The sequence below is a fragment of the Rhinolophus sinicus genome, linkage group LG04, assembly GCF_036562045.2.
Source record: "Rhinolophus sinicus isolate RSC01 linkage group LG04, ASM3656204v1, whole genome shotgun sequence".
NCBI classification, from domain to species: domain Eukaryota; kingdom Metazoa; phylum Chordata; class Mammalia; order Chiroptera; family Rhinolophidae; genus Rhinolophus; species Rhinolophus sinicus.
Window position 1 is genome coordinate 82,217,030 of NC_133754.1, and position 72,089 is coordinate 82,289,118.

At 37.0% G+C, this 72,089-nt stretch overlaps 1 protein-coding gene and 1 pseudogene across 1 annotated transcript; both read left to right on the forward strand.

The window, feature by feature from the left end:
• Nucleotides 1-7,022: 7,022 nt before the first annotated feature.
• Nucleotides 7,023-35,106, forward strand: LOC109456900 (BCL2/adenovirus E1B 19 kDa protein-interacting protein 2; annotated as a pseudogene).
• Nucleotides 35,107-52,377: 17,271 nt separating this feature from the next.
• AGA (aspartylglucosaminidase) lies at nt 52,378-62,322 on the forward strand. Its single transcript, XM_019749475.2, has 9 exons — nt 52,378-52,579; nt 54,498-54,651; nt 55,258-55,370; nt 56,205-56,317; nt 57,536-57,650; nt 58,243-58,318; nt 59,168-59,275; nt 59,975-60,108; nt 62,089-62,322. Exons 1-9 carry the CDS (start codon nt 52,456-52,458, stop codon nt 62,187-62,189), a joined length of 1,038 nt encoding a protein of 345 aa, XP_019605034.2. The 5' UTR covers nt 52,378-52,455; the 3' UTR covers nt 62,190-62,322.
• The last annotated feature ends 9,767 nt before the right edge of the window (nt 62,323-72,089 follow it).

Below are 72,089 nucleotides of genomic sequence, written 5' to 3' on the forward strand. Positions count from 1 at the left end.
ACAAATACTATGAAAGGGCAAGTAGGCTTTGGCATCAGAGAAATGTGGTTTGACTTATGGGTCCCTGCACAAGCCACTGGACTTCATATTTACAAGTAGGGGACACTGAGTATGTATCGCATGTGGAGAGTTGTATGAGAGCTGGGATCATCAGTCATCTTCGAATATTCTCTTTCCCTTTTCTTCATGCTTACCAGTTACAAATGTCTGAAAATGTGTCCTTTTTACTGTATCCTTAAGTGACTTTCTTTTCACATCTATATCATCCTTACCTTATCCTGTCTTAATTGCCTCAATAAATCCATTTTGGGGCTACCCTACTTGTCCTTATATTTAAGTCCTTACCAAGACTTTCCCATTGTGATATGGTACTCAATCACTTAATCTGGTACAACAGTGAACTGGGGAGAACAGGAGAGCCTGAAATGACCTCTATCAAAGTGAATGTCAGATGCTTACAGAGACCACCAAATCGAGTCAAATTTCTTTTTTTTTAGACAAATAAGTTTAACACAAGCTTCATCATTTTTCTAGAGGTTTGATCTCACAATGACAAGTGTTGGATGTTAAAGAAAAGATTCTTAAGAATCACTTTTTAAAATATACAGTAAGTGGTTACATTGCAGAGATAACAAAAATACAACCAAAAAACAAATTTAAAAAAATAAAAGTAAATGAATTACTTTGTACAGGGATATATTTTCCAGTGACACCATCATACATTTTAAAAAGTGCTTTGTCTCCAGTAACTTGGATGGAATTAAAGACTATCAGCTCTAAAACTTATGTGCCTGATAATGTATCTCAGATAATTTAGATGGAATTAAAGACAATCTGGTCTAAAAACTGTGTGGTTTTATGATAAAAACTGTGTGAGATACTTGTAGTGTAAAATACATGAGAAGAGTTTGAATAAATTGTTTCATTGAAATTGAGAAAATAAAAAATGTATTAATTTAATGAATTAAATTATCATTTTATATAATACATGTTTATAAAAACTTATCATATGACAAATGTCAATAAATTAAATATTTTAAGTGGCCTTTGACTATCTCTGCTACATCTCACAGAGAGGCAGTAGAAAAGAAGAGCAAGCATCAATTCTTAAGATCCTCCCTATGAGTCCACACTCTATCACTTACAACCTCTCTGACCCTGGTCATATTTCTTAACTTTTCTATGCCTTAATTTTCCCCTTGGTGAAACAGGGATATAGATCTTACCTTGTAAGTTTATTCTAAGAACTCAATGAACTAACTCCTCTATATGGCAGCTAGTATGACTCTATACAAACTTACAGAGCATTTCTTGTCTAGTCTACTCTTTTGGCACTTACATACCAACTTGATATTTAGTGGCATATTCATTTATTTTGTCATTGTCCTGGTGAACTAGAAGCAAAAGAGAACAGAACTCATGTCATACATTTTCAGATCACCATCACACTACAAAGTTTCCATGTACAATGAAGACACTCAACAATACAGTTAATTCATGAAATCTGACTCCTCACCAGGCACCGCAGCATTCTAGGAGTCATGTGTCCCACGGAGTTTATAAATGCATCAAATCAATTATTTTACTAAACATGTCAGACAGCGTGTTGCTACAAACTTGCAAATCACACAGAGAGACTCTCAGGCACTATAATTTTTCCTGCAGCTATCTTTATCTGACTTAAATAAAATTGCGCCTGTCCAGTTGAATCTAAGTGTTGATATTTGTAATGTGTGAATACTCCTAGTCTGTCTCTTTTAACAATATTTGCGTCTTCCCAGAAAGGCCACATAGGCTAAGGGTATGGAGTGGGTTTTTGTTCTTCACATGTATTACCTTTAATCGGAGACTCCATCATCTGATATCCAGCCAATAACCAGGTCAAAGGGCAGACAAACTCATGGGAATGCAAAGTATAAGCAATTCGCAATCTACATGCTGTGGTTTTCAGTCACTAAGAATTGTCCAATTCCCAAAAGCCTTCCCTATTCTCTCTGTCAATCTCCCCTTTGCTCAGTTCCATTGCCTGGAATACAGCAAATAGAAATTTATTTGTATTAACAATCACCTAGAAATATAAGTAGTCTGTTAAATTCAAATATCCTAGAGAGATATGCTGATGGGAGAAGAGAGGGAGGCAAGTAACAAATTACTTATAAGCAAGTAATTCTGATTGAAAAACTTTCTCCCCCCAGAGGAAGTAACTCCCCCAGGAATAAGAAAAAGGGGGATGTCCTGAGAGGAAGTGAACTAATGAGGATGTTTCAGGAACATCCATGAGAAGTGAGCAAGGCAAAATAATAGACTTCACCAGTCACTATTATGACACAAATATTATATAGCAAAAAAGACATTTGTAATTGCATTAGAGAGTTTTACTTGATTTTACAAGATTTTAGTTTTACTAGAGTTGCTAGATGCATAAATGATATTAAACACCTTTGAGTTTTCTCAATAGATGACAATCATAATTACAGTACAATGAGTTTACGGATATAGAATAATTACCTATCGGAAGAGGCTAGTATTGTGCCCAGAGAAGCTAAATAGAAGTTAATTAATTGGAGTAACAGAATTAAATGGAGTAACAGAATTTTTTTGCCACAGGGGTCACTGGGAGGACTGAATGAGCTAATATATACAACAAGAGCTTTAGAAAAGGTAAAGCACCAGAGTGATATTCATTATTATTGCTACTAGCAGGAGAACTATGTCTGGTCAGTTGACAAGTATCTGCGTCTCCAAACTGAGCTAGAAGGTGGCTGTAGTCGGTTGTCAGTGTCATAGAAAAGTTCCCTTCCTGGGAATCAAGAACCCTGAGTGTGATGTTAGCTCTGACACTTCCTACCTCTGTGACGAGGTCACAACATAACCAACCCTTGCTTTAAACTTTTATGAAACAGCAATAGTTATGATATTTAAGCAAACTTATGAAGATGAAAGTCCTTTTAAAATTGCAGGGTGGAAGCAGGTCAGAGATAAAGCTGTAGCTGAGTTGGATTCTCAGCTCTGAAGCCCAACAAATTGCTTCACTTGTGTTTTTCATCCCCGCAAGATCAATACCTCAGGTTCATTGTGAAGATGAAGTGAGGCCTTCCATCAGCACTTCTCAAAGGTTTCAGACAAGTCCCTCTCAGAGCAGAGGAAACTGACCTGTATGGCCACAGGAATCAACTGGGCATATGGAAAGGGTCACAAAAGCATGACATTTCTGAGGTTTTTAAATTAAATGTTACTATTTTATGTAAACATGCTTTCTCCTGCAGAATATGAGTGTTTATTTTAATTAAAAAAAATTTTTTCTCCCCAACCTGTCAATAATATAAATTTTCTAGGATGAAATACTGTATTTACCCACGGATTTAGGATAATCCAGTGAAGCCAGTTGGAGAAACAGAATATTGTAGAAAGACTTAATAGAGCATGGATTATGGTAGTTATGTCATCAGTTTGTTCCTTCTACATGGCAGCCACACTGTCCCTATCTGAGGTTTCCTGGCTCATCAACCAACTGTACCTCCTCCTTGTCTCCCCTCCCAGGGAGGAGGCAACCCCAGAGCTCTCTGCAACACACATAATCCACCCCTGACAGCAGGTTCTTTCCTAACCTAACCTCCTTCCAGAAAAGTGTGTTGTTTCCCTCTGAACATTTTATGGTTATATAGAATGCATCAGAATTGTTTGTTTGTTTGTTTGTTTCTTAAATTTATTGGGGTGACAATTGGTAGTGAAATTACATAGATTTCAGGTGTACAATTCTGTATTACATCATCCATAAATCCCATTGTGTGTTCACCACCCAGTCAGTTCTCCTTCCATCACCATATATTTGATCCCCCTTACCCTCATCTCCCAGCCCCCAACCCCCTTACCCTCTGGTAACCACTCAACTATTTTCTGTGTCTATGAGTTTTTGTTTCTCATTTGTTTTTCTTGTTCTTTTGTTGTTTTTGGTTTATATACCACATATCAGTGAAATCATATGGTTCTCTGCTTTTTCTGTTTGACTTATTTCACTTAGCACTGTACTCTCAAGATCCATCCATGTTGTCATAAATGGTCCTATATCATCTTTTCTTGCCACCGAATAGTATTCCATTGTGTCTATATACCACAACTTCTTTATCCATTCATCTATCAAAGGACATTTTGGTTGTTTCCATGTCTTGGCCACCATAAATAAAGCTTCAATGAACATTGGAGCACACGTGTCTTTATGTATAAACGTTTTCAGATTTTTTAGGTAGATACCCAGGAGAGGGATTGCTGGGTCATATGGTAATTCTATTTGTAATTTTTTGAGGAAACTCCACACTGCCATCCATAACGGGTGTACCAGTCTGCATTCCCACCAACAAAAAAGTGTATGAGGGTTCCTTTTTCTCCACATCCTCTCCAACAGTTGTTACTATTTGTCTTGTTGATGATAGCCATTCTGACTGGGGTGAGGTGATATCTAATTGTGGTTTTTATTTGCAATTCTCTGATGATTAGTGATGTTGAGCATTTTTTCATATGTCTATTGGCCATTTGTATGTCCTCTTTGGAGAAACGTCTCTTCAGGTCGCCTGCCCATTTTTCAATTGGGTTGTTTGTTTTTTTGTTGTTGAGTTTCATGAGTTCCTTGTATATTTTGGATATTAGCCCCTTATCAGAGGCACTGTTGGCAAAAATCTTCTCCCATTCAGTTTGTTGCCTCTTTCTTTTGTCGATGGTTTCTTTTGCTGTGCAGAAGCTTTTAAGTTTCGTATAGTCCCATTCGTTTATTTTAGCTTTTACTTCCAATGCCTTTGGAGTCAAATTCATCAAATGCTCTTTGAACCCAAGGTCCATAAGTTTAGTACCTATGTTTTCTTCTATGCAGTTTACAGAATTGTTTTAAACTCAAATTATGGGGTGGTTAACTCACAGATTATTTTGAATAGTAGCAGAGCATTCAATCTTGCATAGCTATATCCCAAATTATGTAATCTAAGAATGCAAAACTGATTGGTTGTCTTAAGTAATTGTACAAATTACTGTCATCCTGTGTGTTTATAGATGTTTCTGTCTGGATCTGGGCTCCAGTGTAGTATATACGTATAGGCTATTTTCAACTTGCAAATTAAATCTATAGAAACACTTAGTTAATGCTGTCATTCTGCATTTTAGTGACCCATTTTTTTATGTCTTAGCTGTAGCATTAAAACTGTATATTTCTTGAATGCAGCCTCCATGTCTTGTTCAACTTTGCATCCTGCCTATCACTTGGCAAGCAGCCTTGTCCATAACAGGAGCTTGAAAAAGCTTTGCTCAATGCATGAATTATGGATCTTTCCATAAATGCCCTTTGAGATTTAATGACTAACTTTCTCTCACACACCACTTTATGGACACTATAATTTAACCTGTGACTGTAGCCTTCCTTCATCACAAAAATTTTGGAATCAAACCAAATTTGTTTTTCTGAAGTATTGTGATTTATTGGGATTCTTTATGTCTGGGTCATTCAAGTTAAAAAGTCTATATATTACAATTGGTAGAATCTTCTCTAATGAAAAGAAGTTTTCACAGGCGCTCTAAGAATTTTCAGATTTTCTATTTAAAAATATCAGTAAATGGTTTCAACTAAACACATTTTAAAAATCAATTATCTTATGTAACTAAATCTAGCATGTTCCCACAGGATTCAAGTCAATTCATGTTCTGCTCTATGACTTTTCATTATTCCGATGTTTTGTGTGGTAACAGTGTGACTCCTTATTAGCAACCTACAGACAGTTCAGGATTTTTGTTCTTATTGGCCCTGACTGATGAAATTTGGCTTCATTATTTAAACATCAGGCATCTATGTTATTTTGTTCATGATACAATTTTTTATCTTCCTATTATTCTTTAAAACTCAAGTAATGTCTTCATCTTGGTTCCCTTCTTTGCTGACTGATCCTAATTTGTCAGTTATTTTTATGGAAATAAGTGTGATTTGTGTCTCTCTCTTGAATGTTATGCCTTGTAACCAGAAAATGTCTTTTATTTTTAAATATTCTATCAAAATATTTCATGCTATTTAATAACTCTATTTTAAACAAAAAAGATATTAATAAGTAGGTACTCTGTATTATATTATACCATATTTCAAGTAGATATTGTCCTCACCTTCCAAAGGCCAGGAGTCAATTTTTTGGATCTCCTAAAGGCAAAATGACTACATAATACTGCCATTTCTTTTTAGAGATACCCACCAAAAACAAAACAAACCAAAAAATTCTAAACAAGTATAAATCCCCAATTTGGACATAAAACTCCCATCCTTGCTGCTCTCTATATACTTCTTTGGCTATGTATTTGCCAGCTCTCCTTCCTAGTAATACTAAAATGCAATTATTACGTTATCAGTTTATAAAAGAGTGCTACCTTATTGCTTTAATCTACATGACCAGTAGGTTTACAAAGTATTACTATTATAGCTACTATGTCCAGAGTTACAAATATTTTCTGGTTATTATAAATAATCAGAGGCGTCTTTCTAAGTCTTGTTTAAAAGGAGATCATTCAACCATTGACCTCAGTGGAGGCCATTGATATTCACTTGATGAAATTGAGTCTGATTCTGTGCACAGTGATTCTATGAATGTGAGTTTGGATTCGAAATTTATTCAGAGTGCATATTATTGCAAACTGGAAAAGGTGCAAAGATCTGAGGAGAAAAAATAATGTGAGGGTAATTAAATTAGACAACAAAATGATTATGATGTAAGGTTGTGATGAAACCACACTCCCTCTATTTGCTTCACTTGTGCATTTTCTTATAGAATTAGTTATCTTACAAATTATGTAGTATGCATCGTGAGGATGTTTATTTTTATTTTGAATGAAAAAATATTAAGCAAATTTGGGACTATCGAGTATGAGTGACAATTTAGCTGATAGTAGATGACATGAATATACAGAAGGAAGAGACTTTCTGGGAGAGGAAGATTGGAAGTCCTGTTATGAGAAAGGACTCTGAGTGTCATGTGCCTGATTGAACAAGAATGAGCAACATGGATGATCTACACTTGCCTCCACCAAGTTTGAAATCCAGTCACAGGAATGTTTTAAGTAAGTAAAAGGGTGTATGGTAGGTGAGGGAGCGGTTGCACTGGGAGAGTACAGAAGGGTAGAGGAATCAGACACCTGGAAGGCAAAGCAAAATGTTTGAACACAGCCTAGGATAAAAAGGGGGCCCAGAAAAGCATGCGTAGACTGGCAGAGTAGAAAAGTTTTAGAACTTGAAGGTCCTGTCCAAAGGGAGTAGAAAGTTAGGAATTTAGGCAACATTGTGGAAGGTTTGGTAGATACTGAGCTGCAAGTCAGAAAGGACTAAGCTTACTTAGAGGCCACAGAGACTGAGCAATGCCTTAAAAGATTTGGGTCCAAAGAGTACCATGTTTCCCTGAAAATAAGACCTGGTCTTATATTAATTTTTGCTCCAAAAGACAAATTAGGGTTTATGTTCAGGAGATGTCACCCTGAAAAATCGTGCTAGGGCTTATTTACCAGTTAGGTCTTATTTTCGGGGAAACACGGTAGTCATTTTTGTCTAGCAATGTGAAATAAAAACAAAAGTCTACAGAGACTGGGAAACTGAACAACTAGGAGGACCCTGAAAAATCATTACAATTGATGTTGAAATAACTAAAGATACAGAAGAAATGTAGATTGTGATCCAAGTCCTGCAATGATGACATAAAGTGGAAATTGGTGAATTAATTCTACTAAATTTTCATTTTAGAGCTTATTGAAAACCAGATTTCGTATGTGAATCTTACATAAGTTGCATTTTAAAGAAATCAGCTCAAAGGATAGAGCTTTTTGAAAGACAACCAAACGACATCAAGCCAGTAAGCACATCACCTCTTTTCTGCTTGGGAGATACTCTCCGGTTATTGTGATGGTTTCCAGTTCACCCAGGAAGGAGACATGCTGGGACATGGAAAGCCATGAACAGAACTCTCTGAGCATCTTAGTCCCCAGTCAGGCTTGCCATACTCATATTCACCTATTATGGTTGCAAATTACTTCGATAAGCCAAATTACCCAAATCTAACTTCCAGGTTACAGGTACAATCTCGTATATACTCCCAGTGCCATATGGCTGTGTTAGACAGGATTATACAGTAATGAGCAGGCAACCTGCATGCACCATCACATTATAGTTACATTTTAATGGCTATGATATGGAAACAGACAATCATTTATCTTCTGCACCACATAGCCTGGGGAACTGAGTGCAGCAGGATGAGCTGAGATCTATCACCACAGGTTTAAACAAAACGGGAAGGCCTGGAGGGAGATACCGGGGTATATAGCTCTGATGGAATTTGATCCTAGCAATAAAGAATTCTTGATGAGCTTCTGGTAAGGGAATTTAAGAGAGACATTAAATCTTGAGCTCTTCAAGATTACAAATTTTTACTATAATACTGGAAGAAGACAGCCATCCTCAGGTAAAACAGACAAATTTTCTAAATGAGTCTTAAGTGTCCAATTATTTCTTTATTCAGAACTAATATTTGTAACACTGTGTCCTATCTCCAGTTCCATCCTGGTCATCATTTTATTCACTATCTTTAAATGGGGACAGAAGACAAGCAACAAATTCTAAGATCATATAAAATAGGACAAGTTTTTTAAATGTACTGAGCAAAAGTCAAAAAGCAAAAACCAAAACAAAACAAAAACCTAAAGGCTAAAATAATGAGCTTAATAACATAGAATATTTCATTTGGGGATAGAAATAACATATTAGTACCAGATGCATCATTTATGGTTTTTAACAGGCCACAGCTGCCTTTCTGAAGGGCGTCCCGCCTATTATCCAGCCTGCAGTTGTGTTTTGTACACAATAAAGCACCAATTGGACACAGAAGAATCAAAGGTGAGCACCTGATTCAAGGGCCCTCTCCACAGATTGTTCAATGAGTGATGGGGGGCGGGGAAGGAAATGACAGGATCAGATTGTAACGCTTTTCAGAATATCACACGATAATTTTCACATGACAATTTTCAAGAAAAGCGAAAACTGAAGCAAAGCTAGAGGAACCACACAAAAGAAGAAATTACATTCTTTAAAAAGAAGAAGCTGTAAAGTAGAAAATTATTAAGAATACGAAAGCGCTCTGCATCCAGGTCAGGTACACGGCTGCTGCTACCATTGTTGCAGCTGTGATGGGGACCCTGGGCCCTCGTCTCCCCTGCCACCTGAAGGGAGGGGGCTCGGCTAGGCGCTACCTTCTACCACCTCTCCATCAGCCCTGCATTGGCAGCCTCGAGGGGTGAAGAAGACAAAGGGGCCAAGGTTTGCTCCAGGAACATTTCCTCCCTGGATTCTGAGGAGTTTGTAGTTGACATTGCGTCCAAGCTGAGGGTGGCAAGTGTGGAATTTAAGGAAGGATGGTAAGATGAAGATTTTCCAATACCTTTACCAGAAGATGATAGTATTGAAACAAATATCTTGGCTGGATCTGGACCAGAGAGCCAGCCTGACTCACTAGAGATTAATGGAAATAAAGCAAGAAAGAAACTAATGGCTCCAGACGTGAGCCTGACCCTGGATCCTAGAGAAGGCTCTGTGTTGTCAGATGATTTAGATGAAAGTGGGGAGACTGACTTAAATGGCTTAGACACACCATCAGAGAACAGTGATGAACTGGGAAAATAATCTTCCAAAACCCCAAACTCCTGACGTTTTTAGGAGAGGTTCAATTACTGAATACACAGCTATAGAGGAAGAGAAACATGAATGACACTAGCATATTTTCAGAATTGGAGAACAGGACCACAGGGTTGACATGAAGGCAACTGAATCCTATGAAAAAGTTATCAGCCATGGAGGATGGATTAAATGCCATTGCTGTGTTTGCTGTCTGTTTTTTGCCTGAAAGTGGTCAACCTAACTATAGATGCCTGATGGACAATCTCTTTACGTGTGTTATTGGCACTTTGGAGTTGTTAGTAGCAGAAAACTACATGACAGTTTATTTAAATGGCAATGACTTGAAGAAATATGCCCAGTTTGGGATGGCTCAGGACATGCTACCAGCAAACTGATAGAAGGTTACAGAAAAACCTAAAATCTCAAATCATCGTACGTCCCTCTTGGTTTATCAGAACACATCCGGCTGTTACAAGACCTTTTTTAGCTCAAATTCAGTAAAAAAATTAGATACACCTTTAATTTAGCAGCAGTAGTGGAACTTTTCCCTATGGAATGTGTTGGCATACCAGAATGCAGAAAACAGCATGTTTTGTTTTATTTCTTTAATTGTATCGGATCTCTATATGTTGATGAACAAAAGGTAAATATTTTGCATTACTCATTTTTTCTCACTTCATATATATAAATATTTAGTAACTTCTCTTGTTTTTGTAACAAACAAAAGAGGAAGGAACAATTTTCCAACACCTTCCCCATAAGTCACTATTTTCTTCAGGATATCAGTTGAAGAACTAGGAAGATTTATTTCTGGCTGTGATTCATTTATATTTGTAAAGACTGGTTATAGTCTAAGAGATGATTTCCCAATTGGTTAGTACTAAAGAACACTCTCCAAATTTAAACCTGCTGCTCTCCTAATTTGAGTAAGCTCATCGTGACATTGAATAATTATATTACTAGAGAAATAAAATATTATTTATATCAGTATAACTTTAATGCTTTTCAGTGATTGGAATTTATTCTGTTTACCAAATTCTCTTGCTTCCATCTAATTTTAAAAGGACTTGGTAGAGGCTGTTAACGTAAATATCTGAGTATCACAGTGTTATAAAGTAGAAAAAAGTTATTTTGTTCTGTTTATCTGAGGTTTTAGTCTGTTTAACATGTCAAAGCCAGATTTCTCAAGTCAGTTTTGACTTTCTACAGTACTGTGTTAAATATTTTTTGGTTTTGCATGCAAACTTCGGTGATTTTATTTTTAGTGACTTTTTTGAGTTTTGTTCATCTTCATAACATATATATTTACAGAAATAACTCCCCTACCAAGGTATGAAGAAAAAAAGTTAAAAACGAAACAAAAAAGGTTTATGCACATCCTGACTGGGTTGCATCTATACTAGTTTATTTGCACAGACTAACTCTTCTTTACTGGTTGGTTAACTTGCAGACAAAGATAATCACATTTGTAAATATAAATATACCCCCAAATCCAAATACAGAGTGAATCCAAAGTTCCTAATGGTGAATATGGCTTGAATTCATTCTGTTTTAACACCATATATAATGCCAATTACACAGCCTGGCCTCCTCTTTTTTGGTATACCTACTGATAAAACTAGAGAAATTACTAAGAGTACTAGTTGAAAAACTAATTACTTTTAAGAGTTTATCAGTTTCACTACGTTTTTTAAATCTTTAACTTGTCCTTTTGAAATATTTGTGAGTTTTTTTTAAGAAATCAATTTATTTCCCTGGGGCTGATGATTATATTTGCAATACACGTATGCTTTGGCTAACTAACATTGATTTCCTTGTACGCTTAAATGGCCTGCTAACCACTCAAAGTCTACATGTGATAAAATAGCTAAAAGCTCAATGTACCATTTAACAGTAAAACACATTGCTTTCCATCTTAAATTTAATTTTGAATACTTCTGCTTTGCAAATAACAAACTATTATCTATTAATATTTTGGCATAGAAGATGAAAGGCAAGGGTACAAAACAGTTACAATTTTATACAGTAATTTTAAAACGCATAGGATTTGGATCTAACTTGTTAATATCCAATAATATTCAATAATATTTAAAAATATTGACAATTAGCAAATACAGTTTAATACAATCTTTCTTAAGAGTTAACGTGAGAAACCTACATGTAGTTATCATTTTGACCATTCAAAGGAACTAATTGTAAGTAACTGGAATGGAAACATTCTTAACCTTGGAGATATTTTGGTTCTGTTGATGAGCAAGAATTCAGTTGACCATGTGATAGTATCACAGCTTTAAATTTCTATGTGATACAGTTTAACAAACATTTTAACATAGAAATACAGACAGTGATTTTGGATCTTTCTATTTTCTCATTCCTTTCTAGGCCTTGATGTACATTTGCCAGACAAGTGGCTGTAATTAAAAATGTAATCTGGAATTGTAGAGTATTCTGAAGCCAACTTGTTCAGGGATTTCAAAATGAATTGCCTTTAATGATGAAATATGCTATATTGTGCCTTTTTTTTTAATGAAGTTCTTAGTATTTTACTACCTGTGAAGTAATTCAGTAATTAAGTAATAGAGTGGAATTTATTTAAATATATTGGTTGAAACCTACCACTATTAGTTTATCTTGGGTTTTTTTTGTTTGTTTGTTTTTTACTTTTGTTTAACTTTAAATGGAATTATTACGTGTATCTTTCAGGTACTTCTTAGTTTTTGTATAAAGTTTTTGTAACCTTAAAAAAAATAATAAATCCTTGTCAGCTTCAAAATGATAACACTCAAGTTTTAAAAATAGAGGGGCATGTTTGTAAAACCACAAGTTAACAGAGGCTATGTGTCAGGGAGCTTACTTAAGGTGAAATCTGGTTATAAGGAGGATACAAAACTGAGTGTTGAAGTACAGTCATGTGTCGCCTAATAATGGGGTGTGTGTTCTGAGAAATGTGTCGTTAGGCGATTTCATCATTGTGCAAACATCTTAGAGTGCACTTACATAAACCTGGATGGCACAGCCTACTACACACCTACGCTATACGGTAGAGCCTATTGCTCCTAGGCTACAAGCCTATACAGGATGTTACTGTGCTGAATACTGTAGGCAACTGTACCACAATGATAAATGTTTATCTAAATAATATCTAAATATAGAGAAGATACAGTAAAAATACCATATAGAAGATCAGAAAATGGTAGACCTGTAATAGGGCACATACCATAAATGGAGCTTGCAGGACTGGAAGTTGCTCTGAGTGAGTCAGTGAGTGAGTGGGGAGTGAATGTGAAAGCTTAGGGGACATCACTGTGCCATATTGTGTTGTGCTATGACATCACCACATCACTCCATTACGATCTTATGGGACCATTGCCATACATGTGGTCCGTCATTGATCGAAATGTCATTATGTGGCACATGACTACAGTGGCGTTTTAATAATTCACTTAAAATCATTTTCTAGAGAATTGTTTTTTCTGCCACTCTCTTATCACTACCCCAGCTGTTCTACAATTCAACATTTCAATACGTATTTTGTGTCAGGTTAGTGCGAAAGGAATTGTGGTTTTTGCAATTATTTTTAACTTTTTAAGCCGCAATTACTTTTGCACCAACCTAATAATTTGAACTTTTCATAAAGTTTATGTGCATTTGAACTTTTCATAAAGTTTATGTGCATTTGTAAATATATATATATATATATATATATATATATGTATATATGTATATATGTATATATGTATATATATATGAAAGAGAAGCAGAGAAAGAACTAAAATCAATTTTGTGCTGGTAACTGATTAATAATCGGTGGGATGGGGAAGAGATCTCTGATTTGCAGCATTTGACAATTTGCATGGTGTAAATATTCTCAGCCTGGCCAATTTAAGTCTCCCAATGTGAAGTCACCAAATGTGCAGTTAAGAAGAAACACTGCAGCTGCATTAGGAAGAAACACTGCAGCTGCATGCACCACACCTCTGAAAATGAAGGTCCACTCTTCCTGCTGCTAAGCTCCAGGGAGTTGCAGAAATCTGTTTCTAGTCTCCATGAGATTTGAGTTTTATATACTTGTTGTTTGGGAGCTGCCATTAAATTGAAATCTCCCTAATTAAAACCTAACCTAAGTGAATCGATAATCACTATAATTAAAAGAGCCCCTCAAAACAGTATTTTTTAATCCAATTAAAAAATGCAAGTACAGGGTGTGGAAGTTGCAGTTTTTCAGTAGCACAGGCTAAAAATATTTAGGTGCTTTAGATGGGAGGATGCTGTGGGGAATTCTCCATCTCTGTTTAACATAAGCTGTGAAAGCGGAATTTCCAGCTTCCTTTATTCTTTTACCTTTTCGGCATAAATGGAAATGACAATAGTAACATAAGTTGTCTTTAAAGGTACTGCAGTTGCTTGAAAAGAACTGCAGTAGCAAAACTCTCCCTGCTTATCCCCCTTCTAGGAAGAATTGGGACTGGGGTGGGCCGTTGAATCTATTCTGTGGCCTTTTAAGTGTTCTACTGTAGCTTCTTGTATGCATCTCTGCTGTAACACCGTGGTTTTCAGAATGTCACCCACAGACCAGCAACAGACGCCTCACCTGGGAACTTTTGCAAACACAAATTTCCTCTGGCAAACCTACTAAATCAGAAACTCTGGGGATGGGACCCAATAACTTTTGTCTTAACAAGCCCTCCAGTAGATTCTGATGCATGCCAAAGTATGACAGACTTTAACACCTTGTGCCTTAAATATGCAAATATGGTATTACTCTTCCTATGGGTGGTTCACGGGTTGAATGAAAGAAAGGCTTCTTCTCATTTCCTGTGCTTTCACAGTTAACTCAGAGTATGGATGGTGGGGACCACTTAAATTTTCCACGTAATGATTCCTGTTATTAACAGTAATAATTCAAATTTCACTGGCTTTTGCTCTGTTCACATCTGCCTAACACACAACCTTATATTCCCTCAACTGTTCCCACTTCTGCTAGTCTTAGAGGACATCTCCTGCTAGTTTCTGAGAAGCACACTAGTATTTTCTGGCTCTGACACCCCCTGGTTATGTCCACTGCCCCTGTAGCCACTTGGGAGCTGCACCAGAGCAATAGAACTTCCAGGCCACAGGGCCGGGGGCAGCAGGCTTGCTGGGAAAGGGGCTAGAGATGTGCCTTTAAGTTACATTTGAGAAACAGGTACACTGTTTTTACGTTATTCATGTTACAGAACAAAATAAATGGTGTCGTGTCCAAAGAAGTGTCCATGCACATTTTACGTTAGGTCCCCAAAATGTCATTTTCTCCATCATTTTGCAGGTGACTGGAGAACTGATGGACATATTGGGAAGGGGGAACTAGAGCTCCCTGCTCTATTGCCAGTCAACTCTTTAGTGGACAGGAAATCTAAGAGAGTTATTAGAACTCACAGGAGTTTCGGTGAACTAGTTAAAGGAGGGTTTATAAAACCTAATCAGTGAAGAAATGCCAAAAGCAATCATTGTGGACAAGTCCAGCGACACTGCTGATGGGGAAAAGTTTAGGGACGTGATAAACATCTATTAGGAAATAAAAAGTAGTTCAGAGTTAAGCTAATTTCCTTGGCCACCACAGTAACTATGAAAGTCCAAGCAATATTTTAATTTCCACAAAAGACGATAAAAATAATTTATGGGCCCATCCAGCTCCTTGTTGAATCTTTTGTCTTTGTTGTAGAGTAATTATGTCAACTTCCCCAAATGTGAACTCTCCTCAGGAGAGGCAGAGGCTGAGATATGGAGGTGAAAAACTGCATGTACTTTAATACCTCTGCCAAATGCATTTACTGTTCATTCTCTAGGAAATTTTTAAACTGCAGCTTCAGTATTAATTGAGTTATAGTAGAATATGGTTGCCTTGGGTGTATTGATCCATGTTATAGGGACTATAATAAAATAGCATAGTAATTTATTTTAAATTTAATTCTAATCAAAACCATTTACATTTAAACTGATGTGGTAACAATTCCTAACATTCAGAAACTTTAAAGAAATGAAATGTAACAGATATTATGTATCAGTCAGCAGACTATGGCATTTATATGAATAAAGAGGAAACTAAGAAAAATTTAAGTGGACAAAATATAATTAACCCAGTTGAAATTTAGCCAGATTATTATAGTTTGTCTCAGTGAACCTTATGGCAGTGTTGAACTTTTCAGTGCCAGTGCCAGGAATTTTTCTTTTAATTAAACCTCAAAAAGGTAATCCAACAGCAAAACTTCTACTCAGTGAATATCTAAGAGAACTAATTTCAACATTCATTAGTCTGCAATATAACATAAAGCAAGTCTTGTATAGCATTCTTTCTTTTTTTAGTGAAGCAGCTGCAATGTTGATTTTAAGAAAATTTCTCAACTGAAAACTGTACTTTACATTTTGAGGACCCTGTCATACTGTGCTCCCTTCATGCCTTTGCTGCCAAGAAGGAGCATATCATACACACATGGAAATGGACCGAAGCCTTCTTTTACATACTTTATAGTAGACTCCAAGCAAACAACAACATGAGGACATGAATTAATTAGCAACACCCCAAAAATAAGAAAATACAGACCCCTTAATTTTTGCAAGTGCTTACTTTTAAATATGTTATTGCCATTGCCATAATATATACAGATTTAAGAAATCAAATTCTAGGTATCTGATGAAAAGGTATTAGTAATGTTTTTCAACCACAAGTTAATATTTATTTTTTAAAATTGAAATGAACTTTTGTGTGTGTTTTGAAATATTTTGACCTTGAGTAAATACATAGCATATTCATACCAGAATCTGTAAAATATAAACACTCTTAGAATAGAATAGTATTTTTCTAGCTGATAACAAAAAGGAAGTATGTTTTGCTTAAATTGCGGCTGATGCCTTGTACCTCAGGGTAAGAGATTATTTTTCTAAGCACCAGAAGGGGAAGAAAGTAAGTTGATACACAGTTCAGTTGCTGTCTTTCCTGTCTGAAAGCTCAGAGAAACAAAGGTAACATTGTCATTGTTTTATGATTTTAACTCTGCTGGGAAGCTTCTCTAGTAAGTTTCAACTGCAGGAGATACATTTGATGAAAATCTTGAAAGCAATTGAGTGATATAAACTGTTGACTTTTATCCTTCCCTATCATGAGTTGCTTATTCTTTTGAAGGATCTTTACCTGGGAAGCTTTCAACTTCCATTGTCATGGGAAGCCTCCAGTATCCAGAGATAAAACAAAATTAACTTTTCAAGGACATGGTGGTCTGGAAAGAAGAAAGTTATTTAGGAACTAAACATAAATTCAAAAATTTAATCAGTTCCTCCACTGAATTTTAAGTTTTGTGAACAAAGCATTTCCTCTCACAGCTGTAGAGATTGCATGTGAAACTCTACCAAAAAAAATAAATAAATAAATAAATAAATAAAACAAACAAACAAACAAAACTGCAAAACAGATGATCTATACAATTTAATGAATTCTGGAAGCCAAGTATTGGCACTACAAATTTTCTAAAAATTTCTTAATTTTAAGTGTTTTATACTGTGCAAATTATAGCATAACTACTGTTTTCACCTCAATTATAATAAATATGCTCTAGAAGAAAGGATTTCCTCTTTTCAAAACTTTTATTTTAAGGCTAGCATTACTCCACATTCACATATAGTAAAGTCAACTGAAAACTAAACTCTTCAACCAACATTTTAAGTTGGTTAGTAACAGGCAGCCAAAACTGAAAAACACTGGCATCTTCATACACTTGTAATTACACATACATGTGTAATGATTCACGTTCATTACAGATGAGAGACTGAGGGAATGGGGATTGTTCTACTGATAAAGACATATACAACTATTAACCTCTGAAGAAGAACATTAATAATAATACTTTTTCCCTGAAAATAAGACCCAGCCGGACATCAGCTCTAATGCATCTTTTGGAGCAAAAATTAATATAAGACCTGGTTTTATTTTACTATAAGACCGGATCTTATATAATATAATATAGTATAGTATAATATAATATAATACAATACAATATCATATCATATCATATAATAAATACTGGGTCTTATATTAAGTTTTGCTCCAAAAGACATTAGAGCTGATTGTCCGGCTGGGTCTTATTTTCGGGGAAACACAGTTAACTAAAATTTTTCACGTAAATGTAGAGCAAAAATTAAGTCAAGACTGGGCTCTTTCACACATTTATTCAACCTGTATTTATTAAATGCCTACTCTGTAAAATGCTTTCTAACTATATTCTCCCAGTATCCCACTGCCATTTCATTTCAATCTGTCCCTTGAAGTTGACTAGTACATTATCTTTTATCACGTCTTAACACTTTAATCTGTTAATGAGATGGCTTTAACGTTGAGTTATAGATGTTATTTATCCCTCTAGTCCCTTCAATGTTAGCAAGGGTGGAAATTAAAAGTATACATTCCAGAACCTTAATTTATACCATTTTATCATTTTATATTAATGATTTTTTTGAGGACTTTGTGGGCAACCATGTCTGAGCCCAACTCCCTTGTGCCGCTCTGTTTTCACAAGCATTTTTGAACAAGAAGGCAAATATTTCTGAGCCACAGTAAATCAGATTATTAATGTCAAAAGATGTCAACAAGAGAATAACTGGAGAGAAAAAAAATGAAGAGTCTAGGCCTTGCTATAGAAAAGTGTTGAACAGATACAGAATTTAGAAGGCGTAAATAATACATTTACGCTTATGAAGAGACTAATTTAAAGAGTTCTAGTTACTTGTCTGGCCAAGTTTATGACAGGACAGAGCTAGAAACCAGGTTTTTGGGGGTTTTAGTCCAGTATGTCTCCCATTATTACTTCCCTCTAGCATTACGGTTTCCATAGAGAAAAATTATCTATAGTATTCAATAATTTACCTGAGTTATTTTTTTAAAAGAATGAGGGAGATATTATTGACCTTAAATCAAAAGTAATTTTTCATTATCTAATTAGGTATCTGCTCTTCGCATTACTGTATTTACCAACTCCACTTTTTTATCGAATTTTACATTTCAATAACACTCAACTTCACGTGAATGTTTTATTTTTCTTTGTCTTTCATTTCTACTTTCCCTCCTTTATTTTTCTCTCCCTTTATTTTTAAGATTATAGATGTTTTCTATCTGAGCAGTTTTGTCTACAGTAGCAAATAAAATGGTATGAACAACTGGTAAGTATATAGATACAGACTTTGTGGAACATGATTATATCAATATGTATTCTCCTTTTTGTTTTGCAGTCAAGTTGTCGCTTCAGGTAGTGATATCTCTTTGTGTAAGTGGAACTGAAAATGTCTGTGTGTGATCAGTGCAGTGCATGTTGTGAACATAATAAGCCTGCTGTTTGTCTTCCGCACAATGTTAATTTCAGATTGAGGTGATATTCTTCAGTATCACCAACTCCTGTTAAAACCTGAAAGCTATATTGGGGGTGCCAAAAAATGTCCACATTGTAAGAGATGTTATCTATGTATTACAGTACTTTTCGAAGTTGAATTGAATCACAGGAGAAATGTGTAGTATAATGTCTGCTCAAAAGATGGTGTTAATCGAAGGCTAGCATCATTCATTGCATTACAATTTCAATACAGTTTTTCCCTTTCTTAAAGTGTGTACACCTTTTTTTGGCACCCTCTGTATTTACCTCCTTCCTCTTCCTCATTTCCCAAAATTAATTGATCATAAAGTCTTTCTAATTTTTCTCATGAATAATTTCCAAATTTATTCCTTCTTTTCCATCAGTCCCTACACTCCCTACCCTTTCTATCTCTCACCTGGATGATGGCAATATATTTTTAATTGGTCTCTCTTGCTCCCAAAGCCCCAACTCCATATTGCTACATACTACTATCTAAATTAAAAATCTGCCGAAAAGCCATCAGTGGCACTTAAAAATACATCCAACCAAGCTTGTTACTCTCCCACACATAGTCCTCTAGGATCTACCTTTCCAGTGCTTTCTCACTGTCTTCGCCACCCCTGCCCCATGTGAACCGAGTTCACTTCAGAAATTGTGAACTGCACATCATTCACTAAGCATTGTTTATGTCATTCCCTCCTGCTAAACTTCACGGGTTAACTTCATAACATTTTTTTCAACTCTGTTTTGGCATCACTTCCTCCAGGAAGCCTTCACTGGCTTTCCAATTCAGAACTAAGTAACCTATCTTCTGAACTCGTAAGATAACTCCAGCCATTACTCTAGTAACATAAAAGCACTGTATTGGAACTATCTATCTATAGGTCTGTTTCTCTTATAAATTAACAAGCTCCTTTCACAGCATGAAACGATCCCCTGAAACATGGTAGGTGTTCATTTAAGATGTGTTGACTTCTCTAAGCAGTTAAAATTAATTAATAAGGTGTTCTGAAAAAAACAAAACAAACAAACAACAAACAAAAAAACATGATCTGTAATGAATATTTAGGGGAGGAAAGATCATATTCAGACAGGAAAATAGAAAGAAAGGTTTCACAATGGCTGTGGCAACTGATATGAACATAGTAAAATGCGAGAAATCCAATAAGCAATGTTCCATGAAAGGACATGTCAGAAAAAGTTGTCAAACACAGAAGTGAGAAAATTATCAGGCAACATGATGGAGTCCAGCTTAGCAAAAATGAAACAGAGGGTTGGTGTTAAAGAGCAGTGGAAGTTAAGTCTAGGACAAAAGGAGGGAGGGTATTTACTGGCAAACTAGAGATACTGACCTATAGTCAACAAAAATAATAGTTATCATTTATGTCATATGTATTTTGTGCTATACACTATTCTACCCAGTTTAAATGTGCTCACAATTAATCCATGAGTAGGTGCTATAATAAACCTATTTTATAAATACAGCAAGTAAGACATATAGGGGTTAAGCAACTAATACAAGATCACATAGCCAGTTAGGATAAGACCAGGATTCAAAAATTAGAAAATTTGGCTGCAAAACTCACACTCTTAAAAATTCAGAGGACTTTAATTCAGAGAAAGAGAAATAAAATCTTAGGATTGGTTTATTTTTAGCCAATGTGAGCTGTTGTTGCAAGTTCTGATTATCCACTTGACTGGTTGGTTGAAACCACGGCCCAGGATGATTAAAGTTGAGAGGACAGAATTTTTTTTTTTTTTTTTTTTTTTTGAGTAATGTGAAAGGAAAACAATGAATAGGGAGAATAAATCATTCTGCTAAAATTTTAATGAGTGACCCACAAACCCACCCCTTAACTCTATCTTCTAAGAGCTCTGATGTTAGTCCCTTTGTCAAGACGCTGAGAACTATACTGGTGAGGTAAAGTATCAGCATTCTTGAAAAGTACTATTATTATTTGTAGATAAAAGTAGGAGTAAGTTGCACGAGCAAACAACTCAAATTCTCACTATCTCTATTCTTGGCGTACTGCCTCCTCTCCCTTTTAGAGTCTTATGAGGACTACTCTTCCAGTTGATTGAGGAAAAAAACATGTGAGCTTGGTTTGCATATACATGCTACATTAGAACTGTGCAGACGTAGACTGATACGGCAGTTCAGGACCATCAGGGAGCCCTGGGTGGGCAATAGGGAAGATGTATCCTCCCAGTGGGTGCCAATTCCAGCGTGGTTGGGGAACTGTCCTTCAGGTTTTGATATATGCTTCAAACCATCATTTAGTATGTGATGCTATGTCTCCCAAAGCCAAAATGCACAGACCTGGGAACCAAGGAGTGACACAGACAATAGTTTAGTGGTTACCAGAGGGTAAGGGGGGTGGGGGGTGGGAGATGAGGGTAAGGGGGATCAAATATATGGTGATGGAAGGAGAACTGACTCTGGGTGGTGAACATACAATGGGATTTATAGATGATGTAATACAGAATTGTACACCTGAAATCTATGTGATTTTACTAACAATTGTCACCCCAATAAATTTAATTAAAAAAAAAAAAAAAAGTGGCATCTCTCACTCCTATCTATACCTACTGTCCGTCTCATAATATTTTTGCTCCCCGTCCCTGGAACTGTGGTATCTTGATTGTTTAGAGGTTTTAGTACTGTAGCATAGACTGATCATTTCCCCAAGACCAAGGGATCCCTTTCTGCATAAGAATGGAACACCTTCTGAGTATTTGTTTAGCACATGGTTGCCCAGTTAGACTACCAGTTCCAGTTTTCCAGTGCATCTATGCAGTCATGTGATTAAGTTCTAGCTAATGAGGTGTGAGCAGAATGATGCATGCCGCTTCCAGACCAACTCCTTTACAAAAGAAAGTGATTGAACTTGACTTCCTTTCTTTCCACATTCATGTGCGCTAGAATTCATAGGTATAATGCAAGTGAGCCACTTCTGACCAAGCAGACAAGACCCCAAGGCATTACAGAGCAACCAGATAGAACAAGATTGATGGAACTCTTGAAAAATCTCATTAAGCAGAGACTGTTTTATGCCCTGAACCACCTGCCAACTCTGAACTTATGTGAGAAGGAAATAACTATCTTGTTTGAGCCACTCTATTTTCAGATTTCTTCATTATAGCAGGTTAGTCTGTATTGTGACTAAAACAGTACCCAACGGGGAGGAATATTCTCAGCTGAGAAAATAAAAATGGTCACATTGCACTAGCATATGAGATCTGGTCATTTGGGGGTCCACATGGCATTGGACCAACACAGGGAAATGGGGGTTACCGTGTTTACTGGGGTGATCGATACAGTTTAAGGGAAATAGAGTAACTGCTATCTTGTGAAGATAGGAAAGAATATGTCTGGAAAACTGGGGATCCTCTGGGTACCTCCCAATTCTGCTATGACTGGGAAGATTTGAGTCACCCACAGAGAATAAATGCTATTTGCTTATTGTCATCTGAGGGAAAAGGCAGTTTAGAATGGATGGTGTGATGGTTAATTTTGTCAACCTGACTGGGCCACAGATAGTAGGGCAAACATTACTCTGGGCATGCCTGTGAGGGTGTTTTTGGATGAGATTAACATTTGAATTAGTAGGTTGAGTAAAGCAAACTGCACTCCTTAATTTGGGAGGCTCTCACCCAGTCAGTCTGAATGGAACAAATAAGCTGACTCTTTTTTGTTTTATGTAAGGGAACTCCTCCTGCCTGACTGTTGAGCCGGTGGGACATTGGCCTTTTCCAGTCTTCAGACTCAGACTGAAACATCAACCCGTCTTGGGCCTGGAGCCTGTAGGGTCTCGGACTGGAACTTACATCTGCTCTCCTGGTTCTCAGGCCCTCAGGCTCAGCCTGGAACTCACACCATCGGCTCTCCTGGGTCTCCAGCTGACTGCCTGCAGATCTTGGAACTTGTCAACCTCCATAATCATATGAGTCAATTTCTTATAACAGATAGATAGATGATAGATGATAGCTAGATAGCTAGATAGCTAGATAGCTAGATAGATAGATAGATAGATAGATAGATAGAACCAGATCCTACTGGTTCTGTTTCACTGGAGAACCCTGGCTAATACAGGTAGTAAAGGAAATAAGTTATGAATGCCCCCTATGTCCTCATATAAGCTGTAGAAAAATAGGGCTGTAGCAACTGCAAACATTTTGTTAATTGCTCTTAAGTATGTGATATTCCTTCTTTATCCTTCCTCCTTTTTTTTTGCTGCTTTATAAAAGATCAATTTTCCAAGTAGCAGTTAACTTTACAATGTAGTCCACAGCTTACAGGATGAAGGGAGGAAGGGCTATCACCCAGAAATGGATGTAGGGATGGATAAGACTTTGGATAGCCCTCTGGATAGAGGCTATTTTGTTGTTTGTACGAGCAAGAGTTGCATTTGGGTAGGTAAGAGCATTTTTTTCTTGTGTGTCTATTATTGTTTTATGGAAGATCAAGAATGGGAAGCAGGGAGTGTATAGTTACTGACAGAATCAAGAGCATGACCAATATATGAACTGGCTCCATCAACACCAATCCCAGCGCCCAGCTAGTGTTCCTTTCTGCACTGCCAGAGCTGAAAATCTACAAGACAGCTGGAAAATGACCATCCATCTACAACTCTCCATGCCCTTTTAGAGTATGCCAAACAAGTAAGTCATTCCAGATTTAGACTAGAAGTTGATTAACATTGGGAGATGCAGATCACCCACTTAGCTGATGCTAGAAACAAGAGTTTCTTGAGCCGGGATCTGTAATGGTATATTCTGGGTTCAACAGATGGATGTCCTATTGGGAAGCTTCCTGATTTCCACAGATGTGGCTTGGTTTTGGAGCCAGAACCGAGTGTCAACTTCCTGACGATGGCAGAGGCAGCAGCTTCCTCACACAGCCACGCTGATGGGGTTTCCTCCATGGAAGCTCAACTCTAAACTTCAGTTTTCATAATATTATGTATCTCTTAGATTGATTTCCGCTTTTAAATTACCCAATTGTTGTAATACTCAGCTGCAAATATCAAGCAGGTGATTTTATAATAGTATTATGATTTTTTTTATTACTACCTCTCCTTTTTGATAATTTACTTGACTAAATAACTAATGCAACTAAGAAATATTTAATGTCAAAGTTTCTCTAAATCAAAAGTATGAGGTGTAGAATTCAGAAGAGAGATTTGGACTAGTGATTAAAAAAAGAAAAGAAAAAGGAAATGTTTAAAATTAGGAGAATGGCTATAAAGGCCAAGAGAAGGCTGTAGAGGGAGAAAGATGGCCCGGGTGGAGTTTCTGGAATAACAGAGGAGGGGAATTAATAGTCACAGATAAAGCAGTGAGAGATATGAGGACTGTCAAATGCTATGCTGAGAAAGCCAGAGTGATTGACTTCTGCAAAAGGGATGGGGGTGGGGAGGACATTAGTGTTACATATCAACCGCTTTTCAAGGAGGATGAAAACTGCAGAAGGACCACTCACTGTTTGTGTTACTATACAATCATGTGACTGTCAGGATTGCAGATCAGATGTTATATTCAGATTTTTGAATGCAGGAGGTGGGTGGGTGCCTATAATGGTCATGTTTGTTGTTTAAGGGTTAACGGTATATCTGGATACTTTAGGGCCAAATAAAATCATAGCAGCCCTTATCTTAGAATATTATTTCCCTCTTTTCGTTTCAAATGATATAGGTTCGTTATCCTCACTAAATTCAAAATGCACTTGTTATTACATCATTTCGTGATTGATCCTCACGGTTTGGTTTTAAGTGAATGATTAAAAACATAACATGGTTTCTTATAAGGGTAAAAATACTCCGTGAATCAGATTTTTGGGGCTTTGAGGACAAAGAAGCCATTATGTTTTGGTTTCTATAAGAACTCTTCCAAATGCCCTGGTCTTAACTAAATTCTCTATGGGGAAGAAAAACAAAACAAAACAAACAAACAAAAAACAGCAACAATAAATCACACGCAAAGAGAAATTTAAGGAAAGGCAGTCTCACCCACGCCATCTATCCACACCTGAGTCACATAAGAATGGGTGACGGAAGGAGAACAGACCCTGGGTGGTGAACACATAGTGTGATATATAGATGATGTATTACAGAATTGTACACTTGAAACCTATGTAACTTTACTAACCATTGTCACCCCAATAAACTTTAATTGAAGAAACCAAAAAAAAAAAGAATGGGCCCACACAGCCTATGCCGGGCTTATCACCTTGGGTGGGAATAGCTGTCTTTGTTTCAGGCTCAGCGAATGCTCTTTTGTTCTGCTTAGCCCTGGTGTCCTGTGGCACCTGGCCAACCCCACTGCTTTATCTGTCCTCTGTGGGGTGGAGATGGGCTCCTTCCACTGTGGCATGAGAGGCATGTAAGTAAGTAAATTGCTCTGGGAAAGACAGGCTGGCCTGGGCGACTGATACCCACTATTAAAGCTGATCCGGCTCTGTTTCTTCTCTATGAGAGTAAAGCGTTGTTCCACCCAGTGCTTAACTGTGTTACGTTTTCCTTGCTGCTTTGATATCAAGACACAATGGTCAGAAGTGTTTGGACTTCAATTTCTGGTAGTTGGCACAGTGATGACCCCTGCTGCCCTCCATGTACTTGGATCCCTCCCCTGGGATTGATGATTGGTGCAGGATATTCTACTCCATTAGGGTTCAGAACCAGTGCCTGGTACTCGGTACTCTGCCCCACTAGAAAGAGATTCAGAGAAAAGAAATGATATAACCTTCCAGTGCTAGAAGACATCTATTTGGCAACCTTAAAGTAACCGGAGGTCTTTGGATCTTTCAAAGACAGATGATGGACTAATAGAAAATGTAATTAAATAATCTGGCATCTGAAACAAAATATTATTTGGCCAAATGAAGTACACTCAAAGATTGCCAAGTCTCTGGAGATTTTAAGAGACTTCAGGTTCTCTATTAAGGGACATGTATGATATACAGCATTCATAGACTTAAAAATATGTCGATCATCTCGGTGATTAGCAGCCTTTAAGGTGGTCCCCAAAGAAATCCACGTCCCGCCATTCACATCCTTGTATAAATTTCCCCACCTTGAGTGCGGCCTGGGCTTAGTGACTTGCTTGTAATGAATAAAATCTACTAAAAGTTATGGAATGTCATTTCCTAAAAAAATGGTGGCTTCCATTTTGGTGGTCTTCCTCCCTCCCTCCATCCTTCACTCTATGGGGAAGCCAGTTACCACATTATATAATGATCTATGAAGGGCCCATGTGGCACAGAACTGATATCTCCATCCAACAGCCTGTGAGGACCTGAGACCACTCAATAGTCATGTGGGTGAACTTGGAAGCCAATCCTCCCCAGTCACGTCTTGAGACAGCAGCCTCCTCTAACAGCTTAGTTGCAGGCTTATGAGAGACCCGGGGCCCGACACACACATAGCTAAGTCGTGTCCAGACGCCTGACCCACGAGAAACTATAAAAGAATAAATGTTTAAGCTGATAGTTTTGGGGATAATTCATTACACAAAAATAGATGACTAATACAATCTTGAAATGTCTAATGTTAGATTTGTCCTTGGGAGAAGTAAGACTATTTATTTTTAAAAAACTATTTGAATCCAACCAAGCTCTATTCTAAGTACTTTACAAATACAAACTCTTTTCATCCTGACAACAACCCTATGAGGTAGATTCTGTTATTTATATTTTGTAGATGAAGAAACAGACATCAGAAAGATTAGATCGCTTTTCCAATGTTCAGCACTTTGAGTAGTAAAACCTGAGTCCCAGCTTTTAACTATTACACTATGCTGCTTCTAAAGCCAGTAAATGTTTATTAGTTTCATTGTTATCTAGACAGAAACTTCCCCCCAAATAAAATCCCTACAACTGAAATATTCTAGTCAAATACAAGGTTAGTTTATGAGTTCCTCAAGCCAAGGACTATATCTGTATGCTCAACTTCTGCCATAGCACCCACCACACAGCATATGTTCAGTAACTGTTGAAAAATAGTGACTTAGGGGATGCAACAGCAGTGTGGTCATGTAGAGAAAAATTCATTCTATGTGAAATGAAATATCCAGAAGCTAATTTTATTGCATGTCATCCCTATAATTATTTCAACCAGTGTACAGAAGGAAGTCCACCCATGGATTTACATACATATATGTATTTTGTACCTCCTTCTGTTTACTTCCATTTTGTACCAGTTGGAAGGAAAGGTTTATTAGCTGGTCAATGACAAAGCAATTTATAAGAACTGGAAGTCATTTGGGGACACCAGAGCTTACCTGGGTGTTGTGAGACCGTATTATGCTGTTAGCACCTGTGCTATATCACATTTTCTGTATTCTCTTTAAAGCTAAGTAAACTGGCTCTGGATGAAGCCTCATGGGTGTTTTATAGTTAATACACAGAACCGCCGTCAAGTGGTGAGCATTGCATGAACATGCACAAATCAGTGGTTCATCTCCGAGACAAGCGCCCCACTTAAAAATATTCTTTTTCTAAAAATTAATACGTATAAGTTTGGCTATGAGGTAATACAAGCGAAAAGAAGGAAAAATTCAGTAGTGAAAAGTTTAGGGAGAAAACACAATGAATCAAGAAGCCAAAAAGCCTGTGAGCTTAAAACAGTTCAAGGGGAAAGATGTCCTATTGTTTGGATCTGGGTCACTAGGTTAACTGCTTTATTTGGCCTGCAAAAAGACTTGGTCCATAGAATTAAAGGAGCTCATTTATGATTCTCTAAGAAAAACTGCAGATATGCTTGCTTTCTCAGAGAAAGAGAGCAATTTCACAAAACAGAGTAGAGACCAGGGGAACCAAGAGGGGAATGAGATTGCATGTCCCATCCCATTCTATATGGTACTACCTATACCCACACTCCAGCATTTAAACATCAAGCTTCCCTTGCTAGGAAAAGCTCAAGGATAAATTCAGAAACGCCTCTCAAATCATCTGAAAAAAAAAATCTGATGTTTAGTCTTTGTAATATTGAAGACACACTGTAGAAAAATATAGAAATGGGTGTGTATTAATCCCAACACAATTACCAGTATATTTTGTGACTGTCATGCTGATTATTTTTATTATCATGAACTTACAGAATGAAATATTTCAAAGGGGGCTTAACAAAGGATATTTTCACTTCTATATTTACTGCTATGTTTTTGTACATATTCAATGATTTGTTTATCATCTGACTTTTACTAAGATACATATGCATTGTTTTATACTAGTAATAAACCCCCAAAGTGGAAGAGAATATATAGCAAAAAAAAAAAAAAAGTCTGCTGTTAATAGAAATTGTGTGCTTCAAAATTAAATACTGAAGTTAGTTGCTAAATACTTTGATTCTTGTCAATAAAAGCTTTCCTCTACTACAGCATAGTAGAGGAAATAACTAACATGCAAATAGTCTCATAATTTCTGAAGTGTTTTTATATTTCTTTTAATCCTTACAAAAGCCATGTGAGGTATAATCTACAACTACATATTTGATAGATGAGGAAAGAAGCTCAACCAACAAAGTGATTTGGCCAGGACTACCACACTTTTCAATTTCAAATCTCATTTTTATTTCCCATTCCACGCTGCCCATAATTATACAGCTAAGGAATGTCCCATGCTCAGGAGGAATAAAAGTGAGGTACGTAGTCACTAAGAATATATCTATTTCTTAAAATAGGTATTACTGATATTTAATTTGCATAAAACTGCTGTCACATGCCAAATATGGCCAATAGGGAAAAAGGGAGAATAATTATACTGCCTCTAATACATATGACCTATGTGTGCCTAGATAACAGAAAAAAAAAAACATTGAAAAGAAATAGGAAAATGCCAGTACATAAAGAAACCAAATTACGCACTGCATTCAGAAATACAGGCCCTTGTTTCTATTTCAATTTCCAGATAGTGAAAAAAAAGTAGAAATGCATATTAGACTTACTTTCAAATAAGATTGACACAAATATGGTGATCTGAGAATTAATGGTAAAAATAATATCTGTGAAAAATGATAAAATATTTTTTAGAAGAGATCCTATACAATAGAACTAACATTATAAGGAAAAAAACAAAATATTTGTTTTTTCTCTTTCACCAACAAGGGACCTCTGGGATTACGGCTAAGACGTTACCATGCATAGCAGAATGTGCATAAAAATTAGTATGCATTTAAACAAGATTCTATCAACTACGTCTATTTTAAACAGGAGTTCTAAATATTAGAATGCTAAATTCTAAGTCTTAATATTAGAATGTTAAAGGACTTTCAAAATATCCTGTCAAAGCCACGTAGAATACACAGAATGAATACAGTAGTGTTGAAAGAAAGCAAATTAAATAAGCCACTTTAGTCTTGACCTAAATTCAATGACAGTTCTGATATTTTGAGTCTGTCCAGAAAAAAATATATATATTCTACAATTGCTTGAAAAAGCTATGGGGCATAGTGATTTATAATAGTAGTTCTGAACAAATGAAAACCCAACATTTTTACAGTTGAACAAAATTGGCTTGGACAATAGGGAACCTGAAACTCATTTGGATTCACGCAGTGTTTCAAAAACACATCCCTAGGACCTCTTACAATCAATCCTGGACCTAACTGGCAGCCAGAACCAAAATCTCCAAGCAGCGGTACACGTGGACCAGATTCTGCATGCTTAAAATCTCAGGGGTTGCATACTTGTACAAGCTATCTTTTCTTTTTCCGGTGGGACACCTGAAGGAGACCTGTAGGAAGAGAATTACTGTAATCCGAGTAGGATATCATAAAAGCATGAATTAAAGTTTCACTGCCCATCTGTGACATTACATTCTAACTCACTCTATTTCTAAACTGATTATATACAGGTTTTCCCCAGTAGACTGAATGTAATTCAGGAAGAGCAGCCATCAATTAACGTTTACGCCTTGTGCACAGATAAGAGAATGGCAATCATTTTAGCTTTGTAACAGGAAGAGATGAAAATCTGCAGGCACAGAGCTTTAGGAGCTTTAGTATGCATCTTTTTCATATTATCTGAATTGTATTTCACGATGTCGAAGGTCTCTGAAGCTAGGCCTCTGATACCATATGATATTGAAGCAGGTGTTATTCCAAGCTAATGGTGAAAAATTCTCTCTAATAGCTAGGTCAACTTCACAATTCTATTCTTTTTCTTTTCTTGGTCCTTAATATCTATTTATTCCTGAAACACTCAGGCACATATTGAGACAAATCGTCGTAAAAGTGATAGGAAGAAAAGAATATCTAACTTCTGTCCCTTTACCAGAAGGGGTTGCAACAGAACTTAAAAGGAACAAAACTGGATAAGGGGCAATCCAGACGGATAGAAGTGGATCTGATCCTCCGTAGGCAGAGGCTTCTAAGGCCTCACATGACACAGAAGAATATCAAAGTTTCTAGGCTGCATTCAGGAAATCCAGTTAATATTACCTTTTAGCCTGAACACATGGTTTGAATACAATAGATGGTTTTCATTTTTGTGTTATAAAGTCATATGGTATCTTGGTATTTGACCCAACTATTCAGAACATTTATACTTTTTCCATAAAAATAAACTGATGGGCATTTTTTCATTACTAATACTGGTCTACTTTTCTAAAATTGATTAAATATTTCATTTCCTAAATAATGCCAGAGAAGTACTGTTTTCTTTCATCTTCTTTCTTCATTATCAGAAAACCTTTATAATTTTATTATGCTATCAGAGCAGAAGTTACTAATCCATGAAGTTATAAGCCATGATGGTGAGTACAGCCTGGGCCTTGGAGAGTTCAGTGTACAAAAAGATTATTTTATAATAAAGATGAATTTGATAATGATGGATATACAACTAATGTTTATATCCAAAAAGTCTTAGCTCCAAAATGTTTACTTTTCTGGCCTCCTTCTCAGAAATCTCCAAATTAAAGTTGTGTATCTGCATGATTTTCGTGCTTCTGGAACCAAATAATCTATGGCTATACCTACATAGTCAGAGCAAATGGGAGTTGTAAGCAATTACCAAACTGAGCAAGTGAAAACAAACCTATACAGACCTATCAAAAATGCTACGCTCTTTCTAAAAAGGAATTTTCCTTCTAAATCCCATAGATGAAGGCCTGGACTCCTCACTTCCCTCTTCTTTTGCAGAGATAACTTAAATGTGTTGAAGCACGAGGTACACTCTGGCTAATATACTTTTTCCCAAGCCTAGTACATTTTACTGGGCAGGCCTGACAGAGCGTGCCGATCACCACTTTTCCAAGTACTGATGTTTAATCTAGTGTTTTTTTTTTTATATCAGAGCTATGAATATACTATGAAATTTTATTTTAGCATTTTATGTTCACTCCAAGTTTAATCTGTATAGATTTTAAACAAGAAAACATACTACATAAACTTTATTTCATGCCACCTGCTATAATGGTTTTATTTTAACATGAGGACTTATTCCCTTTATTCCCCTTTATATACCCTAAATAATATATATTACATATCATTTTCTTAAAACATCTCATATTTTACTGCCTCCATGGTCTTTGTCCTGTCTTCTTTCTACTTGGATTGTTTCTCCCCCATCTTTACCCATTTTAAGTCTTTTCAAGAATCAGTTCATCTGCTAACTCCTCAAAGATTACTCCAGATCAACATAATTTCCCCCTACTCTGGACTTTTATAGCATTTTAGGCCACACTTGTTATATTCATTTAGATGGTTTTTTTCAAGTTAATTATAGTAGGCAGGGGTAAGAAGAGGGGTAGTAATATGTTATCATCAGAAAGCACTTAATGCATACCTAGTAAGCAGCACTGTGTCTGGGCAATGAAGAGCAAGTCAACATTTTAGTACATATTTCTTATTAAACGCCATTTATTAAAAACTGAATTGGTTTTAGGGAAAAATGACACGTCTTCTCTGAATTTATTGTGAGCACAGAAGGTGGCCTTTTGTATCTAAAGTTAGTGTTCATCATCCAAAGTTCTGTTAAAACTCTATGAATACCAGAAACTACCTGCCAACATATGACAATAAAAGGAAAACAAATTCCTCTTTCTGATAACCCAGTTTCCCTAATCACTAACACTTTCCGTGGTGCCTCATCGTAATGAAGTGTGAATCAGGAGGCAAGTCTAAGGGATCTCTTCTATTTTTCTTTCATTTTTGCTATCCCTCCTTGGGAGTCAAAGACTATCTGAGTAAGAGAAAAAAAATCATCCCATATGCCTCTTATTTAGGGTAGTTTTAAAGTTTTCTTCTCCTATTCATGTGTGTGTTTGTTTTCACATGTATCGAGTTTTAGTCTATGCAGCCTCTTTTTCTAATCCATAGGTATGAAAGTGAGTTTTATATTAAAATGTCTGATGTTTTAAAAAATCAAAATTATTTATTTTTCAATTCATGAGAGTTTGCCTTATCTAAATAAAATCCCTGGTTCTTTTCATTGGTTTCTTCTTGAAATTGGTGTTTGAATTTTCTCAATTTAAAAAATTTTAATTTCATTTCCCAGCAAGAAATTCTTAGTGTTCTTCAAATTTATCTGCCTTCTCAATATTTTCCAGAATCTCAAAGGCAGGATCGTCCTCATGTAGACTATTATGCCCTATGGCTAGCAACCTTGATCCAGGCATAATGAATCAACAGAGTATCTGATCTGAGTTCTCAGCATCAACCCAATGAAAATTTTTAATTTTATATAGTCTATATTACTTAAATTATGTAAACTGATTAGATTTATTAATAATAAGCCCCAATTTAATATACCTTTTTTTACTCAATTTTGAGGCCTTTATGGATGCTTCCCAATGACTATGGAAAACATTGTTCTAACACTTCAGGTTAAGGGCCTGTAAACTTGTTCCATAAAGGGCTGGATAGTAAATACTTTAAGGTTTGTGGGGCATACAATTTGGATCAAAACAACTCTACTCCTCCACTGTATCATGAAAGTAACCATAGACAATATATAAATGGATGAGTATGGCTATGTTCCAATAAAACTTGTTTGACAGACACATAATATTCACATATTTCAAAATATCTCTTCTGATTTTTTTGAACCATTTAAAATGCGAAAAAGAAAAAGAAAAAAGAAGAAGAAGAAGAAAACACATTTAGCCCCTGGATTGTTCAAAAACAGGTGGTTGATTAGATTTTGCTCTCAAGCTGTAGTTCCCCAGCTTTAGGAACATAAGAGAAATCAGATTTACTACTAGGGAAGGAAGGATATGTAGACAAAAATAGTAGGCTAAAAAGTACTGTAAAAAATGTCCAAGTTATTACGAGAGTTCAAAGAAAGCATGAATAAAATTGTATGATGTATCATTTCATGCATAACTCTGATGGTTATCATTAATAGAATATTTCTAGTAAAGTAAAAGTGTGTGTGTAATATTGAACTGAATTAACTGTAAGTGCAGTACCACAAATTAATACAACCAAAGAATTCTCAAATCTGTTAATTAACAGGACACAATCTGAATGAGTAAAACACGAATGATGGAAATAAGTCGAGTTCCATGTCTAGAAAAATGAAGAAGCAGACAGAGCAGAATACCAATGTAAATATGCAACATAGCAGGAAACAACCCCTTAAAGATACTGCTCTCAAGCAAGAAATAAATATCAGACCAGTACTATCTAAGGAACTGCAGGCAAAATGAAATGCAAACCAGTAGAAAACATTCACTGACTTCTACTAATGTAACTGACTTCTACTAATGTTCATAAATGGAATAACTTAAAAACAACAATGGTGCATCCATACCATCCTCCAAACTGTTAAACATGTCAGGTTTAAAGAAAAAAAAAATAGTTCAGTTATACGAAATGTATGATAGAGAAGCCAAATCAAACAGCACAAAATGAGCTAGATGCTTCACACTGGTGAAAGAAATCATACTGAGGAGAAAAGGATTTGAATTATTTCAGGTAATGACAAAATCAAAAGTCAATCCAACCATGATTTTCTTGTCAAGATGACAAAATAGGTAAATGCCTAAATGCTGTGCTTGTTTCCTCTCACAACCATATCAAAATTACAACTAAACTACAGAACAACCATCCTTGATAATCACCGGAGAACAAAAGCCCTGCAACTATGTACATATAGAAGCAGGAACAGAGATGCAGAAAGGGGTTGGTCCCACACCTGTGTGTGACCACTAAAAATTAGTAAGGATATCTCAGCTGCAGAGGTCACCCTTGAGGAGGAGCAAGGGGTCCCAGCCCCACACCAACCTCTCCAGCCCAACGTTTCAGTGCCTGGAAGAGAAGTACCCATGTCTTCTGAAAACCAGAAGAGATTGTGGTTGACAAGACAGAGGGCAGCTGAAGTCTCAGGTGATCCTCTTAAAGGGCCCACACATGGACTTACTCAGTGACGGACTCACTCACCCTGAGCTCCAGTGCTGGGGCAGCAGCTCAAAAGGCTCCAGGGACATATAGGCACAAACTGCAATGTCTGGCTTCAGGGCAAAGGCTGGAGGGCAGCTTTCTCCCAGACAGAGGAGCTGGCTGTGGCCATTGTTTCTTTGTTGAGACCTCTCCCTTCCTGGCTTGCAGACACAGGCTGCTGTCTTATTTGAATCTCCATCAATTGCCCCACCCCCTGGTGATTGCCTGAGACCCCGCCCAATGCATCTTTCGGGCATACCCAAGCCACTGCCTGTCTTGGCTCAGGCTATGGACTTTCCTAAATACAGACTTTCCTAAATACTTTCCTAAAAATCTCCCAAAGGTTCGCAAAACCAGAACAGCAGATCTGGCTTCAGCATATCCAGTACCTGTTGCTGAGCCCGATACTAGCAAAAGTAGGCCTCGGTTCATGGTTTGGCCTCTTGATACAGCTCCAAGCCTAGCACAGGTGGCAACCATCTGTGGATTGCTTTGTAGTTCATACCAGGTGGCCCCAAGCAGGGCACAGCCTGTGGCTGAACTTGGCCTGCAGGGGGGCCTTTCCCAATGGGCCCCGAGGCTGGCATCCCTAGAAGCCAGCTTCAGATTGAGTTGGAGCATCACCGAGCAGCTTCTGGGGAATGACACACCCAAAGGGCAGGTGCCAGAGCCCTACTAAAGCAAATTCTGCTCTGTAAGGTCAACGCCTGCACAAAAGCTCCTCCAGTGTACTCACGGCCAGTCCTCACAACTGATCAGTTAAAGGGTCAATCCCTCCCACTGGTGTGCAAACAGCAACCAAGATTCAACTACAACAGGACAGCACACAACCCACACAGCAGACCCATCTAGAGCACCCAGCTCAGGTGACCAGGGAGAGACTGCGCAACTGTGCCCTACAGGACACCTACTACATAAAGCCACTCTACTAAGACTGGGTGACATAACAGCCCTGCCTAATACATAGAAACAAACACAGGGAGGCAGCCAAAATGGGGAGATAAAGAAATACGTCGCAAATAAAAGAACAGAACAAAGCTCCAGAAAAAGAACTAAACAAAATGGAGATAAGTAATCTACCAGATGCAGAGTTCAAAACACTGGTTATAAGGATGTTCAATGCTCTCAGGGAGAACTTCAACAAAGAGACAGAAAACACCAAAATGAAGATAGAAAACATTAAAAAGAACCAGAAATAAAGAATACAATAACCAAAATAAATAATACATTAAAAGGAATATACAGTAGGTTAGATGAAGCAGGGGATTGAATCAGTGATTTAGAAGATAAGGTAGCAGAAAACACCCAATCAGAACAGCAAAAAGAAAAAAGAACCCCCCAAAATTAGGACAGTTTAAGAGGCCTCTGGGACAACATCAAGCGTAATGACATTCACATCATAGGGGTAACAGAAGGAGAAGAGAGAGAGCAAGGAATTGAAAACTTATCTGAAGAAATAATGACAAAAATCTTCTGTAGTCTGGTGAAGAAAATAGACATACAAGCCCAGGAAGCACAGAGAGTTCCAAACAAGATGAACCCAAAGAGGCCCACACCAAGACACATCATAATTAAAATGCCAAAGTTTAAAGACAAAGTAAGAATCTTAAAAACAGCAAGGGAATAGCAGTTAATTACTTACAAGGGAGCTCCCATAAGCCTGTCTGTCAGCTGATTTCTGAACAGAGACTTTGCAGGCCAGAAGGGATTGGCATATAATATTCAAAGTGATGAAAAGCAAGGACCTACAACCAAAATTACTCTACCCTGAAAAGTTATCATTTAGAATCAAAGTACAGATAAAGAGTTTCCCAGACAAGAAAAAGCTAAAGGAGTTCATCCCCACCAAACCAGTATTACAAGGAATCTTAGAAGGACTTAAGACACACACACAAAAAAATCAAGAATATGAATAATAAAATGGCAATAACTACATATCTATCAACAATTACTTTCAAAGTAAATTAATTAAATGCTCCAATCAAAAGATAGGATGGCTGAATGGATAAGAAAACAAGACCCTTACATATAATGCCTACAAGAGACTCACCTCAGATCGAAAGACACACACAGACTGAAAGTAAAGGAATGGAAAAAGATAGTTCATGAAATGAAAATGGAAACAAACAAAAAAGCTGGGGTAACAATACTCATACCATACAAAATAGATTTCCCAACAAAAGCTATAACAAGGGACAAAGAAGGACCCAACAATCCTGTTTCTGGGTATTTTTCAGAAGAAACCCAAAATGCTATTTTGAGGGGACATGTGCATCCATATGTTCATTGCAGCATTGCTTACAATGTCCAAGATGTGGAGGCAGCCACAGCATGGGTGTCTGTCAATGGAAGAATGGATAAAGAGTGGGAGGTACATGTATATAACAGAATATTGCTCAGCCGGGGAAGGGAATGGGTTCCTACCTCTATGGCAGCATGGATGGACCTGGCGGGTATTGTGCTGAGTGGAGTATGTCAGACAGAGAAAGACAGATGCAATATGATTTCATTTATACGTGGAATCTAAAGAACAAAACAAACAAACAAACAAAACAGAAGTAAACTCATAGATACAGAGAACTTTTTGATGGTTGCCAGATGGGAGGGGGGTTGGGGAGCTGGGTGAAAAGGGGGAAGGGATTGAGAAGTACAAATTGGTTGTTACACAGTAGTCATGGGGATGTAGGGTATAACATAAGCAATATAGTCAAAATGTTGTAATAACTATGTATGGTGTCAGATGGGTACCAGATTTATCAGGTTGATAGACGGAAGGGTGTTGGGGAGCAGGGTGAAAAAGGTGAAGGGTTAAGAAGTACAAATTGGTAATTACAAAATAGTCATTGGGCTGTAAATTAAAGCATAGGGAACATCATGGAAAACAAAACAAAACCCTCAGTCCAACCACGATTTTCTTTCTGGGAAATACCTACTACTGCTGACACTCAGTTGTGCTATGCAGACATCATTAATGAGTAATTTATTCAGATACAATCATTTGCTCTATTAGAATATCCTTATTTAGGGTTAATCCAGTATGATTTTCATTTACTATAAATTTGCCATTTTCTCATTTCAATCTTATTTCAGGCATATGGCTGAATAGTATAATTATAAAGGGCTATACCTTAGTGAAAGTCAAAATCAGACTTCTTATACACCAGTGTTTTGACTTTCTGTCCATTTAGAGTGGACATTTTTCTTTTAATTTTTGCTCTCCTGAAGCCCACACCCAACAGTACCAAGCCTGGAAATTCTTCTCCATATCAGTTTTATTCAGCCTTCTGTGGATTCTGCACCTTCAAAGATAGCCTACTGAACTGAGAATAGCTAGTTCTTGTTTCCTTCCCTTTACCCAAACTTGCAATGCTCTTCAGTTGCCCTCCAGGGTAGCAATCTCATTCTTCTTGAGTTGGGGTAAATTTTTGCATAATAAAAACAAAAAAGATCTAACAAAGGAAGTTAATTGTCCAATTAGATGTTATCAAAGCCTAATTAGGGGGAACAGAGTATACGCAGTGACCTAATTCTTAGGAGGTCAATTGGGACAAAAACATCATGTTTCTGTTAAATGCAACCACTTGCAAAATCTTGTATGTTAGCTCTGCAGAAGTTCTTCCTTGTAAAACAGCTCTCTGTAGAATTATTGGTTAAAAAAGAAAAAAAGAAAAAAAACCTGTAAATCAAACAGATTTCTCCTGTAGGCTCTGTAAATCACCAGTTATTTTGTTAACATTTTATGATTGTAAAATTTGGGTTAGGTATCAACACCCATAAAGGGCTTGCATTTCACAGATCCTTCTAGGAGAAAGTGGGCTATTATTATAAAGTATTTATAGAATCGGGTTCCTAAAGGACATTTCATCCAGGTCCCCAAGACACGCTAAATAAACCTTACATAAAAGTGCTGGCATCAAAGAGGGAAAGGAAAGGAAATAGCATTTATTGAGTTGTTCCAAGGTGCCAGGCCTGGGGACCTTAGGTGCTTTAGATATGTTTCAGCATTTGATCCTCTCACCCCAGTTAGGTAGATGTCATGATCATTTTAGAGAGGCCCAGAGACTGATTTTCTAAGGTCATGCAGCTCCTCACTGACAGCGCTGAGTTAGACGGCTCCAAAGTCTACATGCTTTCCACCACAGAAACACTGCTGTGTTTATTAAATTGGAGGATGAAAAGGATGAGCTTGGGATAAAAAAGGAAAGCACAGCTGTTCTTTCTACAGTTTGCAGTACATAGTTCTCCATAACGAACAATGAAGTTTATATAGAGGGTTCAAATGCACGTAGACTGACTCCAGGTTATGTAATCTTAACCACTCTGCTGTGCTTTTTGTGCACCAAGACACCAGGAATAAGTATTTGAGCTCCCTTATTTATAAACCTTAGGCTTTGCTTACACTTGCTTAAAATATATATCTTTAAAGCATGAGTCTACATCAACTAACTGCTATGAAAGGTTTGCTCTTCTAATTAGGCTCTGGGTATAACTATAGGGTGCTTCAGCTCTGTATTTCCAACCTGAGTCCTAGATGTCTATAATTTCTCAAAGGGTCTGCATTTTTCTGGGTATATTAGGAGGCTTGGGATTTTAAAGAGCTGCCTGCAACTTTTTCACTGGACGGGCTCAAGTGTGTCATGACAATTCCCATTTATCACCACTAAACAATCTCTTCTACTCTGGGAATAGTGACTCAATACTTACCATTTAGACACTTCCTGCCCAATATGGTAGATGTCATACCTATATTCATGGAATGAGTTTTTAAGGTCATCTCTTCCATCCCTAAGTCTTCTGAAATCATTACATTTACTTCATGTCAGATAAATGGGAATGTTTATAACCAACAGACTGAAGAGGGTAATTTCTATTCTAGTATCTAATATCTTGTAACGCTCATGGTCAAACATTTCATGTTTAAATAACCTAATCATTTAGACTTTGTCTTAACCAGATTTTCTTTCAATTTATCCTCAACAGTTAATGAACTTGAAATGTAACCAAACATGTTAAAAGGGATGAAGAACTTGGAAGATGGGACGAAATTTTACAGTGACTTGGAATAAATTATTGAAGTGATGAGAACTTTAAAAGTAGCTTATTAAGATCCAACAAATTATATACATATGAGATTATAACCAGATAGAGCATAGATTCAAGCAAGTTGATTGCAGTGTTGCAAAGTCAGGTTTTTATATGTAAAAAAAAAAAAAAAAAAAGATAAAATGCTCTTTTATGTTTCTGAGAGCCTTATTTTACCAATAGTGTAGATTTCAGGGCCTAGAAAATGTGGAAATTTCAGACAATAGTAATATGATGAGAAAGGGTTAGTAATACATAGATCAGCACTCTTAAGATTAATGAATACATCTTCATAAAGCTTATCATTTTTATAAATGTCAAGTAACTGTTTAAGATCATTTAGTTTTAGCCCCAAAGAAAATTTTCCTTTGTTCCTCTTTCCAAACAAGTAATGAAGTGATTACATATATTTTGTGTTAAAATTTTAGCTTAAAATCTTCCCTTCAGAGGGAATTATGTCTTCTATTAGATTGTTATCTTGGTGATTACAATCCTTCCTAGTAAGATGATGTGTTCTTTCTTAACCTAAACTATATATTTGGTTAGAGGCTTCTAATCCGTGAATTGGTTAATTTATGATTATTAACCCATGCTTGGTTAGAATTTAATGGAAATTACCTCAGATACTATATAAAGAATTCAAACTGCATGGAACACCACCTTCAGCTCTTACAGTATGGTAACAATACCTTTCCCTTGTATGTTCCCAATGATTATGTAGTCACCTTTAACATATATGTTTACGAAGGCCTGACAATTAAGTTTGTAACTTGCCACCATGTGCTTACACTGTCAACACGGTACAAACAGTACGGTAAGGTTGCATAACTTTGGTATATCAGTGTCTCTCAGCTGTGTTCATGTGGACATGTCGCAATGTCTTGCTGAGTGGCATTCATTATTATTGTTGCGTGTTTGTGTGTGCTGTCGCAAGAATGTCTGAACTTGAAGTAGAGCAACGAACAAACATTAAATTTCTTGTTAAACTTGGCAAGAGTGGAAGTGAAATCAGGGACATGTTAGTCCAAGTTTATTGGGAAATGCCATGAAGAAAATGGCAGTGTGAAAAAGTTAGACAACCGGAACTTTTCACCAACAATTCATGGCTATTGCATCAGGAAAATGCACCAACTCACACGGCACTGTCTGTGAGGAAGTTTTTAGCCAGTAAACAAATAACTGTATTAAAACACCCTCCCTACTCACCTGATCTGGCCCCCAGTGACTTCTTTCTTTACCTAAAGTGAAAGGAAATATTGAAAGGAGGACATTTTGATGCCATTCAGGACATCAGGGGTAATATGAAGACAGCTCTGATGGCCATTCCAGAAAAAGAGTTCCAAAATTGCTTTGAAGGGTTGACTAGGCACTTGCGTCAGTACATAGCTTTCCAAGGCGAGTACTTCAAAGGTGACCATAGTGCTTGATATTCAGCATGAGGTATGCAGCACTTTTTCTAGGATGAGTTCATGAACTTAATTGTCAGACCTCGCATAAGTATCACAATCCTTATAATCAATTGGTAATAGTTTGAGGGGTAGGGGAACATGGCACCACTGTTGGTCAACTTCAACAAAATCATAGACGTGGAAGGAACTGTAGTGATCCACTTAACACTCAATAGGTACATGAGTTGTGATGAGTGGTACCAAGTAAGTCTCTATGACTGATCTATTTTCACATAATCTCAGAAACATTTATTTATGCCTAAACAAAATCTGTTTTTCTGGGAGCAACATCCATTTCCTTTTGTCCTGTCTTCAGGGTATAAAAGAATGTGGAAACTTTGTCCTTCATTGTTCAGGAACTGATTTTTAATATATCTGAGTACAATTTAGGTTAACCCTCCTTAAGTTAAAGCCACTTATGTTCTCTGTACTGTAGTACCCATTTTAGTAGTGAAATGATTGTGTTTCCTTTCACTTGATCATGTTCTAAACTGCTCTGCTCATGTTCTTTGCAAAATATGAACGTCTCTGACTTAAAGTCAAATGACTAGGGAATCTATCATATTTAACATTCTAAATACAATAATTTATTTGGTTTGTTGTTTAAGAGGGAAAGAGCACACATGTGTGTGTTATGTGTGTTTATGCATTTTGAGCCCTGGTTATTTATGAAATCACTGCCAGATATTATTATATAATATGTTATAACACAAAATAATAGTTTGGAGGCACTATAATTTACCATAAAAGGATGTGGTTTCTAAAATCAGACTGTAACCATACATAAACTTCATTTCCTTAGCATGCATATTGCTTTAATCCAAGCTAGAAGCCTGACAGAACTGTAACTCACTTGCAGTCCTTCCCCAAATCCTCCTACCTATTCATATACTGTATGTCCACTCCTTTTGATCATTAAGCCCTCAGGACATTAAGTCTGGTAAACACCAAATTCATTTAAGAATAAATGTTGAGGTCTATGAATCGTGACCAAGATACAATAACCAAACCTCAAACTAGAATAAGGTTTTACTCAAACAAAGATAACACCTTGGCCTCAGTTATGTTGCAGGTCCAGACTCGTGAAAGCAGAACAGCCCCACGACCACATCTCCATGGAAACCAGACAGAACAACGCCATAACTGATACCAGGACCTGATGCCATGATCAACTGCCCCCTGCCTTAGTCCCGACCAATCAGTAGAGCCCACGACCCAGCTCCCACAGCAGCCATGATGAATGATTTTTCCCTTATGTAACCTGGCTACTAGAGGCCATGGAGGAGCCTGGGTTTTGAGAGCAGTAGCTCACCTGTGTCTCCGGGCTTGATGTCAACTCCTTAAATAATCCTTTACTTTCTTTGTTGCAAACTCCTCCTGTTCATGTCTTTTTTTGCTTGGATGCACACAGGCAAGAGGACTCTTTTGAGTCTACGCTAACAAGACGTTATGAATTTGTGTACTGGCTGTATCATTTACTCACTGCGAGAATATGGGCAAGTTATTTAAATTGTCTGGGTCTCCTTTCCTCACCTATACAGTGTGGATAATAATAGTGTTGAGAGGTTCAAATAAATTAACACACAAAATGATTAGAACGGTACTGTGCTCACAGCAAATACACCTGGTAGCTGTTCGTGATCAGGTCCCTCACTGCTGTGTATATAACATAACATACTGACATCTTCAGGCCCCATTTGTATCACAGCTCCTAGTACATCCCCTAACTGGAAACCAAAACGCATGCCCCAGTCAGGGCAAATTACAAAACAACAAAAACAAATCACTTCTCTATTATAAAATGTCTGCATCCACAACATGTCTCTTCATACAAATATGATATTTACTTGGGTGATTTCCACCATTCCCCATTTTGCTCCTGAAAGTTTCATGGTATAACACAAGGATTATATAAATACCCTGATTGATTTCAAGTAGTTTTAAAATTCAATTCAAGAGATTCTCGCCCATCTCCCGTTTTCAAAAGAAATAATTCACACAAAGTGAACAGCCAAAGTCACTGAAAATTAGTTTTCCTTATACTTTTCCCACAAGTCTATCACCTTTTTGTTGTGAAGAAGGGATATTTGCCATCACCAATGGGCTTTTAGGCAGCAGTGTGGAGACTGGTAAAATGAACTTTTCTAAGTCAAATAATGAAGGCACTAATACCAAGTAGCAGCAATGTTCAGTTTTTTATTATCTACATTTTGAGTTACTGAAACATGTAATAAAATTACTTTTTAAAGTAGTCAAATTGAAAAGAACAAAACATAATTAGTCTAAAATTTAACAACTCTCTGGGTTTAATCTGAAAATAAGAGGTGTAATATGAATTTCAAATCTTTGTAAATTTAAAATCATTACAAATTTATGTGTTCTCTCCTTGCTGCTTCTCATGTTTGCTTTGTGATTTCTAGGACCTCAAGGCCTGCCCCTTAGTGCTCCAGGGAGTTGCTCCAATTGCTATGATCAGCCCCATTCAGTCCTGAGAATGGAGTGTAGTGTGTGGGTATCTGTAGAATTTAAGAGAAGGATTTCTTTTTTATTTTGTATTCAAAGTATTAGTAGGGTTTTAAAATATATTTTTTTATAAAAATTACTAAAGAATACATAATCCTGATGCCAATTCTAAACATCTTTTCTGTTTAAATTCTCTTTCCCCAACAAACATATGCCAAAGGCACTATACATGAACTGTAGCAATACACATTCAATAGCTTACCTAAGACCTCTCAGATATTTGGAAACAAGTCCTAAACTTAAACCCATGTTATTAAAATGAAAAGTGTTTCTTAAAGATTTCTGCATTTAGAATTCAAAGGAAAACACACCACCAAATGTGAATGTATTCTGTGGTGGTTCATTTTTTGTGTCAACTCCATTGGCCACAGGAATAATGGAATGCTGGCAAAACATGGTTTCTGGGTGTGTCTATGAGGGTGTTCTGGTAGAGGTGAGCATTCCATTCAGTAGACTAAGAGATCTATACTCACCTATGGGGGCAGAATCATCCAAGGCCTTGATGGCCCAAGTAAAACGAAAAGGCAGAGGAAGGGAACATTCTCTCTCTTCTTGTGCTGAGGCGCCCATCTTCTGCTGCCCTGCAACATCAGAGCTCCTAGCTGTCAGGCCTTTGACCTCAGGCTGGGAGTTCCTGGGAGATACACCATCAACTGCACTAATTCTCAGGCCTTCAGGGTAGGACTGAATCACACCACTGATATTCCTGAGTCTCCAGCTTGCAGACCTCAAACTGCGCGACTTCTCAACCTCTATAACCACGTGAGCCAATTCCTATAATAAATCTCCTATTAAGTTAGTCTCTCTATTTGTCTATCTATCTATCTATCTATCTATCTATCTATCTATCTATCTATCTATCTATCTATCTATCTATCATCTATAGCCCACTGGTTCTGTTTCTCTGGAGAATCTTTACTATTACACTACATTTTCATTTGAAGTTTGCGTTATTATGCTTACCTCCTGTGTTCTGGTTACTCACATACTCCCCCTATAAGATTTTCTCTAAACACATTTTGAAAAGAAAATAGTGTTTAATGAAAAATTTCTCTACACACACCCAAATTCACATTTTCATATGTTTAAATTACCAATTGCAGCTCCCAGAACAAAGTTCCATCTAATGATAAAAGGTTAGTTTTTCCAATCAGAAGCCTCAGGGACTAAATAAATTCATTTTTAAAAAAGAGAAAAACATTTTATCTCAATAGTGGCTAAATTATTTGACAGCTAAAACACGTTAATATATACCATCACTCTATTCTGCTCAGTAATTAATATGTCCTAGTGTTTTTTGCTTTAGATAAAAATTATCTAAGGAGCATTCACTAAAGAAAATATTGCAATAAGTTACAGTAAAAGTCTGTTACTTTAAAAAGTAATAAAGATTAATTCCATATAGTTATACACAGGAATGCCTAAAGATACTGGAACAGGGTAATTTTTCAAGGTCTTTTTCTTCCTCAGGACTCCACAATTAACCACATGTAGAAAAAGGTCAAGGCAGCATTTTAAGGTCCATTCCTTGAAAACATTTGGAATCGAGAAAGGGATGCATCTGAGCACAGCAATGACTATTGTGAAAAACTATTGCTTTCTCCTATTTCACATACCTATAGACAGGATGATTCTGGAAATCAGGCTAATTACCACCCTTGCTGTCTTAGGTTTTACGGACTACTTGATTTTTCTTCTCATTGTTCAGAGAGATGAGTGGAACCAGGCTATTATACTGTAGATTGTCCCTATAAACAAATAATTTGAAGAAAATTGAAAAGCTTTGTTCACTTTATTTTGTTTTATTTCATACAAAGAAAATAAAATGATGGAATAATTTTTTGTTTGGTTTTAGTCTGGCAAATGCTATAATTGAAAGTATAGAACCAATCAATGGCACCTCTGCTTAAAATTTATTCCTGAGGAATATCCCAAAGGAGTGATTTCTGAGGAATAATATGCAGCCTTCAATTTACTTTATCACAGCTGGATATGAAGTTGAATCCCCGGCTGGAATTTAACTACCCGGAACCAAGCACCAGATGGCTTATCGGCACCTCAACCCAACAGCTGTGTCCTGATATGCACAGCTGGTCTTCACATTTGAATGACAATATTTAAATGATAACATCACGTAATGTAGAAAAATGTGTTTGGATAGCACAGGTCTTGAAAACTAGATTGCACAGTTGCTCTTAATAGTAAATGCACAGTCTCAACAGCTAATTCACATTCTTTCTATTTCTGTAGTTGGGACTTGGCTGCTGTAGGAGTTTACTGTCATACAGAAACATTGTGGCGCCATTCATACTGTAGCACTCTCTGTCCATAATGACTCCGCTGGGTACTCACCATGTTAGATTCCTCTTCACATAAAAATAAGCACAACACAGTTTCCATTGTGAAGCTGGAGACTTTTAAAATTTTGTGATAATTAATAGATACTGCATTCTGCCAAGATGGAGGAATTAAAAGGCACTTGGTAGTATGCAGCTGCTATAAAAAGTCTTCAACAATTTGCTGATGTTATTATTCATTTCCTAGTTGAGTCACAAATATCACCAGATCAAAAAACATATCAAATTTAATACCAAAATTTAGCACTCAAAAAATTCCACGAAGGGCATCTGTCAAGGAAAATGTATTTGAATACATTTCAGGCACACAAAAAATGACATATTTCAAATGAGAGATGGATGAACAAATGTGCCAGGCTTTAACTAATAAAATATACAGTGCAAGTTTTCTATTTTCACAAGTTGACAGAGGTTCCCTATGCTGCTGCTCAAACTTTGATGAATGTGTACATTACTCCAGTGACTCAAAGAAAACTTATCCTTAATATATTTCCAAAGTAATTGTGGCTATAAGAAAAAAACGTGTTTAGTGGTAAGGAGACCTGGGTATATATCTCACTGCTACTTTTAGTAACTGAGTTTGGTCACGTCATTTAACTTCTATAGACGTCCATTCCTTCACCTGCAAAATGGGAGCCATAGGTGAGAGTGTACGTGTAAATATATTCTGTAAACTGCTGAGAAACAGAAGAAGGTGGTGGGGCTATTACTCTCTCTGGTTGTGTAGTGGACTCAATCAACAGTATTTTTGTCCCTCACCAGTGTTCTGAGAAAACTGAAATATCAAATCCAGGAGTGGCAGACAGACGTCTGAACCTCACTTCCATGATTAAGCCCCAGTCAGAGAACATCCCTTACTGTGAGAGTGAAATGAACTTCCTAGCATTAACCCCGAATTGCCAGCCTACCAGCCAGGCATGACAAAGCAGGGGCAAACAGCACAGTCCCTGTGAGCAGTTCAGGCTCCAGAAGAAAAAGGGTAAAGGTGAGACCACCCAATTTAGTCTTCCCAAATTTATCAGTCAAATAAGTCACTCAGAGTAAAGCAGGAGAGTGGCCAAAGGTTTAACAAATACCCTCAACATGAAAGGAAACACAAGGAGATAGGAACAGGGATCTCTCCCTGACTTTGCTCAGCATTTGTTCTCTTCCTCCAGTGACTTAAACATTAGTGTTTAGTCAGCCAGGGGTCTGAGTCTCCTCTTTGAAGGAAGACCTCTGCAGTTCATCAGGACAGGCCTGCTTCTACTGTCGTGAAGCTACACTCTGAACACCAGGAATCACTCCTGTGAGTATCCTCCTGAGACGACCGTGGAGGATCAGAAACGTGTCAGAGTACTACATTAATGAAATCAACTCCAAGGTCACTCTACCCAAAACCAAACATTCCTTATCCCATTACTCATCCTAAATTATGTCTAGTCACATAATCCAATCTAGCAAGCTAATCCTTGGTGCCGAAATCTAAATCCTTGCTTCCTTATACCACATCCAAACCATGAGCAAGTCTATAGGGTCTTCTTTCAAAATCAATCTAGAATCTCCATTTCTCATCAACTTCACCACTCACATCCCATCTCAGCAATCCCATTAAACTGCTTTACTTTCCTCCATGGCTTCGACTACTTGTTAACCTACTCGTACTCTATACTCTCATTTGTTTAGTGGCTTGGTTAGTTCTCTCAGCATAGGAATTTGTCTGTTCTGTTCACTATTGTATCTATATCACATAAGAAACATTCGTGACACATAAGCAACCAATAAATACTGCTGTAAAGAAGAAAGGGAGAAAGGAGAGGAACAGAGAGAAGGGAAGGAGGGAGGGAGGAAAGGGAAGAGAGAGGAAGGAAAGAAGGAGAAGGAGGGGAGAGAGAGGAAAGAAAACAAGAGGTAAGGAAAGAAAAAAGAAGTCGACAATTGTTGGGGTTTCTAAGGTTACGGACATCCCAGGTTGCAAATTTCCCCCTCCTAAATTTGAAGATTGAACCTGCCTTTGCAGCTGAAAATGCAACAGTCAGCAGCATGTGAAAAGAGTTTTTATTGTTTATTACAACCTCCTTATTTTTCAACTCTGTAGCCATTGTCCTTGCCATTCAGCAAATGGGCACTCTGCTCTCACTAGAATTTCCAGACACTCAAAACCTTCCACTCACTCAGTGTAATTCTCCATTAAACACACACACACACACTCACTCACTCTTGCAGAGCTCAGTCTGGACTTTGCCATTATCAGTGATACCAATAAATGTCCCATCAACCCAGTACACTGCCTTCCTAGTAGGGGATAATTCTCACTTTTTACATTATAATTTAGGTGCTTTAAAATGACATTAGAGAAAGGCAAAAGTCTGTGATGAAATAGGATTCAGCAATATCAGGATATCTGATTCCAAATGGACCATCTGCTCCACAATCTTTTATTTAATGATTGCTCATCTTTATTAGATTTCCCAAAATTAATTCTCTAACATTCCTCACCAATTTCTAGTCACCAATTCCATTTCAAACGTGGTGTAATCTTAGTAGGTGATTTTTACTATTCCTAGAAGATCAAGATTATCAGGCATTAAGTACCCCATTTTCCTTTCATCTCTCATTCTCAAAAATAACCCTCTTTTTATCCCAGGGCGAGAATTGTCCTTTTGTTTCCAATCTCCCACTGAGCACCACAGTCATAATTCTAAATGATGAGAGTGCTTGATGTCATTGTTATTTTAGAAGTTTGCTTTTATTGTGAAATTTCTTCATTAAAATTATCTGTGACATCAATTAATGATGTCAACGTAATTTTTAAAGTGGTAGGAAGACATCATGAAGTTTGTTCTGTTGCCCTAGGCCTTTACTGTTGTAATGGATCACAAGGATGACTGTCATAAACAATTGTCATAAAATGTAGGTTCTACCATGTAAATGATCTATATCCTCATTATGATTATTGTAGTACTAGTAGCACAGCATTAAAAACACAAATAAAAAATATGTTGTATATAATTTATTTTAAAAAGAAATCACTTAATAGACCAATATTCTATTATACAACCTTGGTCCTATAAGTCACCAAAGATGACTTTTAAAGGTTAGAAAGTCAAAAAAAAGTTTGTGATTTGAATCTGCTATTGTTTTGACAAATAAGTTCAGGGATATGAACCAGAAAAAATATTCCAGAAAGAGAAACTACTTTCTTTTCTCATTTAGAGAATAATAAGATACCACTTATTTCTGTATGACTCTAATTATATCCAGAATGTACAATCAGGTAGTGACATCAACTGTTCCCAAATTAATGTAAAAATGGATTTGAATTAGAAACACAGTACCAAAATGTTCTAACAGTAGTAACAATCATTACTTAAAGTTTGTGAAACTGACGAGCAAATGTCAATCAAATAAATAACTTGTATTTAGATAACCCTGGTAGTAGTTCAGTGAGGAATTTTTGAAAAAGAAATTATTTCAATGCCAAGTCACGCTTACAGCTTTGAACAAGTAGCAAAACATGGGCATGTTTCTCAAATGGATTTCACAGAATCAGTGCAAAAGCTGGAGGGGATGGCTTAGTTTTTTTAAGCCTCAGATTTGAAATACCTAGACTCCCTGCAACTACAGCGTTAAATCCTCTGTGGAACCACAGCTTCAAATGCTATCAGGAGAGACTCAACTCTTCATCCTTCTGAGACTGATAAAATGAAAGCCATGAAGTTTAGAGAAAATGGAGGGGATCCTGCAGCCTCCTGCACCCCCCTCCTCACCCCACACAGGAAGGCTCTATTTGTAACATCATTTAAGCTTCTATTTGAGACTATCTCCTTGGTGAGACTTCAGGATGCTATTTTTAAGACATTCAGAAATCTCACAGTCCTGCCATGGGCTATCTTTATAAACATTTAAACCAAATTTTAGACAGCTCTAAGTAGACAGAAAATATTATTTTTAATTCCCATTTAAGACAGTCGAGGAAATTCTAACTACTTACTTTAAAATGCATTATAGGTATCCGGCCAATTCTTTATTATTCCTGGGGAAATTTCTGCATCTCAAATTGATTTCCTTTTGCTGCTTTATGGTCCTGGACTGCTTCCTCTCTGACAGCAATTGATGCATGCTTGGTAAATTCCAATTAAACAATGTAATTTTATTTAATTTGCATAGCACTCTACCATTCTCTCACATCTCCTATCTCATTTACAAAACTTTATAAGATAATGAAGAACACTTATTTTCTCCAGCTACAGATGAGGAAAGTGTGGCTTTGGGAAGTTTACATGAGTTAACCATGGCTGATATACTGTTGCCTTAACATTACAAAACATAGGCCTTGAGAATCCTCCTGAAGCAGTGCTAGTTCTAAGTAAGTTCTATTTAGGAACATAAACATTTTACTAAAGTATCTAATGCATTCTAAATTTAAATAAAATACTTTATAACTAACTTTTTTGACTTATTAGTAATGCTTCATAGCTCTGCTGTTATGTATAATTGATGATTTACAATAATGGAAAACTGGAGAGGATGCTGAGGAAACTGTGGGCCATTTTCTTAAAGTCTACTACCTAACTGATTAACAGAGGTCCCTTTTCACTTACATTTACCTCAAAATTAAACATATGGATCTAGTTACATTCGGGCCCAAATGAAAACCTGAGAATAACATGAGATGACTTCTAGGACTAAAACTCAAACTTTCTCCAAGTGTTAGTCGAAGAAAAAATAACCCTTAAGGAACTAAAATATCCAGACTAACATAACATCTTTAAGACAGCTGCACAGATGACTTTAAGTTTAGGCAAACTAGATAGTGGGCCCACTGGGTATTTTAACACGAGATGCTAAATATGGGGTATTTTAATACTTCGGTACTAAAACATCACCAAAGATGTTTGATTCCTTTGAGATTGCAAATTAATTATTTTGAATACAAATACCCTTGGAAAAGCTGGCATACTGAGATCTCTTCTTAGACATTGCCACACTAGTATAATTTAGCTGTTTTCCTCCAACAAACAGATGAGTTGAACTTCTCTGATAGGAATTTTGATTTCAAGTAAGGAGAGAGGAATTTTGGAGAAAAGAGTGGACTTAGTAGAGTGAAAATTAATAAACAGAAACCTCATTTAAAATGGAGTTGGGAGGCTAGAAGAGAGAACTCTCATGCATGTCACCAACACACACACTACTGACCCAAACAGGAAAAGATATACCTTGCATCTCCGACAGGAAGTGACACTACTTTACTACCTCAGCAGGAGGAAGAAAAGATTCCTCCTTGCCCAGTACCAGCTCAGCCAATGGGAGACTGCCATAACTCAGCCAAAGAGAAGCCACTACACTTTGAATCTTCAGTTTCCTCCAAAGGACTCTTCATTTACAAGAGCCCCTCCCAGTCCATAAAAGAATGTTCCTCTCCTTTGTTTCTCTGGACTTGAAAATTGCAATTTTTGGTTGTTTCTGAATAAACCAATTTTGCTAGAGAAATATCTAATTATTTGTTAAGGTCAATAGGACAACAATCTGTTTTAGCCAGAAGAAACACAAATACCTTAAGAATTAGGGAGAGGCTATAGAGAACAGTGGGCATTGAGACCAATTTTTCATGTATTGTATTACACAATTTTTTTTTTTTTTTTTTAACTGAAGGATATCCTGAGCGAGCTTGTATCAAGAATACTAGGGCTCAGCTCAGGTGCTAATGAAAATGAATTCAAAGTACAATGTGTGTTTTCCTTGCTTTCTTACCGTTTCACACCTCTTTTAAATTTCACCTGGCATTAGTTTATCCTGATTACCCCATATAAATGACTTGTTCCTCCTCCAAAATTCCATAGAAATTTATAACATTTCTCTTTAATTACACCTAACTTTTTAATAGCACTTTGTTGCCTTAGGATAATTCTTCTAGTCTAACTCACGCTATTTAAATTGTATATTTAATTTCATAGCAATAAGAGCCTTGAAAACTTTGTATACCTTTCAACTCCTACTAAGTTAATATTTCAAAAGTCTGGATAGATTTATAAATACCCTTCAAACTTACTTAAATGACTTGATTATGTGTCTTCCCTTGGCAACATAGGTAGGTATTCCAGAGCCTCAAAGATATGATTGGTTCATGCTTGCCCATCTTCCCAGACAACTGAACTATCAAAAAGTTTATTTCTATCATACTTGTTGTCATGCAGGGACTCTGATCCCACTCCCCACATAAGAACTCAGGTTATGGTGAGGTCGAAAACGAACACCAACGGATCCATACATAGGTGAGTCATACCACTATATTCTTGCTGGCTCCTGGATTGGAGACACAGGGCTGCATAATTTCAGACTAATTTCCCAATGTGAAGTTCAATCTACTTTTAATAACGGGGTTAAAAAAACAACAACAAAAACAAAAACACCTCTTGGTACCCCAAAAAAATCTCCTTATCACGGAGCCACGCCCAGTCCCCCGCCTGACAGACAGCTCCTGCGGTCCCAGAGGAAGCCAGGTATCGCGAGAGTTGAGGAACTGCTGACTACACCCGGAAGGGGAGGGCGTGGGGTGGGCGGGCCGCTGAGGGTCACTGGTTCCCCAAAGGCCGGCAACCGAAATCCGTCTGCTACTGGGCGGGCCGTGGGGCCCCCATGGCGCCGAGGTGGAACGTTGTGCTCTTCATACAGCTCCTTCTCAGCCCAGCTCTCGTGCGCAGCTCCAGCCCTCTCCCCCTGGTCCTCAACACGTGGCCATTTAAGAATGCAACCGAAGCAGGTGCGGGGCGGTAGCCGGGGGCGGGGACTGCGCTGCGATCGCCTGCGAGCGTGGAGGACCGGCCGGCTGACCCCACTGAGGTTACGGGAGCCGGGGGCGCGGGCCAGCGCCAGACCGGGCCAGGCCGTCCGCAGTCTGGCTTTGCAGCCCTTTCCGCACCCACTCCGTCGCTGCGTCTTTTGCAATTGACCGTGACTCTGTTCTTTACCACTTCTGTATTTTCCGTCCTCATCAGGCCTACTCCTTCTCTCCACCCCCGCGCCAGTACATTCTCCACCCTGCTGCTGACCCAGAGCAATTAGAGCCTTTTTGCATGGACTCTTCCTGGGGCGCCTAAGCTGTGTTTTGCTTGCAGTCATTCTGTTCACGGGCTATCTCCTGTCTACCTCTCCACTTCTACTTTCTAATCCCTCAGTTCTTCCCTATAATACCCTGTACTCCAGCTTTGCAAACGATTACTAATTTACCAGAGAAAGCGTATTTTCCTCCCTATATGCATATATGCTGTATTTGTTACCTGGAATACGGGGTACCTGGTACCTTTCTGCGAAGCTTGTCAAAAATACCGGTGATTAGGCCCCACTTCCTGAGATTCTGAGATTTTGAATTAACTAGAACCAAGGCATCCGTTTTATTTTGTTTTGTGTTTTTAAAGCTCCCCGACTGATTTTGATTTGCAGCCATGATTGAGAACCACTAAGCTAAAATATTAACTCTTCCAGGAAGCTTTCCCTGATGTACTTACTGCCCCTCCGTCCAATCTGAGTTATCTTCTGTTCTTTGCTATTATCCTACACATGCCATTATCTTGGAATTGTCTCATTATATTGTGTGTTTGTTTCATTCATTTCAAGACATAATACCACAAGAGTAATTTCAGACCCCTTCTTGAGGCTGCTAATTTAATTTTCTGGGGCACATTTGGCTCCAGAGCCCCATTCATATATTGTAAGCAGTGCAAACATTCAGAAAAAATGAGACACGCTGTGAGAAAGAAATTCCCACTGATAATAAGATAGAAAAGAAAGTGCAGTAGCCCAGGAAGGGACAGTGTACGTTGCCTATAGCTTTTCGAAATATACTTTCAAGCCAGTATGGCCAGTAGTAATACTTAAATTATTGACCAATAGTAGCATCTACCGTTTAAGGAATTCTCTTTTTATTAGTAAAGAAATTGACCATTGAAGACCTTTTTTTTCATTTTCCTAGTCAATGTACAGGGCGCTAAAAGCATGGCCTCTGGAGCCAAAATGGCTACTTTTGAATACTGCCTCTATTACCTACTCTCTTTGTGACCTTGAATAAGTCACTTAACCTGTCTGGGTCTGTTTCCTCCTATTTAGAATGAGGAAAGTAATTGTAAAGTACTTGCCTAGAAAACTGTTGTGAAGATTAAATGAATTAATTCATGTGAAGCCCACATGTAATTTGCTGTTATGGTACTGTTACTGAAATCTGCTGTGATAGATGTTATCTCAATAAAAGTATTAGTTATATGTATTTTTAATGATCTAATGATGCAGAAGAAATTTATAAGGCTATGATTTAATGAGTTTTTAATGTAACTGTCTTTTAGCAGTTTCAATTGTAACTTTAAATTGAAGGAGAGAATACTTTCTTTTCTCACACACACTAGGTAGAAATACACATTAATAAGTGTAAAAACTCTCACTTTGCATCAATAGCCAAAGTCTTCGGATTCACAGTACATAGTTGGGTTATATAACTTTGTATCACTGTCTATATCACTCTGACTCCTTTGTAGCATTTAATATACTAATTGACAAATTCAGTTTAACTTAGAGTAAATATGGGGGGAAAATGTAAAACTATGAGTTCTCAAAACATTTCTGGTTTGTTGCATTTGGCATTGAAAAAATACATATATAAACAAGCACTGTTGGGATTTGATTAACAGCGTGGAAGACATTAGCGTCTGGAGGTTCCCCCCTGGATGCTGTGGAGAGGGGCTGTGCTGTGTGTGAGAGGGAGCAGTGTGACGGCACTGTGGGCTTTGGAGGAAGCCCGGATGAGTTTGGAGAAACCACACTGGATGCCATGATTATGGATGGGTAAGAATGCTCTCCAGGACAGATTTGTCTCTATGCCTTCGCTTCATGTGGAGCTAAATTTATAGTCGATTAGTCTTCTACAGAGAGCAAGAGAGATGATTATGTAAGGTTTGGTACAGGTCAAAAACCCTGGCTTACTGGAGCTGGCCTTTCCAAACACAAGGAGTTTCCCTTTCAGTTAAAAGAAAATCATCATAATAATAGAAATATCACATGGATGTTCTCCTTTGCACAGGAGAACACCAAACTAGAAAAACATGTCTCTGACCTGGTAAACAGTCATTCACCTGCCATCCACAAAGGCCGTGGTTTGCCTGACCTGAAGCCTTAAAACTCCTTTAGAAGCCATATTAAAAAAAGACAGGAGAAACTAAGATAAATTTTAGTGCTGTTGGATTATATGGTACATTGATTTTTTATTTGTTCCTTAATTTGTCTGATTGTGGGAATTTGTATGAACTTCATGGATGTGCTGTGACTTCTATGTTAAGTTGATTTTTATCCTACAAAACACTATGGCTTAAAGGAAAGCAATATTTTTTTTTAATCTATGAACCTATGAAAATACCTTAATAAATCTTACTCCATTTTTCTTTTTCCTTACAGCACTACTATGAATGTAGGAGCAGTAGGAGATCTTAGACGAATTAAAAATGCTATTGGCGTGGCACGAAAAGTACTGGAACATACAACACACACTCTTTTAGCGGGAGAGTCAGGTATATTTTAACTATATTAAAATAGTAGATGAAAGCCAACTTAAGTTCAAATTCCAGCTGTTTTACTTAATATCTGTTTAACTTTGGATAAGTTACTTCTAAATTCGAATTTTCTCCATCTTTAAAATAGGATTTTAAAAAAATTAGTACATTTGTAGATGGGGAATTACTGGACTGAAAGAGGATTCAGCATCATTTCTCTTCCTATATTACATATTATAGATGTAAGACCCATGGAACACTGCTAACATAGGAAGATGGGTACAGAGGAGTTTTGCTATGGTGGTGGCACTTACTTGAATGCCTTTCATGTTAATAGCAAAAACCATATAGTGACCTATATCAAAAATAACTTAATGACGTTTTAGCTCACAACTGCAGTCTTCAATGTTGTTGAAATATAGAGTTGAAAACTACCTGACTAACAAAGGATCTGTTACTCGTTCATGGAATCCAGTTGTCCCTTTGGTGTCTCAAAGCTTGTTACGTGCTGGGCATTCATCCTAGTGAGAGGAGTAAGATTCTTAGTTGGTGAGCAGTGTGCCTTTTCTTTGGTAAAGAAGAAGAAGGGAGATTGTGGAGGGGAGGGAGACAGCAGAACAAACTGTCAAAACACACCCCAAGGGTCCCAAGCAGATCAGTTTTGGGAAGGACAGTTGTGATCTAGAAACTGATGCCTTCAGAACTGTTCATGTCTGAATACTTCTTTGTGTACCCCGGGGTGACTGTACCCCACGTAAGAGACAGCTGAACTATAACACTTCCTGTCCATATATTTTGTTTAGAAGACAGTACTTCACTAATTTCCATTTTTCCTTTCTTCCCAAACTCTAGCCACCAAGTTTGCCGAAAGTATGGGGTTTGTCAATGAAGATTTATCTACCAATATTTCTCAAGCTCTTCATTCAGATTGGCTTGCTCAGAATTGCCAGCCAAATTATTGGAGGGTATGTATACATAATTTTAAAAAATAAATTATTTGAAAATATTATATGCCATCGCTTCTGCTCTCTGTGGTCTACCTATTGCCTAAGGTGCTATTTAGCACCCTGGTTGCACTTTAGAATCAGTTGGCTCTCTGGGCATGGGTGTTCTCAAAAGCTCCCTAGCTGCATGTAGGGCATGTCCCGGGTAGAGAACTACTAGTCCTGGGCAAGAGTTTCCAAACTCGAATGTTCTATGGGGAGAGAGGGCTGCCTCAATCAGAACCGTTCTGCTTGTATTTCCTTAAAATGAAAGATCCCAAATCTGAAAAAAAATCAAAGTTTGGAAACCATTAGTCTACAATATTTCTTAGATTTTAGCTATGTGACGTGTACGCAGCCTCTTACCCTTGTTTGCATGGAGGTTTTATCCTATTAGGTGTCTAGTATGTCACTAGGGGGATACTTTATCTTTAAATCAATGAGACCTTTAGCATCAGTCAGTTTGTCTTTGACATCCAGGGTTTTTCTGTGGACTCTCTTATTCTCGTATCTGTTTCTTCCTCAAATTCTCATTACCGGGGAGTCTCTGAGGTTAGCACTTGAAAGAGGCTACTGTGTAAAATCAGGTCAGGGGAGGCACTTCGTGTACTCATAAATAAGACATGAATAGTACGTTTCTTGCTTTAATACTAATCCATACGTAGAACCTAAATTTATGAATGTGGATTATTTCCTGAGCCTTTAAGATTCTTACAGGAATCTAAGAGTAAAATTTAGAATATGTTCATGTGAACCTAGCTTTGGGAAAAAAAAAGATGGTTTTAAAATAGATTTTGTTTTAAATCTCATAATTCTTTGGCCAGGGAACAAATTCTGAAATTTAAAGGTCAGGTTGCATACTTAATTCCTTTTAGGATTAAAATCTAACAAAAAAATATTCATTTATATCTGCCATTATGCTGAGAATTTTAGGCATTTAAAGGAGAAAAATCAGGGATCTTTTCCAGATGATGTAGTTTTCTATTCCACATTATGTAATTCTGAGAGTAGGCTAGGTATTTAGTAAAATTGTATCCATCTGTTCACATAAGACTTAGTTAATCTTTGACTTCTAATTCTTATCTTTTAGTGACCAGATGTCCGTTTGGTTTCTTGCTAATGTTTAGAGATTATACATAACTACTTGCTGATTTCTAAAATCACCCTTTCTAAAATAGAAAACTTAAATCTTGTTTACAGAATGTTATGCCAGATCCTTCAAAATACTGTGGACCTTACAAACCACCTGGTATCTTTAAGCAAGATGGTTCTACCTATAAAGAAACAGGGGATAATTACGGTCATGATACTATTGGTAATTTGCCTTTTATACAGTTTTCATGGTTAAAGTTCAGCCATTTTTAATTGCCTTTCTGTAATTCTTAACTTCTTCATCCCTATTTTTGTACCAGAAGATGATTTTATTTTAACTGGCAAATAACACTATACACACACACATGCACACACATTCTTTTCTAAGCATCTGTATACATTTTGGTAAATTACCTTTTTTTAAGACCCCTAAAATCTAATGACTATTCACTTGTGGATTTTTAAATCTTTATATTTAGTTCTTTAAAAATTTGACATTGTTTGCCACAATCAAGAGATCTTTCCAAGCTGTAATGTTGAAAATTTCCATTAGGCTGTATTAGTGATTTTCTTTGGAATTCCCTTTGAAAAATAACATTGAAAAGTAACCGAGCAATTGGAGAAGTATGGGATATTTACCAAATGATGCTATGAAACCAGGTCATTGAAAAGCACAAATTATACCACTGCTATAAGTTTCAGCATTCTCAAGTTTTCTGTTTCTTATACCTGACATTAATGAAAGAGGATATTTTGAGGTAAATTTTAGAATTGATACAAAGATTTTTTAATTTTTTTTTTTTTTTAAATTCTAGGCATGGTTGTAATCCATAAGATGGGACGCACTGCTGCTGGTACATCTACAAATGGTATAAAATTCAAAATACATGGGTTAGTGTTTCTAAAAGAATAGATCTCACAAATTTGTATTGAGTGTAAATTGGGAGTGCTGCTCTGGGAGATGCAAATACAAAGCAAGCCCTGTCTTCATGGCTGACATAAATAAATGTGAAAGAAAAGAAATTAGTACCTGCTGAGTTCCAAAGGAGAAGGTGTCCTGGCTGGTGCTATAGCATTCAGGGATGGTGGTGGTGATCTGATTAGGCTGCATGAGTTAGGGAATCCAGTAGAGGGATTCAGAGAGCTGAGCCTGAGCCTATGGAAGGGGTGGGAACATCCAGGCCAGGGCACTAGTAGATCCAAAGTAGTACATGCTCAGTTCAGAGTTCTCCCTGGCTGGAAAGGAAACTGAGTGTATGTCAGGTACAGGCGTGGAAGACTGGAGTCAGATTTCAGGGGTCTTAAGTCAGTTTAAGGATTTCTGGATTTTATTTCAAAGTAGTAGAAAAGCATTGAAAGTTCATTACGAGGATAAACCTTGGTAAAATTTTGACACATTAGCTAGAAAGCAGAAATAGATTATAGGTGAGGAAAGCCTATATGAACCTGTTGAGATAATCCAGAAATTCGGTGATCAAGGATAGTAATAATAGTCACTATAAATCTGTGCCATCTTGAGAGATAACCAGCTGGTATCTAGTTCTTACATAATTAATGTAGGTTTGTGGAAACTGAAGTCGAATAACTTAGGAAATCCTTTGTCTCTGTGTTCTGATGAAGAAAATACTTAAAACAATAATCAGTGGCTAAGTAGAAATATCCCCTATTATTGAAATATCATAAAATAATTGTTTTTACACTTGGTTTCCTGTCCTAAATTATTGTGCTGTGTCCTCACAGTCGAATAGGAGATTCGCCGATACCTGGAGCTGGGGCCTACGCTGACGACACTGCAGGAGCAGCTGCAGCCACTGGGGATGGGGACATACTGATGCGCTTTCTACCAAGGTGTGACTTCTTACCTGTGTGACTCTTAGAGATCTTTCGAGGAGATATTGTCTATCAAAATATAAAATAGTTTGTGCCATATCATCCAAATTTATGTGCACAAGAACTTTTGAGAAATTCTGCTTACAATTCTACCTATCCTGTTGGTAATATGGTAATTCAAATTAAGTAAGTATAGTCCTCTGAAATAGAATATTTCTCACTCTACTTCACAGATGAGAATACTTAGGATCCATTTAAATAATTTATGACAGGCCACCGAATAAAGGAACTGGTAATTGATGATAAAAGTAAGAAATGCAGTCACGGTGTACAATTACTGAAAAACAATCATAGCATCTAGATGGTCCGCATATGCATAGTATTTTCCCTATTGATGGTAGTAGCATCATTTTGTATTTAAATATAACCTCTATACATTATGATTTCTGGCTGTTAGTACTAAGTAACAATTATTCAGCCAAAGACAAAAAATAATAGTCCTTATCTGAAACTAATGGCTGGATGAAATGAAAAGATGGACATCGTATCAAGGTTTACTTGCTTTCATGTTGATGCTTTCATAGGCGTACGGACTCCTGTTCACTTGTTTTCTATCAAATATAACAGTTTTGATAGTTTTAGATTTCTAACTTAAAGTAACCAAATTTGGAGTTAGTTTACTCTGTGATACTAAAATTTTGCCTCTGTTTCAATCAGCTACCAAGCCGTAGAATATATGAGAAGAGGAGAAAATCCAACCATAGCTTGCCAAAAAGTGATTTCAAGAATACATAAGTATTTTCCAAACTTCTTTGGGGCTGTCATATGTGCCAATGTGACTGGAAGTTATGGTAAGTTTAATTTGGAATTTGTATTTGTGTGAACTTGCAAATGTTAATGAAAACATACACTTTAAAATATTGTGGTGTATTTTATGCCTATATAATGGAAGTAGGAACTACATTGAGTTGACTACTGGGTAGGTATTAATTGATGATCTGTTAAGACCCACAAAGTGTTAAAAAGATACCTAAAACTCTCCTTTGATTGACTGCTGATAGTTCCGATTCAGTCTATGGCTATTAGTTCTTATCTTTGACTTCTGTCCTAAGTAAACATTAGCTTCAGCTCCACTACATGGTGAGACGGGCTAATCTAGTCAAATGCTTTTATTAATTAGAAGTAGATAGGGATAAATTATCTTCCCTACTTCTTTTCTATTCATTATTTAATGTCTCAGTCATTTAGATCTTCTTGGGGCTCCAAGGTATAAAATGCATTACTAATTAGTAAACCAAAGAAGTTAGTGGAGTTATTTTTATGCTACATTTGAGGAATGTCCTTTGCTCATTTAATTTCTTTATGAGCCTATCACAGTTTCAAAGCATTTCCACATCAACCACTGCTGTTTCTCATTAGTGAATTTTCAGATGCGGAAGATATACAGCTTACTGATCGATATGACTTATTAGGTTAGACTGCTTATTATTGTTCTTTGATCTTTTACTTCCCACAGTTCTGTATTTGAAAAACTTGTTTGAAGAATTCCGTATTCTTTTTTAAGTACTAAGATACAAAAGTCAATATAAGTTATGGGAGGGAAAGGCTTTATATATAAAATAAGTCAGTTTCATTGATTCCTTCTTAATAAACCTTAGTTTATTTCTCTCGAAGTTGGATTTAACAGGATGTAAAATGATAATTATATAATTGTAGATTAATTTAAAACTATAAATGATAATTAGATAATTTTAGATGAATCTATCCCCTTATATGTAATGTAATGGCTTTGGAAGGGGACCCTTCAGGTGTTTGCACATAGATAGGGCAATAGGAAACCTCTTCAGTACGATGAACTTGATTAGACAGAGGGCATCTTGAAAATAACTCTCCTCACTTTCTATAAGAATAAAAGGAGCAAAGAGCAGGAGCATGGGGAGGGGAAGATTATGGATGCATGATTAGAATGTATTAGTGGCTAGGGAAATAAAATCTTCAGCATGTGCCAGAATTTTTTTTTTTTTTTTTTGCTAAGAAAAGGATATGGGGCCAGCCTCGTGGCTCAGGTGGTTGGAGCACGGTGCTCCTAATGCCGAGGTCACCAGTTGAATTCCCACATGGGCCAGTGACCTGCACCCTCTACAGCTAAGATTGTGCACAATGTCTCTCCATGGAGCTGGGCTGCTGTGAGCAGCCGGAGGTTGGCATGTGCTGCTTCTGGCTGCTGAGTGCTACCTAGTGGCCGGCAAACATTGTGAGCGGCCGTGGGCTGCTGTGTGCTGCCATGAGTGGCCAGTGGCCAGTATGAGTGGCCAACAGCCATCGTGAGTGGCAGCAGCTGGCAAGAGCTGCCGTGAGTGGCCAACTGACGACCAGCAACAGACTGCCTCAGCCAGGGGGAGCACGAGGCATGGACCGCATAATACCAGCATGGACCAGGGTGCTGTGTCCTACACAACTAGACTGAGAAACAACGTCTTGAACCGTAGTGTGTGGCGGGGAGGTGGAAGAAAGGGGGAAAAAAAAAGAATGCATGCACGCTTATCTTTAAAAAATAAAAGAAAAGGATATGAACGCAGTAAAATAATAGAAGCAATGACAACATGCTTATAGCGCAAAAAATCAGCCTACATTCTGAGGTTCAAAGAGATGACTTACCCACTACTACCTTTCTTCCCTCTCCTGGCCTGTCAACTACTCAGCACTAAGGAGGATGACACAGTACCCTTCATGTGCCTTAGGTGGACATCAGGTATACAACAGGCGATGTCTGTGCAGTTGTAAATATGTGCATTCTCCAACTAAACAATTTTCTCTTTTCTTGGCCTCAGGTGCTGCCTGCAATAAACTACCAACGTTTACTCAGTTTAGTTTCATGGTTTATAATTCTCAGAAAAATCAGCCAACTGAGGAAAAAGTAGACTGCATCTAATCCATCTTTTCTGTCAGCATCTATATTTAAAGAAGAAAGATGCAAAGGCTGGAAAGGTTACTATCACTGCAGAGTTGCATTCTAAGTTCTTTGTGTAAAATAAACACAAAAATAAATTTATGCTGAAGTCGCACTTTTACTTTGAATATATGAAATTTTTTATTACCTATTTTTAAGCTTTGTATGAGACTATTGCCTGAAAATGAATATGTATGTGTATGTATGTTTTAATGTTTAAATTTTAAGTGATACTTGGATTTCTACTCAATGTTTTAAGAAATTGCTCCTTTGACGATTTATTTCCATAATGATATATTAAAGTCAAAAGAAATATCTGTATTTTAGATACTTAAAATAGAGTATCCGTGTTTTTTAGACCCAAAGAAAAAGTAAAGATGAGGCGCAGCATCAGTCCTGATGGAATTTCAGTACATTACAGTGATGTGGCTGTTCCCACTGATTATCAATTTTATGTAATGCTCCCTGCGAGCTTAAAGAAAGAATGCTGTTCATAAAAAAGACACTTTTTGTTTTGCTCATATTAGAAAATATGGGCAATTTTCTGATGAGCAATTGTGTTGATTTTCTTGTTTTTCTTCCCTCTGATAGAGCTCTCAATGTGAAGGTTCTTCAGCCACAAAAATCTCTGCTCTTTTAGCTACTAATATATAGTGCTAATAATTTTTTCTGAAAATGATTTAGGGAGTTTGATCTATACTGTGGTTTTACTAATCTCGTGTTCCGTGGTCGGTGACTGCAATTAGAAATGATTCAGTAAATCTATCGTAGCTTGGTCGTGTTTTCCTAAGTGCTGAGTCTACTATCTGACAGCTATAGAGAGTTGTATGTGTGCTTTCTCAGCATCGTCTTTTCCTTCAAAATCATTATCTTTACCATCAGGAGTCAGTAATAAAACCGTATGAACAATATTGTCCTCAAGCTTTAGTATATCTGCTCTGCTTTTTCTACACTCAGCTTAATATGTAATGAATGTTCTGTATAATTTAGGACTAGAAAGCTATAGTTTTGAGAATGCTATTAGGGCACTTGTTCTCAAACCTTGCTGTGTATCATAATTGTCTGGGGAGCCTTCTTTTCTATCCTACCAAGTCAGATTCCTCACAAATGAGAACTTGAAAGCTGGAATTAGCAGCTACTAATGGTAGCCTGAAAGCTAATAAGGAAATAATCCTACAGCTTCACTCACAGAGCAGAAGGGAAGCCCTTACTTTCAAGGGTTCCCATGAGGTATGTGGACTTGCTGATATCTGATACTAGGCCTTAGAACAAGGGGAAGAGGTCAGATTTAAACTTTCAGTATACTGTTATCAAATGGAATGCTTGTTTTGTGTGTTTGCTATCTATTAATGTTAGGCAGCCCTGTAACACCAGAAAAATGAACTGAAAGATTTCATGGCCTGTCACTTCCCAGCAAATTGTAAGTTTGGGTGACAAAAACAACCCACATATTTTTTAAAAGGTATTTACCCTTTAACTCAGGATCTTCCTGATGGAAATAATTTTTCTGTATATCTAATGTAGAAAGAAATGGAATTAGCTTTGGAAATGTATTTTTAAAGTTCTAGATTTGAATATAATGTAATTTAAATGCTGCAGATGTGTTGTCCTTTCTTTTGAAAAGTTAAAATTACGATTTTGTCCCTGGTGATGATGTGCACCAGAAACTTACCTCTTTGATGATAATGTTTTGTATCAGAGATCACTGGACTTGTAGGGGAGACAGGTAGGAAACTAGTGAAATAGTGCAGTTTCTAAACAGAATTGTGAGCCAATCATAAATTGAACATGGAAATGATTCACTAAAATTTAGTAAAAACAAGAAAGTTACTTGGGAAGGGAACCGTGGGAAATGTAATCATGATCTAACTTTAAATGATAGACAGTAGTTGGTGGTTTGCTTCATATACCCTTTTCCCCGAAACTAAGACCTAGCTGGACAATCAGCTCTAATGTGTCTTTTGGAGCAAAAATAAAAGAAAAGGATATGAACGCAGTAAAATAATAGAAGCAATGACAACATGCTTATAGCGCAAAAAATCAGCCTACATTCTGAGGTTCAAAGAGATGACTTACCCACTACTACCTTTCTTCCCTCTCCTGGCCTGTCAACTACTCAGCACTAAGGAGGATGACACAGTACCCTTCATGTGCCTTAGGTGGACATCAGGTATACAACAGGCGATGTCTGTGCAGTTGTAAATATGTGCATTCTCCAACTAAACAATTTTCTCTTTTCTTGGCCTCAGGTGCTGCCTGCAATAAACTACCAACGTTTACTCAGTTTAGTTTCATGGTTTATAATTCTCAGAAAAATCAGCCAACTGAGGAAAAAGTAGACTGCATCTAATCCATCTTTTCTGTCAGCATCTATATTTAAAGAAGAAAGATGCAAAGGCTGGAAAGGTTACTATCACTGCAGAGTTGCATTCTAAGTTCTTTGTGTAAAATAAACACAAAAATAAATTTATGCTGAAGTCGCACTTTTACTTTGAATATATGAAATTTTTTATTACCTATTTTTAAGCTTTGTATGAGACTATTGCCTGAAAATGAATATGTATGTGTATGTATGTTTTAATGTTTAAATTTTAAGTGATACTTGGATTTCTACTCAATGTTTTAAGAAATTGCTCCTTTGACGATTTATTTCCATAATGATATATTAAAGTCAAAAGAAATATCTGTATTTTAGATACTTAAAATAGAGTATCCGTGTTTTTTAGACCCAAAGAAAAAGTAAAGATGAGGCGCAGCATCAGTCCTGATGGAATTTCAGTACATTACAGTGATGTGGCTGTTCCCACTGATTATCAATTTTATGTAATGCTCCCTGCGAGCTTAAAGAAAGAATGCTGTTCATAAAAAAGACACTTTTTGTTTTGCTCATATTAGAAAATATGGGCAATTTTCTGATGAGCAATTGTGTTGATTTTCTTGTTTTTCTTCCCTCTGATAGAGCTCTCAATGTGAAGGTTCTTCAGCCACAAAAATCTCTGCTCTTTTAGCTACTAATATGTAGTGCTAATAATTTTTTCTGAAAATGATTTAGGGAGTTTGATCTATACTGTGGTTTTACTAATCTCGTGTTCCGTGGTCGGTGACTGCAATTAGAAATGATTCAGTAAATCTATCGTGTAGCTTGGTCGTGTTTTCCTAAGTGCTGAGTCTACTATCTGACAGCTATAGAGAGTTGTATGTGTGCTTTCTCAGCATCGTCTTTTCCTTCAAAATCATTATCTTTACCATCAGGAGTCAGTAATAAAACCGTATGAACAATATTGTCCTCAAGCTTTAGTATATCTGCTCTGCTTTTTCTACACTCAGCTTAATATGTAATGAATGTTCTGTATAATTTAGGACTAGAAAGCTATAGTTTTGAGAATGCTATTAGGGCACTTGTTCTCAAACCTTGCTATGTATCATAATTGTCTGGGGAGCCTTCTTTTCTATCCTACCAAGTCAGATTCCTCACAAATGAGAACTTGAAAGCTGGAATTAGCAGCTACTAATGGTAGCCTGAAAGCTAATAAGGAAATAATCCTACAGCTTCACTCACAGAGCAGAAGGGAAGCCCTTACTTTCAAGGGTTCCCATGAGGTATGTGGACTTGCTGATATCTGATACTAGGCCTTAGAACAAGGGGAAGAGGTCAGATTTAAACTTTCAGTATACTGTTATCAAATGGAATGCTTGTTTTGTGTGTTTGCTATCTATTAATGTTAGGCAGCCCTGTAACACCAGAAAAATGAACTGAAAGATTTCATGGCCTGTCACTTCCCAGCAAATTGTAAGTTTGGGTGACAAAAACAACCCACATATTTTTTAAAAGGTATTTACCCTTTAACTCAGGATCTTCCTGATGGAAATAATTTTTATGTATATCTAATGTAGAAAGAAATGGAATTAGCTTTGGAAATGTATTTTTAAAGTTCTAGATTTGAATATAATGTAATTTAAATGCTGCAGATGTGTTGTCCTTTCTTTTGAAAAGTTAAAATTACGATTTTGTCCCTGGTGATGATGTGCACCAGAAACTCACCTCTTTGATGATAATGTTTTGTATCAGAGATCACTGGACTTGTAGGGGAGACAGGTAGGAAACTAGTGAAATAGTGCAGTTTCTAAACAGAATTGTGAGCCAATCATAAATTGAACATGGAAATGATTCACTAAAATTTAGTAAAAACAAGAAAGTTACTTGGGAAGGGAACCGTGGGAAATGTAATCATGATCTAACTTTAAATGATAGACAGTAGTTGGTGGTTTGCTTCATATACCCTTTTCCCCGAAACTAAGACCTAGCTGGACAATCAGCTCTAATGTGTCTTTTGGAGCAAAAATTATAGTAAAATATTATAGTATTTTAGTAAAATATTATAGTATTTTAGTCTTATAGTAAAATAACACTGGGTCTTATATTAATGTTTGCTCCAAAAGACGCATTTGAGCTGATTGTCTGGCTACTGTCTTAGTTTTGGGGAAACACGGTATATCCTTGTTTGTATAGACTGCATGGCTGTTAGACAGCTTAGGGTAAAGATAAAAGATACAGTTACAACACTTCTTCTCTATTCTGCTATTTTTTTTTTTTCACCCAATAGAAAATGTTCTATTACTTGCCTACTAAGGTGAAATTAAATTGCCCTAGCATACACATGGATTAATCAACTTTCTTAAGTGATTCATTAACATTGTCACTTGAATATATGTATAATGTGTATACAAACACACACACAAAGTGATTGCCATCTAATTCTGTTCTCACCTCGTTTCAGCTCCCACCTTTTATCTCCTTTAACATTTCTAGCATACATAGCAAAGGAGTTTAGTGGCTTTAATTTGAGCATTAGCTCATCTCAGTTTAACAACACTTGGAACAAGGAAATGATTTTGGTATCAACAATATGAAGGTGTCTTGATTATTACCCCCAAAGACTGTAGATGGACTTCACTCAAGTGTTTGGTATTTTTAGCACTGTAGGTAAAGAGGAAAACCTTAACTACAAATATATAATAAAGAATGTGGTAATTTCATGCTCTTCATTTATTTGGGTTGATTAATCCCTGGAACAAAGTTTTTTTTAGTTTACTCTGACGTTATTTAAATGGGGCAACTGACTCTTCGCATGGGCTGGGTCTTAGTTTTCCTAGCCGCCGCATGAACCGTGGAGTCATCCTGTTCACCAGGCAGCTCCAGCTCTGCCTACACTGTGCACGGTACGACTGCTCTTCCTGGCTCTTGTGATTTGGTTCAGCCATGTGACTGGTTTTGATAAGGAGTGTGGAGCAGAAGTGAAACTTGTAAGACCTTCCCAAGCTTTCTTTTTTTCAAGCATGACTACCGGGTGTGGCTGCCCCGTTATTCCGAGCCCTTGAGTGATCATGAGCGAACCCCTATGACAGTACATGAAGGACACTAGTGCAAACAAGAAATAAGCTTGCTGTTGTGACCACCCAGCATAAACTACCGTCCTGACTAATCACATCGAATTTGCATAAATAGTTCAGTTTTCGTGGAGATTATTAAACTGATGATAAATGGACTATTTAAAGGGCAAAAGGAATTTAAAAAAAAAAAAAAAAAAAAAAAACATAAAAAAAGGCAAAGATACCTGGTTAGAGAGATACTGGTTAGAAATTAACCAAAAGGGTTAAAAGTATTACTGGGTAGGAAAGTTATGGATGACTTTTTTTTAAGAATACTTTTGTTTTTTAAAAAAGCATACGAGGTCTGACAATTAGGTTCGTGAACTCATCCTAGAAAAAGTACTACATACCTCATTACTGAATATCACTACGGTCGCCTCTGAAGTACTCCCCTTGGGAAGCTATGCACCGACACCAGCGCCTAGTGCACCCTTCCAAGCAATTCTGGAACTCTTTTTCTGGAATGGCCATTAGAGTTGTCATCATGTTACCCTTGATGTCCTGAATGTCATCAAAATGTCTTCCTTTCAATATTTCCTTTATCTTTGGAAAGAAGTCACTGGGGGCCAGATCAGATGAGTGGGGAGGGTGTTCCAATACAGTTATTTGTTTACTGGCTAAAAGCTTCCTCACAGACAGTGCTTTGTGAGCTGGTGCATTGTTGTGATGCAAGAGCCATGAATTGTTGGCATAAAGTTCTGGTCGTTTTCATCTTTTTCATGCAGCCTTTTCAGCACTTCCAAATAGTAAACTTGGTTAACAATTTGTCCAATTGGTACAATTTCATAATGAATAATCCCTCTGATATAAAAAAAAGGTTAACAACATCGTTTCAACAAGTTCATGAACTTAATTGTCTGACCTCGTTTATACTGTTTGATTCCAACTATTCCAGTCTGAAAAAGGCAAAATTATGAGAACAGTAGTGTTTGCCAAGGGTTGCGGGGCAGGAGGGTGGAATAGCAGAGCATAGGATTTTTAGGGCAGTGAAGCTATTCCACATGGTGCTGTAATGGATACACGATGTACTACATTTGCACAAACCCATAGAATGTACAACACCAAGAGTGAACCTTAATGTAAACTGTGGACTGGGTGATACACTTGTTACAATTGATGAGCCTACACAGATACATTTAGTATAGGCTCATCAATTGTAACAAGTGTACCAATGTAGGCTCATCAATTGTAACAAGTGTAACAAGAATGGTACACTTGTTACAATTGATGAGCCTACACTGATACATACATATTCAGTGTAGGCTCATCAATTGTAGCAAGTGTACCATTCTGCTCCTGAAGTCGATAATAGGGGAAGCTGTGTGCATTAAGGGATATTGAAGGAACTTTGTACTTTCTGCTCAATTTTGCCGCCAGCCTAAAACAGCTCTTAAAAAAAAATCTAAAAGGATTAAAAAGCATATATTATTTTTTTTATAGTGGAGAAGGGAAGCTCAAGTATTAAAGGTGTTAACATCTGGGTATGTGCTGGAGTATTACATAATAATAGCCTGCATTAATTGAGCACTTACTACTAAGCACTTTTACATGCGTTATCATTCTGTCAGAAGCCAATGAGGAAGGTAATAGTATCCTCGGTTTAGATATTTTACACATAGAAGCTGCAGTTCTGTCTGGCATGCATGGTGCTCGCTTTTATTCTGGACTATTTTTTCAAGAATGTTTTGATAACAAAAACCTTGAAAATTGAGATAGCATCTCCCTCCTGGGCATAGGGCAGTCGGTTGCTGTCCAGTATAATAGTCTCTCCTTTTGAGGCCCAGGGTAGGTAGGTTTGCTTGCAGCCTCCTTACGTAAGATCTGGGTTTCCTAAGCCTGAGTTTCCTCAGCTGTGGTGCAACATTACTGTGTGCAGTATCGACCTGAATCCACCTCTCTGTGCCCCCCCGAGAACCTAGTAGGAACCTGAATGTGAAGATCATGCTACTTGAGGCGCTGTGAGCGATAAAGTCCTTTGTCTCTGATCCAGGTATCTCTTCCATGAAGCTGGCAGGCTAACTTGTTAACTTGCAAGTAGGGAAAAATCTTTTGACATAGTCACCAGTAATTAGTAAGAAATCCCTGATTGTGTTATTATTACTGTCCCTTGCACATTTGGGGTAAAACACTGTAGACCTGCAGGTAAGGTGAAAATAGCAGCAAAGACTGTAGTGCATACCTTAGAGGATGGTTTAACAAAGACCGAGGACAACTCTCTGGGATTGTTCACCCCATGGACATTGAATTAAATGTTCAATGAATTAAATTGTGATAAAATTTCCCAACGATCCATTATCCTATCCAGTAATCCCATTGAAAACACCTAAATACTAACCTCATTCCTTTGAGTAAAATAGTAATTAATATAATTCAAATTTTAACAGGTTACACTACTAAATAATGGATAGTAATCTCAAACAATACTCAGTTCCCTCCCTTTGTTCAAACCATTCTTAGTAGATCTTGATCTACTCTTATAGAATACTGGCCTGAAGTTATTAAGAATATACATGAATGGTGTATACACATAAACAAACAAATGACAGCAACAAAAAAACACATCTATTTCCAATACTAGCACTAAAGTGATTCCTTTTGGTTTCACAAAGCAAATAATAGTTTGTATTTTAATTGAGATTATACACAGACTATAAGATAGTTTTAAAGCCCATAATTTTTAATTGTTGAACTTCTTTTTAAAGAGTCATTATATCTGATGCTTGGTGATTATAGTTTTATTTGGTATCTTAATATTTAATTAAATTCATTTGAATTAAAACTGGTAACAAATATATATTTTAATTGGATGCTAATTATGAATAACCTTACTGGTTATTTTCAAAAAAGATTCCTAGACTTTTTAAAAAGCTTCTAAAAAAGGCATTATTTAAAATGTTTGCTTCTTTTCTTGAGTATTATGCTATTTGTGTATTACTCCGTATATTTTCAACCCCTGACTTAGGAAGTTAGAAAGATGAGTTTACTGAGGCCTACAAAAGATGCAAGTTGTTTGTTTGTGGGTCATTTGTGCTATAAGATGATTTTTTTTTATATACAACTGTAGGTTGGCCACTTAAGAAGTGCCATATTTCAATATTTGGAGAGAGCATACCCATTTGAAGAATAAAATAATTGTCATATTTAAGACAGATGTAATGGAAGTTAAAGCTGCCATGATCAACCTATTTGCCTCTGAGTTAAAGGGACAAGAAGTCATTTGTAGCTCTAATGCATGGACAGCACATGGAAGTATCAGTCAACTGATTTAAACTCGTGACCTTCCTATGCTGTGGTTGCTCTAAATGTGGTTGCTCATTTATTTTCTTCAATTAAAATTTGGTTCCTATAATGTGGATATTGACATATAATATTTCTAAGAAAATCAGAATTAGAGTAGATGTGGAGAAGTGAAGTCTCTTCCAGATGCTAGCAATCTAGCTCTAACTCCTGCAAAATCCTTAAGCATCATAAATGTCAAAATACTTCCTTCCATTCCTAACTAAAACCAGTATCACGTGTCTTCCTTTCTTGTCTTATTCATTGTGATTAAAGCAGATTGGAAATTAAAGCAAAGACAAGTTCAGAATAAAAGCAATATCAGACACTCCAAGTTTACTTAATTTTGTTCTGATGAGGCTAAATCAGTGCTATATTGGAGCCTGCTTTTACCAGCAGAGCCAATTGTTAAATCATTAATACCTTGAAATTAGTCATGGTAGGAGTATTTATAACTCACATGTCAGCCAACATTACTAATTTTACCCCTGGAGAGACAGCTTAACTGCACAGCATTGACTAAAAGTGTTTTGAGATATGATACTATGTGTAGATACATATATCTATATGGATCTATAGATACACATATCTATAGATAGATGATAGATAACACACACACACACACACACACACACACATACACACATACACTACACACCTTAAATGAACTTGTGGGCAGAGCTACAGAAGCTACCATTAGGGTTGGAATTATCATTTCAACTATTGGAATCAAACACAAAATAAAGTTGATTGAAGTCTAGACTGTAACTATACACTTGTAATACATGTATAACAGTAAAATTTAAATATAAACAATAGAAGATGGGAGATGGAAAGGGGAAGAAAGATCAAATAAGGATTTTCTACAAAGTGGAAAATCAGGACATAGGCAGTGGGAAATAAAACAAAAAAACAAAGGCATAAATGTTTACAGGTAATCAAGAAAGTAACGATATCACTATAGTGATTTAACGACAATGGGAGGTATAAGCAAAATCTAAACTTGATTAATCAGCGAAAAGGCATATGCATCATTCTCTCTTAATAATATGGATGTTACTAGCAAGAGAAATCATTAAGAGTGATTTCTTACAGGGAGTGAAGATGGGAGATAAAAAGATCACCATGGTAAGTCACCATGGTAAGACTTCCATGGTAAGTCTTCCACCAATAGAT

Bases quoted from the DNA above. Each gene is read 5' to 3' on its own strand.
- AGA (XM_019749475.2), top strand. From the start codon at position 52,456: ATGGCGCCGAGGTGGAACGTTGTGCTCTTCATACAGCTCCTTCTCAGC. The intron at 58,319-59,167 runs GTTAGTGTTTCT...GTGTCCTCACAG, and splicing joins ATAAAATTCAAAATACATGG to TCGAATAGGAGATTCGCCGA. The intron at 60,109-62,088 runs GTAAGTTTAATT...TCTTGGCCTCAG, and splicing joins CAATGTGACTGGAAGTTATG to GTGCTGCCTGCAATAAACTA.